Raw genomic sequence first — 72089 nt, forward strand, 5'->3', positions numbered from 1 at the left:
ACACAATGCAAAAACCACCTTTACAAAAAGACGTGTTATTAAATTGTGAGTTCAGGCACACTAAACTTCACCTTTCTGTCTTAAGCCTATGGGAAGATAGGCTGAAAACATATTACACAGCCTTCCCCATTCTGTCCTATGGGCAAGATGGCCTTGCAACAGTGATAAATTAAAAGGAGAGTATGTTACTGTCAGGGCATGGTACACACCTCAGTACATGTTCTACCTTTCACATACACTGCATATTCTCTTAGCGCCTACCTGCCTGACCAGGATCTTCGCTGTTGGTGTGGCCAATTTGGAACTTTGAGCGCCTTTTCATCTGCACAGCGCTACACCTCGCCGGACCCGCTCCGCGGGTCCCGCTTCGTGGCACTTGCTCCCTGTGAGTTTGAGGAGTGCTTTGGACACTGTTGCTGCGGGCGTTGGCTGAAGCAGGGCTGCGAGCAAGGCGGTGCACGGACTCCGATTCCCAGGAGTCCCTGCTGCTCACCCGAGTCACCTGGGACGCTCTCCCTGGTCGCCACGCCCCCCTACTGACTGTTAAATTCACCGGTCTGCAATCCCTCGGCGTATTCTCTTAGCGCCTACCTGCCTGACCAGGGTCTTCGCTGTTGGTGTGGCCAATTTGGAAATTTGAGCGCCTTTTCATCTGCACAGCACTACACCTCGCCGGACCCGCTCCGCGGCACTTGCTCCCCGTGAGTTTGAGGAGTGCTTTGGACACTGTTGCTGCGGGCGTTGGCTGAAGCAGGGCTGCGAGCAAGGCGGTGCACGGACTCCGATTCCCAGGAGTCCCTGCTGCTCACCCGAGTCACCTGGGACGCTCTCCCTGGTCGCCACGCCCACCTCCCTCTACTCCAGTATAAATGTAGTACTCCCCTCCGCTGCGCGGGAGCGTCCCGGGAGAAGCCCGGGACAAGGGCGGGCCCTCTGAGGCCCTCAGAGGCACGAGAAGGCTAGGCTAGGCCAGTCCCCTAACATCCCAACACAACATATCCATCCCGTCCAGTGGTTTTTATGGTAGTTATAAATTGTTTGCTCATAGCCCTCCTACCCCGCCCCTTTCCCGGTATCCAGACGGGGGTCAGCTAGCGGTAATACACGAGCCGCCGCTGAATCGCCCAGGTCCCTGGGAAGGGAGTAGTGACTTTGAGAGGGTTTTATACCGTTGTATTACCTAACGAAGCTTTTTTGGGGGGAATTAAGGTTGTTCCTGACTTTGGTTTCTACGGACGTTGGGAAGGGACCAGCTTTCTTTTTCTACTTCTATGCCCCTATTGGGCAAAGAATAAGGGGGGTTGCGATCCCATTAAGTGTTGTGTTGATATAGATCGTTTGTTTTTCTTTCCTCTGTTCTTATCTTTAAGCAAAGGGGTAGTATTGTATTTTATGTACATTGAACAGTATGTTTTCGTAATTATTGTCTTAACTGTTTTCATTGAGTGAGATGACGACAAAAAAAATTAAAGTATGGGAGAATTTTAGTAGGAAGATCATGCTCTAAAACCAAATCGAACCCCCTCCGGAATAAGACTAGCCAAGCAGCTCACTTGAAAGGCACCTGCCAGCTCTTTAACCTTTGGGAAAGGGGTAAGAATAAAGCTATAACGGTGGATACCATATCTGAGGATACCAAGGCTCTTGGAGCAAATCATTCAGATATGCTATCTAGCACACTGGGAAAGGTAAACGTAGATAATTGTTCTGTAGCAGCAAGAGCAGAACCTACACCCCCTGTACATAGCTTTTCGCCTCCTCTCTTCTCCACAATGAAAAACAATATTGATCTTGTACCAGAAGTAATTATAAAAACAAGGAAAGAGATAGCACAAGATATTTTACCGAATGTGAAAATCCCCCATGATGATAACCACCCCTCATTGATTGTCTCACCATCAAGAGACTCTTTCAATAATGGCCTGTCTCCTATGGTCCTAGATAAGGATTTATGTCAAAGATACATAAATACAGATCTAGACAAGGCTCAGATTTACCTAAAAACACCGGTAACATCAACACATGCAGGTCTCCATCTTTACAGTAGTACCCCCTCCAAGACCTCACACTCTAATTTTTCAATGAGTCCCAACTTAAATCTAACTGGGATAAATGCACTTCAATTCCATGGGATGGACAAACCTATTTCTGCTCCTCTCTCCGCATTAGAACACCTATTGTCGTCTATTTTGCAACTACTAGAAAAATTCGTGGGTGGCTCGGATTGTGTATTAGACACAGTGACCCAAATTCTGAAAGTTCTGTTGGGCAATCAACATGGGAAGGACATTGTCCAGGACGTAGTCCAAAAGGAGCAGTCCCCTACATGGGTAGTAATAAAGGATCTGTTACCTATAGCCAAAGATGACTTAAAAATGGTAAAAGAGGAAGCTAACTCAAGTCCTATCCATCCAATCCCTACCTTAAATTGCTCAATAGATATTGATTCAGAAATAAAGGTCTCGGGGGAGTCCCCACCAAAAACGGAGAATGATCTCTTCCCGATCTTCAAGAGGCAACAAGGAGAGGGAGACAGGGAGGCAGTTGTTTTAGAGGAGAATAGTAATAAAGGGAATCTAGTGAAATCTAAAAAGAATGGGAAGAACAAGAGGAAATTAATAAGACGGATAGAGAAAAATAGGCGGAGGAAAATCCTTTTTGGAAAACACCTTAACTCCTCTACGATTAAAGAAGTACGCCAAACATCCGAGGTGGCAGTTGAAAATGATAACATTTCTGAAAATATGAACATAACGGAAAATATCATTTCTCCGCCCCCGGCTGCACCTTTAACAGTTACTCCCTTTCCCTTCCCTCCCATAACAACTGACACAAATAGCCTTTTCCAACCAGTTAATGCTAATAGGGATACAATCGGATTTATAAGCTCGATTCCTCTGGGACAGGAGCATAACCCCCCCGGACATGTAATTCCAATTCTCAATCCCTTAGCAACATCTTTTGCTGGAGCAGTCTCACGAGGCATTTTGTTAAAATAAATTAAGGAAAATAGCATTGACACCATGTGGTTAGAATTCTCCCCCCTTTTTGACGCTGAATGCATTTTGAATAGATCTCTTTTACTTAAGTACTTTCAAGAATCGGCTAACTTGACATTAATACAATCTGCTGATCTAGACAGGGTATTAATATTAAAGTCCGAGATAGGGATGATAACTAGGGTGAAGTTCCAGTCTAAGCTAGTAGCAAATTTAATCCTGCAACGCTCTGAAGACCTTCAGAGCAGAGGGATAGACGTAATCCCTTTGCTAGGGTATACTGGACAAAATAGCGTCTCTAAACCCGTATTCCCTTCAAGGTCCCCCTTTTCTTTGTTGCAAGCAGCAACAGGTAGTACAAAACAGGCAGGTGATCTTGCGGATTTAAAAATATGTAAGTCTAAGGACCTCAGTTTAGTGTCCTATGTTAATCCGTCTTTGTTATCTCGCCAACCTGATTCCGGGGATGAAAGAGATCAATGGAACTGGCTACCTGGAATTCCAGCAGGAAAACCCCTAAACAATCAAACGTCTAATCCGCATCTTTAGCGACAAGTTATCTATAATATCTTGGAATGCAGCTGGCCTAAAAAATAGCCCGGAAAAAATGCAATTCCTCTTGTCTCTGGAGGCAAATATAATATGCCTCCAGGAAACATGGTGCCCAGATAAAATTCAGGTAGGGAAAGATTACTTTGTGTTGGAAGGCAGCGCCACCATTAACAAGAGAGGACACGCCAGTGGGGGTACAGCTTGTCTTTTATCGAATCATCTAAATTGGAATTATGCCCACTATATGGACCCCTCTATCCTTTTTCAAGCAGTAACTCTATTTAGGTCTAGCAACAATGATGTTGTTAAACCCTTAGTTTTGATTAATGCCTACATTCCACCGGAAGCTGGCTATAATGTAACTTTGAAAAAGGTTTTTTCTCACGTTCAGAGTATCAGGGAGAAAGATCCGATGATTGCCATAGTCATAGTTGGGGACTTAAATTGCAAAATTTCCAATCTAAGCATGAATTTATTTCGCGATAAATTCAAAGAAGAAACTCTCCATATACCTCAGGCATTACTCCCTGAAAATATTAAAACAAGTAAACGAGGAAAGTTACTTTTAAATGAGTTGGCAGATATGGATGGGATTATTGTAAATGGGAGACTTCCCTCGGATTCCCCTGCCAACTTCACGCATAAATCCTATCAGGGTGAATCGATTTTGGACTATATAATAGTGGGGACTCACTCATTTGAGCTACTGAAGGATCTCAGTATTATTCATACGCCATTTAGTGATCACAAAATACTGTCTATCTTTGCGAATGTAAAGCCCCCTAAATGTGATAAGTGGTCTCTAAATAGTGAATGGGCCAATTTTGGCGTTAAATCAGGAAGGTGTCATTGGAATGCAAGAGGTCAACGAAATTTGGAGGGAATGCTCGATGCAGCAATAAATGATCTTCCTTCCTGGCACGGTTTGGAAACTGAAAATTTTTCTTTGTTTATGAAGGCAATAATAGCGGTGGCTAAAAACTCCAATAAGAAAAAGTCTGCTAGAATATTCCCAAGCCCCCTGAGATTGCCTGATATAGAAATTAACAAATTAGTAAGGGCTCAATACTTAGCTAGATCTGTTGATATAGCACGAAAAATATCATGGTTAAAAAGGAAAAGGAGAAGGTTATCATTTACAATACGTAAAGAAAAAAAGGATGCCATTTGGATAAAAATAAGAGAAGCCTCTATTAATGGAGAAATGAGGCAGTTCTGGTCTCTTATAGGCGAGGGGTGTGGATTGAGAACAAGACCTTTACCCATCCCAATTGAGGAACAAATATGGATTGAATTTGTTTCTAATCTTTATGCAAGTAACAGCTCTGTGGCCCCACAAGCATGGCCAGAGGAGACTAGTCTGCCCCTGGTACCATTCTTAGAAAAAGACATAGATCTAGCCATCAGAGAAATGCGGCGCTCTGGGGCAATGGGCCCCGACGAATTGCCCATTTCTATACTAAAGCAAAGTGGTGCCAAATGGAGTAAATTACTTTGTCCTGTATTCAACATTTGCCTATTGGGAGGCAAGGTTCTACCTTCCTGGAAGGGCAGCATCCTAGTTCCATTGCTTAAAAAGGGTGATCGCTTGTCCCCTCAAAACTACCGCCAGATTGCATTGTTGGATGCAATCGGAAAGGTCTTTACAAGATGTTTGCTGAAGCGTATAAATGACTGGGTGGATCATGCAAACATACTCCCACTTGAGCAGACCGGCTTCAGGAAGAACCATGGTACTATGGATAATTTAACAGCCCTCCAGGTAATAACCGATAAATATATTAGAGCCAGAAAAGGGAGAGTCTATGTGGCATTTATAGATTTTTCCACAGCATTCGATAAGGTCGATCGTCGATTGCTGTGGAAAAAACTATCTGCTCTCGGAATGCCACCTAGGCTTCTACACTTGGTACAGGATTTGCATGATAATACATGGTGTAGAGTACTATTGGGGGGAGAAAGGGGTTTGTCCCGGCCTATCCCCTCTGCCAATGGTCTCAAACAGGGCTGCCTATTAGCTCCCCTTCTGTTCTCCCTTTATGTTAGTGACCTCCCCCGCACTATATCCCTCAGTGAAGGAATTGCTCCGCGCTTGGGAGACACTTACATTTCCTGTTTAATGTATGCAGATGACATACTAGTTCTAGACCTTACACCAAAAGGCCTTAATAACCGTCTGCATGCCCTACAATTATTCTCCGAAGCTCACTATCTGAAAATAAACATTTCTAAGAGCAAGGTAATGTGTTTGGAGGGGAAGAAAAAACTGAAATTAGGTCACATTAGTTGGGAGCTGGGAGGTCAAAAATTGGAAAGTGTAAAATCATATGTTTTTTTAGGAAAAATAGTTAGTAGCAACTTGAGTAATAAACCCCATATAGATAACAGTTCCCGCAGAGCAAAGTCGCAGGGAAACGGGCTGAGAGCCTTATATAAATCAACCGGTAAAAGACACTTTATGCATCTTCTAGAAGCATTCCGGGCAAAAATCCCTGCAACTTTGCTCTACGGCATAGAACTTATCGATTTAGGTGAATGGGGCTTTTTGGACACCATTGAGGGTTCCCTCTTGAGAAACCTAATTTCTGTCAATAACAGTTGCACTGCAGCATCCCTGCGATTAGAATTTGGATTAAGAAGTAGCTGGGCACAGGGTTTGGCAGGAATTATTCGCTGGATCGCCTGCTTGATTAAAGGAAATCCAGCCACATTAAGATCTCTCATTAAAAAAAGAGCTAATGGGCCCCCTAAAAGAATATTCGTTACTCATAAAGAACTTTAGGAAGGCTATTACACTCTTGGATCTGGAGGAAGCAACCCTCTTTGACCTTTCTGTGCATCAGCTAAAATCTACATTAAAACAGGCAACATGGAAGTTCAGCTTCGAAAGGGACTGCAACTCTATTACACTTAAGAAGGGGGTCACTCAAGTTGTTAATTCTTACCTGTTTAGACAATTACAACCGTATGTCTCCTGGAATATGCCCCATGGTTTGCGCCGTTTTTGGCTACTTTTAAGGCAGGATCTCCTTCCTTTGAATAAGTTGTTGGCCAAATGGTACGGTATACCTAACATATGCACCTTCTGCAAAAATTCAGTCTAAGACACCGTACATGTTTTGTTAGTTTGTCCTGCCCTAATGGCCTATCGTCGTTTGTGGGTGAGACCAGTTTGTATGCAATTGGGTATTTTATCGGCAAGATCTCTCATTGATGCAATTTTCTGTCCTCCCAATGAAATTTTTTGCAATAGAATTTTTAACTTTTTTAAATGCTTTTTAGAATTGTATTAAATAATTTGCACGAAAATTTGTAAAACCATGTTAAGAACAATCTGTTTTAATAAGTTGTTTTATTCTCATACTGCTCTTTTGTTACTTTATTATATGTGGATCTCTAAGGAGTTCCAAATCATATACTCAATAAAATTGAATTACACTGCACCCTGCCCAGGGGGGTACCCTAGACCTACCATAGGCGTGTCGGATGTGTATAAAAAGGGAAGGGTAAGGCCTGGCAAGTGGGTGCACTTGTCAGGACAACAAGGCAGTTCAACAAACCGCACGCAGGCACATCAGTGGCAGGCCTGAGTTCTCTCTTTAGGGCTACTTGTGTGGGTGGCACAATTAGTGCTGCAGGCCCACTAGTAGCATTTGCATTTCCAGCCCTGGCACACACAGTGCACTTTACTAAGGACTTTACTAGTAAGGCAAACATACCAATCATGGACAACCAATTACCATTACACTTTACATAGGGAGCACACGCACTTTGACACTGATCAGCAGTGGCAAAGTGCCCAAAGCATCTAAGTTGGCAACACCATGTCAGAAAAAAGGTCTAGGGGGAAGGCAAAACATTTAGGGAACTTTAGCTAAAAAAGGGCCACGTCCAACACTCACCAATTTTTAATCAGTGTAACCACAACATGAATCAAATTTTGTGGAAAAAACTGCATTCAGTGCATTGTCCTCAAATGATTTACTCTCCATAGCACTCTCAATACAATAGTGTTTTACAAAAGTTTGAACTGAGGTGCAAGTAGCCACTCTACTGATCTTTGACAGGGGAAGTCCCTGTGCATAAGCCCAAGAGACCGCCACTCCTCAAGTGGATCTACCTTATTGCCCTTCAGGAAGAGAAACATTAGACAAAGAATATGCCAAGACAATAGTAGATCTAATCCATCTATTAAAAGTAACATTAGAAATGTTGTGGCCTTGAATGAGACCACCAAAAGGTACAAAGAAATGTTCAGACTTCCTATACCCCTCAGACCTTTGGAGATACATTTTAAATGCTCTCTTAACATCTAGCAAATAAAAAAAAGTTCTTCTTCCTTGGAGGATGGAGAAGAAACAAACACAGGTAGCAATACTTATAGGGCCATATGTAGGAGGGGTAATACCGATCGGTAGCAGTGAAATTCGGTAAATTTCACTGTTACCGACCGGTATTTAGGGATTTGAGATGTAGGAGGCTGCAAATATGGAATCGGTAATTTACTGATTTGTTATTTTAAGGAATCTGTAAAATACTGATTCATTATTTGAAGGAATCAGTAAATTACCGATTACTTAAAGCCTATGTAGGTAGCACTCAAGTGAGTGCATTTTAGCCTTAAGGATTCGTTATTTACTACCAACTATAAGTTGGTGGTAAATACCGAATACCTTTGAAAAAGCCATTTTTTGCTTTTTACTCAGTGCCATGTGGCAAACATACATGTGCGCTACATGTGCACACATGCACGATTCAGGGGTACAACAAGGTATCAATGTGACACCCTGCTGCCCTTGAATATGTTCCCCCTATTACTGATTCAGTATTTACCGAATCGGTAATAGTGAATGGCTTCCCATTCATTACTATGGGCCTCCAGGCCCATAGGAATGAATGGCCCTGGAGCATGCAAAGAGGTCACTCATTAATCAAAAAAGGGGGGGAATGGACAACTTGTAACTGCGTTACCAAGGTTCTCTATCTCTCTTAATAAAAAGCCCTCATACACGCATTGTAGGAACGATGGCGGTATATCTTGGTTCTCCGCCTACACTAATGCGTTATTGCATCATCATTGGGTTTTATGTGTGTCGTATGCATGCCTGAAGCCTGAGGCAACCACTGGAAAACGCAGTAGTGTCCAGGGATAGATGATAGACCATACTCATACGTGAAGTGAGTAAAAAATAAACGCTCATCCCAAATAAAAAACTTTAATTCAGACGTGGATGAGGAAAGTTATTAAAAATTGTAGTGTGTATATGTGAGGATCGTGTTACAGGATCCACTATACATCTATTAATCATTTAGTCGACATGTTTCTGCCCCATTGTGCCCAGCCGGGTCTATGGGGCATTCATCAGGACGGAAAAAACAGTACTTACACTATTTGTGCAGTAACTACAGTGGGTCTTGTGTTCCACTTAATTCTGAGCGAGGTTATATTGTGCCTCTTCAGCCCTTCACACTTGCTTCAGCGGGGGAGCTGAATAATATTCTGGAGCCGCTCTTTGCATATGGCTTCCTTGTGCTGACTCTGCCCCCGGAACGGGCAGTTACAAGTTGCCCCCCTTTTTTGAATAATGAGTGCTTACAGAAGGAAACAGAATGGACAAATGAATTTCCTCCTCCCTACCTGGTGATTTTGACTACTGCATGCAAAGAGGTGCCAGTTGCAGGTGGGTACCCACGGTTTCAAGGCACAGGCCCAGGGTTTTAAGCAAGCACAGGGGGGCCACAAGGTGGCACCAATCATACACGACCAGCGGCGCGGGGCAGCTGGATCCATGGTGCCATGACAGCGTCAGACGCCCAACGCAAGCGGATGGAGGAACTCGGTTTCACAAAGGGGCTATAGGCTCAGACCAGGAGGGTGGATGAAGGTGACTAATGACTGAGGGGGTAAGTTTGGATTTCGGTGGATGCTTGGGCACTGTCGGAGGGGCTCCCCAAGTTGGGGGGGCTAAGGAAACAGGGGTGCCTTTAGACATTGGAAAATCTTCACCGGAGCCAGTCGCAGTCAGGGAGACCCTTTGCACTGATGTTGCAGGCATCTCATTATTCGAGGATTCCAGGAGAGGTCAGCCACCAATGGTTTTTAGGTCAGGATCACTGTGGAGACTTCACTGAACCGGTGGGCCACTCAGTCTCGGGCTGTGGGCATCGGGCAATTACCTGCAAACAGTGCCTCTCCAAATACCCCAAGTCAAGTTCCCATAGACTAACTTGGGCCCTTGACATCAACTTTGACCTCTCCACCCAGCCGCCCCGTGCTCGTGGTGCAATCTTGGTGTCTACTTGATTCTGATGGTCCAAACCCTTGAAGACTGGGTAGTAAGTCTTGTACTTAACTATTAATGTGCATAACTGTTTTCCTTCAATAGGATTGCATTGTATTTCTTGCTATTTGCAATAGGTGACTATTTTCTACATTGCTAAGTTACTGCTACTGTTTATTGACACCACAGAGTATTTCCAGTACTACTGTAAAGTATTTATATTGCTACTATTGCTACTGTACATAAAGTATTGCTATTTGTAAACTGGTATTGACCTGTAACTGAGTTCCTCTTGGTTCAAAAATAAAAGTAACAAAGTAAAACTTTTTTATACAAACATTCAACTTGGACTTAGTCATTGAGCATGTGCCTCATTTCTTGACTGTATGTGTACAACGAATGCTTAACACAGCCCTCTGATAAGCCTAACGTTTCAACCACAATACCACAAAAGAAATAAGGTATTATCTACTTTAACCTCTGTAAAACCTCTGGGGATCCATTGGACTCTGTGCACAAACCCCTCTTCACTGAAGCCCAGTCCTTTCAAACTACAGACCAACAGAGTCAGTGTCTGGAGAGATAGGCAGTCCACCTATCTGAGGTAGAATGGAGATAAAGGGATTCTCCAAGAAGGAAGAACAGTCAGGCTCTTTAGAGGGGAAACTAAGAGTGTTAGGGCCAAAACAAGACTACAACCCCAATTTCCACCTTCTCTCTCTAGGCCTTTGAGAGCAGACAAGAATGAGCTGAATAGGTGGGAACGCATGTATCAGCTGAGGAGGCCAAGGTGAAGACAGGTCATCTACCTCCCCCCAATGCCTCTGGATACCGATATCGAGATAAGAACCTCAGAAGCAGAGTGCCTTCTCTATTTTTTTTAAACAGATTTTATTGGCATTTATATTTCTTTTCAGCAGCCGTGTAGCTAGGGGGGGTGGGGGGGGCGAAGGGGTGGGGGGGGGGGGCGGTCCGCCCCAGGCGGCACCATTTTGGAGGCGGCAGTGAAGTGCAAGCACACTTGCTTGCAGACAAACACACAGCGCCAGCGGTATGTCCCAGCCAGGGCCGTCAATCCTGTAGAGCGCGAAAGCGCTACCAATGACGGCCCTGGGTATCTGTTTGGCCAGCACCCGCGCTGTAGCAGTGGCGCAGACTAGTGCGTGCGCAGTGCGCTCTCTTGAGTTGACTGTTGGTGCTTGCATGCACTGGGCCTGGTCTGCCATCTGTGACGCCTCGAGTCGACTCGAGAGTCGAGAGAGACACTGACGGCCAAATTAAGGTAAAGCGAAAATTAATTCCATTTGAATTTTTATCCAGCAACCCACTTGCCGAATTGATCATTACGTAACGTTTGTTCTTATGCCTGCGTGTCTAGCATATATTGCAGTATTATACCTCAAATTGTACTTTGTTTTCTCTTGTAACCTGCACACTTGTCACTTTTTAGTTTAGTTTAGTTTAGTTTAAAGGAGTTTGTAGAGCGCATGGTAACACCTCCCGGCGTGTCCCCGCGCTATAGAGAAAGAAAGCAGCAGCAGAAGAAAAAAAAAGAACGAACCAGTTCACACAGCAAAGAGGCAAGTTTTCAGCTTCTTCCTGAATACGATTTCATTACTCTCCAGCCTGATATCTAGAGGCAGGAGGTTCCATTACCTGGCAGCTAAGGTGCGGAATGATCTGCCACCCATTTTAGCTTTTTTTGGGGCAGGTAGTTTTAAGTAGACCCATTCCTTTGGATCTCAGAGATCTGTTAGGTTCATACACAGACACCAAATCAGACATATATGCCGGAGCTCTGTGATGAATTATTTTATGGCACCAGAGCATGGCTTTAAAAACAATCCTCTTACTGATCGGTAACCAGTGGTGGGCTGCTAGAGAGGGACGCGAGGGAGCTCGGCGGGGAAGCCTTAGCACCAGGCGAGCTGCCGAGTTTTGTAGAACCTGTAGCTTTTTTATGTTTTTCACTGAAGTCCCCATGAGTAGTACATTGCCGTAATCAATACGGGACGTTATTAGTGCCTGCATCATGGTACGCCTGGAGTTAATGGGTAACAGGTCGAGGGTGCGGTTGAGGGTTTTCATCACCCCAAAACATTTGCCAACAGTCTTCTTTACGTGGCTGTCAAAGGACAGTTTATTGTCCACCCATACACCTAAGTTCTTCGCCTCTTGTGCAGGCGAGGGCAGAGGTCCCAGACAGCTGGGCCACCACTCTGTCGTCCAATTGACCTCATTGCCTCCCATAATGAGGACCTCTGTTTTTGTCCCATTTAGTTTCAAACAGTGTTCATTCATCCACATAGCTAGTTTGGACATGCAGGCGTTGAAGTTATCAGCTTCCTTAGAAGGGGCATGGGTCCTCCTGTAATGCACCGTTTGCTACCTTATGTATTTTGTTTGCTCACGTACAGCTCTGTGGTCCACATAGGCTCCTGCTGGGTGGTGAAGAGGTACCATTTGCACTCAACTGGAGCCTTATTGAGTTAGTCAGCAAATTATTCACTTACTGTACAGTCGATGCACCTAGTAGTGCAATGAAAACCACCGCAATGTTGTAAAACGGTAATTGCCGAGGCTTCTCTTGTAACCGGCGCATTAGGGCTGAAGGTTGTGATATTGGCACTTACTAAATGCATTATATTCACCTTGTCTGAACTAAATCTCATCTAGCTGATGTAAAGTGCTTGGCATACCACTGGAATGCAATTACATATGTAGGCGCTAAATGTGCAGGAGGCCACGCCACCGCCTACTAGTATGGGAAAGTTAAAATAACTTAGAAGGCAGAGCAGGAAGTCAGTGCGTTACTTAAAAGAGCGCCGAAATAAGGCGCGAATGAAGCAAAGGGCAGCGAGGAGCTGGAGAGGGCTGCGCGCGGGCTGGATGCTGCTGGAGGGCCTACGGATGCATATGCGGCTTGAAATGACACGCTGCAGGCTGACAGGAAACTAGGCTTTTGGCCTCCGCTTATAGCGATATATTTTGGTAGCTAATGTATGGAATTATCCCTGACAATCCATCAGTCACAGGGCTGTTTAGAACTATGCCACCCCAAGCTGAAGACACAGAAAGTAAATCTTTATTTGTCTTTCTTGTGACTGAATGGCGAGGAGTAAAAATAGTCCCCTGTGACTGATATTTTGTCATCAGAAACTGAATCTTTCATGCATGCTCCATCACTAACTCACACCCCCTACTCCTTTATTGCAAAGGTTTTAAAGAAACATGACCTACGTCTCGATGTACTAGCGCGTTTTGCACTCACAGGGCTTTGGTGAACAAAACTAGAGCCAATCCAAGTGCATAACCCACCCAGTGTCATTATGTACTGAAAACGGGTCACAAATGGATTTGCACTTCGCAATGCCCGTTTTGCAACTGCTTGCGGTTTGCAAGAAAAAACGGTGTATAAACATGGCGCCCCACTTCTTTGTGACTCAGAAGGTTATATAGCAATGGTTGCTGCCCCCATTTGCAGTCACAAAGCATTGAAAGGATACCACCCCGCGTAATTGGTGGTATACATTTGCAAAGTGGAAGCTGTCCTTGAGAGACAGTTTCCACTTTGGGAAAGTGGCCTGAGGGCATTGAGGGAAGCATACATCAGTGCAGCCTGCTGCATGCTCCCCTGAAGTTCATTGACCTCATATATAATACTTTTGAGCCAGAGGCTTTCAGTTAGCTCTCTTCATCCTTTGGTCTGCTGTAGTGTCATTCAAATTTTGCTTCTGCCAACAGCCAATGCGTCCTTCTAGTTTAATGTTTTTTTTCCTTTTACTTTTGTTTCCCTTTGTGAGGTGGGTAGATCCCCACATTGCTGCACGGCTGCTCATGTGTATATTTGTATTTATATCTGCACATTGCCCTCTTGCCTCATTCTTTTTTCCGTGGTTTTTGGAACATTTTATTACAAAAGTATACACAGGCAGCTAAATTAAAATGAATTTTGGAAATAAGTAAGTAAGCAGCATACTTTGCAACCGGTAATGATATAGGGGTTCTACAGGAGCATAATATAAGCAAAAGCACGAGCTCAGCCTCATAAGACAATATAGGAAAGAAATTAAAGATAGCAAAATAAGTAAAAGAAGATAGATGGATATGGTGATTCAATCATGATTTGTTGTTGGACTTTGATATATGATGCATAGGGGTAGTAGGTGATTGTAAGCTCGTTGATGGAATCTAAAGTCCCTAGGTGGACAGGAGTGGGAACTTAGTAAGCAGCCATAAAGGGTGAGATGGCATTGCACTAGTATTTGCGTATTGTTTAGTAGATGTGGGAAAGTGCCTTATTTTAGATCGTTCCTAAATCTTAGGTATTCTAAAAAGTTGTAAATGAATCTAGGAAACATGTCTCATGGTATATTAGCTGCTTGGAGTGAGAAGGGTGTCATTTGCCCTCTTCTGGAAAAGGGAGGTGTCTAGATACTGACTCTAGGTTTTGGTCAGGGACTTTCATGTCTCATGTAAGCTCAGTAGGTGATTTTGTGGACTATGCCAAGCCCTTCGAAGAAAATCCTCTGAGAAACTGGGGGCTATTGGAGGTGTGACATACGTTACTAAGCTCTGTGGCAGTAAGATGTAGAAGAAGCCTTACTGCTGCCTTTTGTACATGCTGGGTTTTGCACTTGAGTAACAGAGCAAGGCCTACATACAGTCCACTGGATTATTCTATTTCTGTCACTATGCTGGGTAATATGTGGAGATCTAAATCCTGGAAATTTATGTAAGGTTTATATTCAGTAGGGTCTTGAGGAAGAAAAAGGATTCTTTCCATATTGTTTTGACGTGTTAACGTGTGAGATGAATAGCTGGGTGGAGATAAGGATGGCTGGGGAGAAGAGTGAGTGTGAGCGTAGCTAGGTGGGGTTGGTCCGCCCCAGGCGGCACTATTTTGGGGACGGGGCTGTCTAGACCTGGACCGTGTCATGTATGTGCATGTAACTTGCATGATCGAGGTAACTATTAGCGGCAATACTACGTGTCTCTCGGACCTCTTTCAGGTGCTCGCCGTTCTTTTTCCCAAGCACCCTCCCAGGGGGCGGCAATCTGAAGGATAGCCCCGGGCGCCACAAGCTCTAGCTACTCCCCTGCTTTTCAGATATCAGTATACATCCATTTAAACATCATTAGTACATAACTTGGTTGCTCCGCAGCGTACTAGAGTGCCTTCTCTAGAATCAGACAGGTCTAAAAATGGCTCCCGAACCACTGACATATTTGGGAGAATACAAGGGGAGTTAGAGAGAGAGTTTGAGACAAGGAGACGGCACTGCTTAGTCTGTTTGCTACTGTATTGTCGTCTCCCCTGATCTGAGTTGTTTGTCTGTCCCTTACTTCTATCTTCAAGGCGACTAGACCTAGGGAGGCAGATTTTGTTCCTCACTATTTGTTCACATATGCCACTGCTGTCGTGTTGTCCATCCTGATCTTCACATACGGATTAACAATGGCCCTCCTCAAATGTAACAACGCGTAAGAAATTGCTGCTAACTCCTTCCAGTTTGAATGTCTTGTCTTGTCCTTTGCTGTCCATCTACCCTGATCCTCTTTGCTCCCCAATGTTACACCCCAGCCTGAAGGACTGACATTCTCTGGCAAAGAATGAATCTCCTGCTCAATGACTCTTCTTTCAGCCACCATTGTAGTTGGCCCTTGATCAGATCCGTAAGCCGGATACTTTTCTCCCATGGACGGTTGCCAATACTTACAAGTATTGTGCCACCAGAAGTCTCATATGAAGCCTTGCCCAAGGGACTAGAAATACACAAGATGCCATGAAGCCCTGAACTTTCAGCCACAATCTTAACATTGCCTCCGTTTGAGATAATAGAAAAGAGAGGATTGCCCTCAATCTCACTGCTGTTTTCTCTGCTAGAAAGACTATGCCCATATCCGTCCTAAAATGGGCTCCAATGAAAGTACTGTCCTGGAAGGGATAAAACTTTCATTTCCCCAAGTTGATGAGACAACAATGTTGTTGAAGGCAATTCTTAATCACAATCCAGCCATTGGCGTCTGGCATGTATCAAGAGTGGTGAGGTGGGAGCACAAAAAATGTATTAAGTAAAATAGACTCACCTTCCTAACTTGCAGATGATGTCCTCCTCCCTCGAGTGTCTTCTGCATGCTCCAGATGCAGGAAACGGTACTACCCAATCCTGGCACAGCTCTCACAGAATGAGAGCAGCGCCAGGATTGGACAAAGCAGGCTCTCTCAGCGCTCCTATGAGCACTGGAGGCCTGTGCTTTCTCTAACTCAGCCGTCTAAGACAACTAGGTTAGAGAACTTTAAAATGGGCATGTCTGGCTGGTCGGCCAAGGCATGCGCATTTCAAAGCGCACAGCTCCCTGATACTTCCACTCTGCAGCACTGGCCCTGCCCTGTCCTGACGCTTAGTTCCGGACAGGTTGCTGAAAAATAAAATGGTAAATAAATAAACTTTATTTCCATTTTATTTTTTAGCTCTGGGGCTTGTGGGCCGACGCTCCTCCGCTCAAATGGAGGAGCCACCCCCTGATCCCAGCCTTTCAATACCTCCTCCTTTGAGTGCATTTAGGAGCCAGATGTCCAGGTTTGGTAATAAAGTCCAGCCCTAAAGATGAAGAAGTGTTTACCAAGAGCCATCATCTTTGCTACCAAGTGCATTCATCTTTGTTAACTTCCTTGGGGCAGACTTGATGTCAAAGGGAAATATCTGGAACTGATGGTGCACTTTTTAGCAAAACATCTGAGGTATTTTTGATGAATTCCAGCTATAGGAATATGGAAATAGGAATTAGTTAAATCCATACTGCTCATGAACGTTTTGTCATAGACTAAAGGAATAATCCGCTGAACCATATCCATCTTGAATGGGATCCTTCTCATCCATTTGTTCATGCATCTTAGGAGCTTCTGGCACCTAATCTGGTTCTCAATAAGTGCTCAACAGTCTACTCGATAGTCTGAACTCCTTGAGCCTGACCCTGAAATGGCACTTGCCTAGGTACTCTCACCGTTGTGGGAAGATGTCCAATCAGCTGAAAGGGCCCAGATGCCCTCCCAGGATAAAAGTCATAACGGAGTTTACAAAGCCATAGAACTTGAGCCATGCCCAGCTGACTTTAAGATGGCAGCCAATCTTCAAACCCTTATCTATCCTACCATCCTTGCCATCTCCTCCTGCCCGTCTCTGAACTCAAAACGTTTGGCCACTTCCTGATCTTTACTCATCCAGCGGAGCCCGAACCACATGGCCGATTCCCGGTGGAGCTGCACCGACAGCTACAGGGGAAATTGGCTCTGGCACACCGCTATGGCCGTCACCTACCCAGCCGTACTTCGGACATATGTTCTCGTTGTTCCTCCTCTGTTGTTTTCTTCCCATTGACCCTTTGATCCTTTGGCCCTGGACAAGTATCTCAGCTTTGAAGCCTATTTGCAGGGAACAAAATGTCCCACCGGCTGTGGAGACCTAGCTTTTTGACCTTTGCCAGGTGAAGCTTCCTTGCTAGCTATAGAGGAGATGGGCTGCGGCCTTCCCCTCGGCCGTCACCTATCCAGCCGGACATTGGGCAGATTTTCCTTCGTCTCTCCATCGTATCTCCTCCGTTACACTTTACTTTATCCCTCTCACCCCTGTACGCACCACTAATCAACAGATATAACTTGTAACTCTTATGTATTTTTTTTGTAACAATGTTTTTTTTGTTACCGATGTAACTTTCCTCATGTAAAGCATTCTGATACCTCCGGGTCTAACCAGCGCTATATAAAACTCAAGTAAATAAATATGTATTCTCTCGAATTCCTTGGATTAGGCTGTCAATTTCAGAGAGAAGGGACTGGGAAGTGTAAGCACCCTAAATGCCAACTCTCATAGCCAAATTAGCTCCAGCATGGGACTTTTGCAAGACTGAGTCACTCTTCTTTTCTGACTGGTCTTTGAGGATACTCTCTTCAGCCAGAGTCATTCTGGCAACCAGGCTGGCCACCAAGGAATCGAACACCACTGACTCAGGCGTTGACATATCTACTTCTTCCAAAGGATAAAATCTGGACATGAATCTAGGGTCTTTCTTTTTGTGGAGGCTCTTCCATTTCCTCCTTCACCACATCAGCAACATGTTGATGTATCTGAAAACCCAGCACTTTCGGTTGCTGCTACTGCCTTAGAACCGGCTCTGAAGAGGTGCTGGCAACTCCTCAACAGGAAATCTCATGTCAATTCTAATTCTAACCAAAATCTCAGGCAACAACTCTTTGTCAATATATTTGCCCATCAAGACTGATGAAATATTTCCAATCCTTCCTCCTCCTCTCCAGAGCATGAACTAGAGGAGTATTGGTCCTCAATTAAAGGTTTAGTACAGGGTAAAGCAACAAGTTGCTCATGAGCTATTGTTGGCTCTCCAGTCTCCAGATATCCTTAGGTATCTCGCCAACAGAGAGCCCAGCCACTAAATTAGAAGCTTGTATTTTAATTAATATTGTAAAGCAAGTATTCAAGAGGAAAATGCTTGTATTTACAGAACTCATAAGCTGATGTTTGTAGAAAAAGGGTTGAATTTCCAAAATATATTTTAGCCTGATATTTGTGTCATAAATCATTCAGCATTGATGATGACTTACTAATTTTATTACCTTAGTAGCAGGGGACATTACAGCTGTGGCTGTTATGTAATACCCACGTAGATGCAATACACATTGACGAAGTCTTGTTTTACGTTACTGCAAGCAACCTTGCCTGATGAACTGAGGTGATTACTCAGGGGTGACTTCTCCGTTGGAGCAGAGGAGCGTTGTTTCACTTAAATGCCACCCAAAGACCCCAAGATGAAAAATAAATTGGTAATTCATTGCCATGTTATTTTTCATCGTCCCGTCCAGGACCGAGTGTCAGGATAGGGCTGGGCCTGCTGAGTGACAAAAGGGAGGCGTGGTGGCAAGGGCAGCCTTTGCACTGTTTTTAAGTGCGTATGTCTCTTTGGTTAGCCGTCTTGCGACAGCCAGTCACACATGCACACTTTAAACCTCCTAACCCAGCTTTCTTAAGACAGCTGGGTTGAAAGTAAGTGAGACCTCTGAGAGTGCAATTGAAAAGCCAAGTGAGGCCGCACCATCCAATCAGGGCGCTGCTCATATGCTGTTTAAGAGCATGTGAGCATCGATAAGATTTGTCAAGGGAGTTTGCTCGTGCCCGCAGCCCTGCACTCGAGAAAGAAGTCCGGAGCACAGGACGTGTGAGGTAGGTGTTTATTTGTGCATTTTCTTTGCCCGCCCAAACCTCCCCCCCCCAACCCCCCAGCCCCGTAGATGCCAGCTGATCACAGCTGGTAATCTTGCTTGTGGTAGGCTCTAATGTAATCTTGTCTGATGTGGTCACTGTTACAATACTAATAATATTAGTAGCTAGTAATGACTTTTATTGAACATAAGTAGCTCTTGTTACAAAAAAGTTGAATCATCCACTGCAGACATAGGGCCAGATGTAGTTAAATTAGATTTACCGATTTTTAATTACCGAATTTTACCGATTCGGTAATTAAAAATCGGTAAATCTAAAGGGTGGATATGTAGGTATTTCCAGATGTGGAAATACCGAATCTGTAACAATCGGTATTTACCGATTCTGTAAATACAGAATCGGTATTTCCCATTGATTCCTATGGGCTTTGAAGCCATAGGAATCAATGGGAAATACCGATTCTGAATTTACAGAATCGGTAAATACCGAATTTTGCAAGGGTGCAGGGGGTGTCACTTTGACACCCTCTGGCACCCCACAAATAGGCATGTGCGCCATGTGGCACACAGACATGCCCTAAGGTCATGTCTGTCTGTCACATGGCTAGGTGTGCATGCACACATGTGCATGCACACCTGAATTCGGTATTTTACCACACAATAGGATTGTGTGGTAAAATACCGATTTTGTAGGGCCTTTGGGACTCAGAAGAGTCCCACCTACATCTGAGATTTACCGAATCTGTAAAAATACTGATTCGATTAAGTTGTCTATGTATCAGAGAGTGATGTAATGCAATCTCTCTTTAATTAAAAACTCAATCTTTATACTAGTGCAGACTAATTGATCTGATTGCCAAATAGAACTTGTTTTCTTTACTCAGATTAGTGGGGCTGTAATGCTGTAAGATAATGATCAACATTTGAAGTGACTGTATTGGATTGGAGCAAATAAGAACGAATAAAAATCGAAAAGAAGAAGCAAAGCCTGCTCTAAAGAGTTTTTCTTTTGAACATAAACTGTGCCTACATTTGGCTTTTTTTGAAAATATGTATTTGAATATGTGATACTCCTTGGTTTTTGTGTATTTGTATCATTGTTTAAGTGGCCTTTGCGGTGGACCGCTCCAAGTTGAGTGTCAAAGGAATTGTTTACTGTTGTATTTACCAAAGAATAATCTCGTGAAGTGCAGCTAAGTAGGTGACTCTCGCCGCATTGTACAGTACTGTTTCCCCTTTATACCCTCTGCTCCAGCCGCCACCAAACGAAACCAACAACTCCAGCAAAGCTGCAAAGGAACGCTCACAAATCCTTCTGCTAGAGACATGAGTTACAAACTGCAACAATTTAACTCGACAAAACGGGGCTTTAAATTGAAAAAAGGCGCGTCCGCATCTGAAACCAATAACGATACCACACGTGTGTGGAGTCCAGTTATTCGCACATGTGGGGATTCCAAATAAATGCCCATGTGCAGAATCCAAACCACAGAGAACTTCCAAAGTGAATGCACAGTGCCAATGCTCAAAAGAAGAGCTCACGTGAAGCGCAATAAACAAAAATCGAGCTCCGTGCATTAAGGAGCCCCTTCCCCTAAACTCCAGGAACCACACCCACCAACCACAAGTCAATCCAGGGGAAAATGAGTGTGCGGCGGGCTTACTCAAGTAACCCTGCGTACTCCACCCGCAGCGACATTCCAGTGGAAGGACCTTGTAAGGAAATGGCTCTTTTTGCATCATCACCCCCAAGTTTTTGGACTGATGCTGCTGGTTGTTCGACTCTGACGGTGCATTGAGGTCTGCTAACACAGACCTCAGTGTCAGGGCTCTTACCCTTGAAAGGTATATGTTTGATTGGCTCACTCTCAATTGTTATAAGTTAACTTACTCATAAGTCCCTAGTATATGGTACCAGGGGGACCAAGAGCCTATAAGTCAAAGTGTCTCTCATGAACAGCAGCACGTATGGTGCCACCACGAGGGTTACAAAACAAAGTGTGACTCCCAGCCTGCCATGGATGGCTGACAGCAGGTATTATCTGCTAACTCCACTTTGCCATTTAAGGTAATAGTAAAGCCCAAAGCTTCTTTTTTAATATTTAGAAGTCACCCCCAAGGTAGACCTAGTGAGCCCTAAAGGCAGGGTGCATGACATTAAAACGCTGCACATGTCGTTCTTAAGTTACATGTCCTGACAGTAGTGGCTCCCAAGCTTTGGAATGCCCTCCCTTTGTCGCTTCGTGGTACCTCGAACCTGTTGGCCTTTAGAAAAGGCCTGAAGACGTGGCTCTATGGACAGTGATCTGCTGTTTCTTTTATGTTCTTCCCTCTGCCTTCTGTTAGTCTGCTGTGGGTTTGAAAGCGCCGGGACACTCCTTTGAGTAGCCGAGCGCTATATAAGACACCCATAACATTAACAGTAAAAACCCTGCACTGCTGTTTTACCGTGGTGAGGTTAGTAGTTACATTGGAGTATATTGAACATATAAATGCAACCTATTTTCATCAATTGGTGTCGGATTTTTATTGAGCTTTTTCTTTCTTCTTTGATTCTTTTGGTGCTTCTCTTGCTCTTTTGACAAAGCCTGAGTGCCACAGCTACCCAGGGCTGAGCTGCTATTTTTCAAACTACTCCAGCCGCAGCCCGTGCAGGTGCGTGCAGTGGGGCCGGGTGGGGGGATTTCAACATACGACCACAAGTGAAATTAATGATGTATTTCATTTTCCCTCATGGTCGACTGTCGAATCCCCCCCTGCTCAGCCCCACTGCCCACCACACTTACCTGCACAGGCCGCGGCTGAACGACGCTGATGGGACACGGTACAGCAGGTAGTGCGTTTATTACACGTTGAGGTCTCCTAACTGCAGCATACAATAAACCCCTTTCCCAACAGACCTCCAAAGGGGAGGGGGGTAGGGACATAGTCCACCTTCACCCTCCTCCCCCCGGACCCCCCACCCCTCACCCCATAAAGGCAATGTACTCCCTAATCTTGCTGTGCCCAGCACAAGGGAACCACACATGTTATGCAGCAGACCCAACACCTGGCAGGGATCCCAGACTCCTGTTTCTGTCCTAGCCAGGCAGGAGAAGAAAGCAGGAAGTGATATGGGTACAGTGGCTCCAGGGGGCCCCTCAGCAAAAAGTCCTGGGTGGTGAGGAGCCATGAAAGTGGGGGCTCTTGTGCTTTGCAGGGGGCCCTCAGGTTTCGTTACGCCACACTATGGGTAAAGAGGGTGTTTATATTACCTAGGTTGGGTGGGGTTACCACTCCACTTTGTGTTTTTCTTCCTGGCTGGGGTGGAATTCACCTCAAAAGTAATGACTGACACGAGGACATAGGACGTAGGGATACAGGACGCTTTCATAGAATAACCAGGGAAGAGAAATGGGCAATTAGCACACTTCTAAGTACAGAGAAAAACATCTGCAATGCTGTACCCTACAAAAACCCTAAAGTGAAACCTGTGAGCCCCACAGATACACCCGTGACCGTGCCAGCTCAGCGCCTCCCCGGGGACCCCGGCATCCCTCGAATCTCCTGGAGAGGGCACGTTCCTCCACGCACACGGCATGTGTTCCCATTCACCGTGTGAATATCTGAGCTGGTGCCAGAGGGCCGTGAATGGGGGGTTCTTTCCAGCGCAGCTGCGTCCGATAGCAGGCGGGTGTAACTCGAGCGGCCTCGCGTGTCAGTGCAGCCCTCGGCCCCTCGGCTGCAGCCAGCAGCGGCATAGGACCTGTTTACGTTTCAGCACTTACCAATTACACTTCTGCAATCAAAGGCCATTTATTGTAATAAGAAGGTCTTAATGAGGGGCCGCGTGGGTGGCAGGCGATAATCACTCCAAGGGCTTTGAAAGAACTTAATCAGGCGGTCACACGAGGTGAGGAGTTTCCAAAAAAACTGAAATTAGGATGAACGTGAGCGCCCCTTTAAGCACTGCGTCGGCTTTGAATCCAAAATGGAAATTTGGGGAGTCATGCTTGAAACCCTGGAGAACAGATGTTGCGTTTTGGGTCGATTTACCATTTCATTCCATACCATAAGTCAACCACTTACCTTTTAATTCCATACCATAAGTCATCCACGTACATTTCATTCCATACCATAAGTCAGGCACTGTCCCATACAAAATCCCCCCAAAGAAAAACAAAACGTCATAGGAAATGTATCTATATCAGCCATCTCCAATGAGTGGGTTATGCGCTACTGGCAACTCTCCAAGCACCTGTAGGTACCTCGCCTATGTACAGCCCAGCCTACTAAAGCAGCATTTATTTAGTTGAATTAATACATGTATATCTACATTTTAAAGCATGCATTCATCATAAAAATGCTTGCATTTTCAGAACTCATAAGTTTATGTTTGGAGATAAAGGGCTGATTTTCCAGAATACATTTAAAGCTGATATTTAGGTGATAAGTCGTGCGGCGCCGGGACCGGCGTCGGCTTGTTACTAATATTATCACCTTTGTGGAAGGGACATTACAGCTGCGGCTGTTATGTAATACCCGAGTAGAGGCATTACTCACTGCAAAGACTGCTGGGAACCGTGCCTGCTGGCCTGAGGTGATCACTGCTGGTGATCTTGCATGCGGTGGCCTCTAACGGGATCTTGTCTGATGTGGTCACTGTTACAACACGCGTAATTCTAATAGCTTGAGATGATTTTCATTGAACATAAGTAGTTCTTGTTACAGAAAAGGATGGAGACCCCGGATCTATATGCTAGTTTTGTATGGGACACTACTGTAATGAGCTATTAGTCTAGTAACAGTGGTGTCCCGTATAGGTCCAGGAGGGCTGGATCCATGCCAGATGTTCAGGATAACCTCTAAGCATGTAAATGAGTTCCATTGAGTTTCATTGTATGCAAATCTCTCTTAAATGGATATCACTAAATTCTGGGATGGAACCGGCCCTCCTACGGCGATGAGGGATGGCCAAGGTCCCAATCCACCCTCACAGCAGCACTGTTTTAATGGAATCTTTTAAGGCAAAAAAATCGGAATAGCGTTGTTTACGGGATGCTCAATGGTCTGTTTTTATTGTTGTGAACCATTTTCGTTTGGGACAGGACACAAGTCCTAAAACAAGAAGTGGGGGACGCCTAAGTTAGGTGGTGTCATAGAAGTGACATCATGACAGGAAGTGACGTCACAAAAGGTAGTCCCCCCCTATTACAGGGAGTCCCGCTTCACTTGGCACCTGATATAACCTGGCGGCTAGCACCTTCGCATCGCAAAATGGTGGCAGACATCAAGTCAAGTGCAAAATGTAAATGGAACACTTGGTTGTTATTGCCGTACCCTGAAAGTAAAAGCGTTGTGTACTTCTTTAATACTTCATTGCACTTTTGCGGTACAAAAGGGGGTGGTGATGGACGGAGCATCTGAATCAATCAAACACTCACACCCAGTCAAAAGATCTGGGTTTAATCCATCACCGTTCTTTAGCCCACTCTGCCAACCCAGATCTTTTGACTGGGTGTGAGTGTTTGATTGATTCAGATGCTCCGTCCAACACCACCCCCTTTTGTACCGCCTTTGGCCGCCATACGTGTGGCAGGGTATGCTCAGACGTGAGTCCCTTGCTCACTTTGCCACTGGATTCAAGCAAGCCGGGCTGAAGACGGCTGGAATGCCAGAAACCGGTCCTCGGAAGCTTGTTTCCGGTCCAGGGAAGACATGGCTTGGCAGTTCGGGCTGGACTGTTCCCATGAGGCACAGGGTCAGACTGATTTGCATATAGCCATGTCTGAACTGGGGTGGCAGAGTGGGCTAAAGAACGGTGATGGATTAAACCCAGATCTTTTGACTGGGTGTGAGTGTTTGATTGATTCAGATGTTCCGTCCATCACCCCCCCCCCCCCCCCCCCCTTTGTACCTTCATTGCACTTTTGGGCGGGGGAACGGCGTCCACCCGGTAAAATAAGTGGGGGATGCTGTCCACCCGGGTGGTACCCTGACTCGAGCCCTGGTTTAGGAACTCCAATAGCTTTCTTCGTACAACACTGACCTACAAGGATTAAAGCGCAGACCGTTCCTATTATTCCCGTAGGGAGCGTCTACTCTCGCGGTGCGGAAAGGCAGAGAAACCACAACTCTCAAGTTGACCAGGTCCACACGTCAGTAGCTCTCGTTGTCCAGGCTTCTTCTTTGCATTTTGGGATTTGTACTACTGTTTACTCCATTTTCATATCAGGACTACAAGTCCCAGAGTGCCAAAAAAAAAATCTGGTGTGGATGAGCTGCTCAGTCATTGACCTGGAAAAACGTAAGAGCTCTGAGAAGCCCACTAAGAATGTTTAGTAAAAACTCTAACAGGGCCGGCTTTAGGGCGGTGCGACACGTGCAGCCGCACCTGGCGCTGACTTCGGTGCCATGTTCAGAAAATACTTTTGGTTTTATAAGCACCTGTTCTTTTCTTGCTTCCAGCAGTTTTCAGGCAACAATAAACATGTCAACTCAGTTAATTAATGTTTCTGTTGGTGAGAGATCCAAGTTTTATCTCCTGGCAGTTTGTGCTCATAAATCATTATAAAGTAGCGCAGAGAAGTAAATATGGCTGCTGCAAACAACGTGTACTAGGCAGGTCAGAGAACAGCAATACTCATTGTTTTGTGTAATTTTTCCTATAGATTTATACACACACGTAAGATTCCTTCACTCTGTATAACATGTGTGTGATGTAAAGTGCTGTGACACCCTAGAGTTGGTATGAGTAGCGCTATAAAACAAACTAAAATCACGTGAGGGGGGGGCTGTGGAGAGATGAGTGGCATTGTTGGTAGGTGGTGGGGTGGGAGGGCGAGAATCTGTGGAGAAGAAGGTCATGGATGAGAGGGGGGGTAAAAATATTGTCGCACCGGGCGCCTCTCACTCTAAAGCCAGCGCTGATTGCACAAACAGATAAATATACATGAAAAGCAGGGCCGAGAAGCGGTTTATTTCCTTTAATGTATATATTTCCCGCTATCCCACAAACGCAGATGGGTCTGCAGGTTCATTCCAGATATTATACTCCGGTCTGTGGTTTGGCACCAGTGAGAGACCCAGTTTCCCTTCCACCACCACCTGGCAGCTCCCGGCCCACCTCCCTCATTTCTCATTGGAGCAGACAGCGACAGGCTTGGCCCGCCAAGAAAGTAAAGCGCGTCTTTGTTAACTGCGTTTCTGGCCCTGCACCAGCACCAAATCCCCAGCTGCCACAGCGCGCAGGAAAAAACAGCCTGGAACAGATTATTTAATGACATCAAGCCGAAACGTATAGCGCAATGCAAACTGACACCCGGGCGACCGCAAGCTTCCGAGTGATGTGACCTCAGGCGCGCAGCAAGTGTGGCGTTTACACGCTAACACGTCAAAGCTGTCGCCGCAGCACAGAAGTACAATTACAGAGGCCTTTCTCTGACCCCCCCTAAAGCGGATACCCTGCTCGAACACGAGTTCAAGGCATCTGCTGAACACGAACCCCTCGGCGCCTGACGCCATAAACATTTACGATTTCTGAGTTTTAAAGGCGACCACACGTTACAAGACACATCTTAATACAGGGCTTTAAGTGGGCCGGGTCCTGCCGGTGCTCAGTTCTAAAAAGAAGGTGCTGACACGGGTCCCTATTGGGCCTACAATCTTGCCCTCACCCTCGGGATGAAAAAAAAATCTTAACTCTGCAGCAGTACCACACTTCCCTGCATTTGATGTAACTTCTAAGAGACTCGAATAGTACTTTCAGTCTCACAATTTCAGAATTGAAGCATTTTCAATATTCTATACAACGAAGCCATAGTTGTTGCTTATTGATCGTATGCAACTAACAACCATCGACAAAGCCAATAGTCCTAGCTTGTTGTAGGTGTAATGTTACTTGTTGTATTATATATCTATATGCAATGACAGAAACAGAAAATTACCAGTCACGTGGCATACTACCCCAAGCATAGATTTTCAGCTTATATGTTTTAAGCCACGCCCTAATTACATTGGCCACGCCCCTTTGAGCCACCCGCCACCAGTTCTTTCATCCCACTTAAAGCCTTGTATTAATATATACAAGAAGGCTCATGTATACATAATGCAATTAAGAAAAACAATGTAACTTGATTATGTTTACTTTTAACTCAAAAAGCGAGACTATTACACAACACATGAACTGTTTGTTAGGACAGTTAGGTGAACCGAACCATATCAGCATTTCTAAAGCGCCACGAAGCAGCATAAAAGGCATCTAGTTGCTCTGCCCATAGCAAGTTACTCGAATTTGAGCATTTTTAGTCCCTTCTTGAGCGGAATAGTCACCGCACCTGTTCCAAAGGAACCCTGGCCAGAGGTACTGTTTTTGGGGCAGTGGTCAGTAATGTTCAATGACTATATGCTGGGAGGTTTATAGGTTACCGTCTTGATTGCCAGAGGAAAGGGCAACTCCTCCCATTTGCCATGGAGCCACCCTGCACTCAACAGTACAAGTGTATAGTGCCAACGAAAATAAATATTTAATTAATCTGAATACATATTACTATAAATTAAAATTAATTTTAAAACATTTGTTCCTAAAATCCCACCTAAGGTAACATGTTTGTATTTATATGTGGCATATTAAAATGTACTAAAAGTGATATACAAGATTAATTTAAATTAATGTACTTTAAATTAAAAAGGTTCTTCAAATATTTTATCCTCAAATAATATTTTGTTATTTCTATATAATTTTGTTATCATTAAATTACATTTATATATATACAAATAAAAAGTCAAAATACATTTATTTTAACATAATTTGCTATGGGTATTCTATTTCAAGGCACTGTCTTTATTATTTTCTGTGGAAGGGTGTTACAGTACCAGTGGTTGGCCATGTGTGGTTCTAAACTTAATCCTGGGCCCTTTATATCTGCAGGTACATTATGTTCGTAAATTTGTCTCCACGCCTAGTTTCAGGGAGTTGAGACATGTAAGTCTATACTTTGTAGTAAATTTACACTTGGAATTGGTGAATAGCCAAAAGTAGTAAATGTACTGCAAAGTGTAAGAGTAAATTTACATGTGTACATTTACCCTCATGTAAATTTGCCTTCGTGAATAGGCCCCTGTGTCTGCAAGGAGCACCACTGTGCCTTGACTGGGCTGCAGTTTAAATGCACCGCAGCGACACGTGGCAAGCAAAAGTGTCTTGGGCATAGAGGAAAAGCATATTTGTACATATATATTCAAAAGTGACCCATGAACTGTGCCTTGTAAGCCCACATGTCAAAAGTGCTAATATATACAAATAAGACACACTCCAAAATTGGGATTAGTGTGCTCTCATACAGAAATAAAATTCAAAAGCTATTTCTCTGTGTAGGTCTTCCTAGACTTTCCCTGAAAAAGCCTAGATCGGATTTAAACCTTTATTTCCTAACTCTGCTTCAGAAAATGTTTAGTGGAAAAATAACTTTGTACAGTATATTTTAGGGAGCCTGAGCAAGAATTGGCTTACATCAGTTCTGCCACCCATCACACCTCCAGAGCTGGTATACACATCTTTGACTGGGAGAGTTACCAACCCTGGTTCAGAGGATAGTAGCCTGTTTCTTAGCCCAGGAATAGTAAATGGTTGTTACCTGCTGACCTCGTAGCACAGGTTTGTTGAAAACATTTTCATATATTCCTATGTATTTCAATGTTATAGTGTTTTCAATCGCTCAATCGTTTTCTTCTATAAGCCCCCCTTGTCTCACTCCCTCTTGTTTTCTATGTCCATATCTATGCAATTCTTCCCCACTTTGCCGTAACATTTCTCACCCTCTTCTACTCCGTTTCATCCCAAAATCTTGGCAGACCCTGTTCAGGATTAGGCCATAGGCGAAGCAGGGGACACTGGACCAAAAGTGTGGGGTATGAGACCTTTTACCACTGCTGTCCCGAGGTCTGCCCTATTATCACTCTGCAAACTGTGCCAAGTACACCCATTCCACTCTTAGTAGTAGCTGGGTGAGCAGTCGCAGGCTTCTGAGGGAGGTTAGTGTTAGACCAGTAAGATCAATGTCCAGCCCAGTGCTTCTCTTTGTAGAAAGGACAAGAACTTTATTACACAGAAAACATAGAACTCCACTACACAATCAATAATGCATGGATACCCACTTCACAGGTGTGAGTCTGTGCTCTAGGGGCTCTGTCAACCAGTCCTCCACCTGCCCCTCATGTGTTCCCTGTCTCTGGGCCCTCCCTCTCATGTTCAATGTTCAAGGTGTTCCCTGTCTCTGGGCCCTCCCTCTCATGTTCAATGTAGATCAGTGGGTGCAGCTCATGCTCCCCCATATGATCTAGTCTTAACACACAGGCTTTACGGTCTAAGCCCTTTCAGTCTCCCACCAAGTTCGTAGTAGCAGTACAGGACCGTGTTTAGTCCTCCCCCAGCAGCAGGGTCTCACCTGCAACATGAGCATCTGTAGGGGAAACAGCATTCACAACGCTGTTGGTACAACGCAGTGCCATTACAATGCGGTCAGTACAACGACTGCGTTGTTACCATGCATACCATTACAACACAAGTCATTACAACAACTTGCTATAGGGGGCTTTAGGTGTTGGATTTTCAATCCAACACCTTCCCTGCAGCTGCACAGACTGGAGTTGGTATAGTAAATTATGCTACTCCAAACTCCAGTGCCCCCCCTACAGCAAGTCGTTATAATGACTTTCGTTGTAATGGTATGCGTGGTAATAACGCGGTAGTTGTATTGACTGCGTTGTAAAGCCATGCATTGTAAACGCATGCGTTGTAACGTCATATATTCATCTGTAGTGTTAGAGGCACTCCTATGTTTTGAAACCACGTGATGACCTTTGACTACCATTGTTTTAATTGACTTTTGGTGTTTTACTTTACCCTAGCCTGAATGGACTGCATAATCTTTCCGTGCATGTGCAAATTTCCTTGAAGATGTCTATCATGTAATCTTGTAGTTTTAAAGTGGGAGAGCGTTCACAGAGTAGAACAGCTTTGCCAGGAACATAACATGTGGGATGTGCGTTTGAAAGCAGTAGAGAGATGTGTGGAATGTACTTCTTGGTCTCGAAGTGCAGTGTTATAAGGAGTGGTGGCCAAATGTGTATTATGTTACACATTGGGAAATATTATGAAGTTCTTACTATTGGCTTTGTTATGTCCTCATGCTATCTTGAATACTGATTCTGTCAGCTACCTTGAGCTTGTGCGCGCACAGGCAGGCCCCCAGATTAGTCAAGTTGTTTAAGCTATTCACGTTCAAAGTTGCTTCGTTGACCGTACTGAAGTTTGCAGTCGGTGATGTATCTTGTTTTTGATGATTGCCATTGTGATGGGTGAGTGTCTGTGTTCACATTTAAGTCTCCAGTGGCTATAATCATCTGAGGTGTTTTCTTTGAGCTTTGAATTTGTGATATATAAGTGTCTGTGTTCACATCCAAGTTAATCATCTGATGTATTTAGTGTATATATCTTTCTGATGTCTTGCAGGATGACGGTATTATTTGCTTGTGTTTCATTCCATATTATTGTCTGTTTGTGTTTCTGCTTGCATTTTATTTCATATGTATTCCATGTATTGCATATATATATATATATATATAGCCATATACATTTGAATGTTGTTCATTTGACATCTGGGAATGCCTTTCTGTTCGAGAGCATTACATAAATAAAATCCATGCCTTATCCTTTGATATGTTCATTTTTATAAAAGTGAAATCCCTTTCCAGGTGGTGTTTTGTTGTTTTTATTGCTTAGTCGTGTTTGAGCCTCCATGTGAAAGGGTCAATCAATCAATCAATCAATCATGTAATTTGTAAAGCACACTACTCACCCATGAGGGTCTCAAGGCGCTGGGGTGGAGAATGCTGCTACTGCCTGAAAAGCCAGGTCTTGAGGAGTCTTCTGAAGGTCAGCAGGTATTGGGTCTGCCGTAGGTGGATGGGGAGGGTGTTCCAGGTCTTGGCGGCGAGGTGCGAGAACGATCGGCCGCCGGAGGTCGATCTTCGGAAGCGGGGGACTGTGGCGAGGGAGAGGTCGGCGGAGCGCAGTTGGCGGGCGGGGGTGTAAAAGCTGAGTCGTCTGTTGAGGTACATTGGTCCAGTGTTGTGGAGTACCATGTGTGCGTGGGTGATGAGCTTGAAGGTTATCCTCTTGTTGACCGGGAGCCAGTGCAGACCTCTCAGGTGGGGTGTGATGTGGCTACAGCAAGGGATGTCGAGGATCAGGCGTGCAGAGGCGTTCTGAGTGCGTTGGAACCGTCTCAGGATTGTGGCCGACTTTCCTGCGTAGAGGGCGTTTCCGAAGTCCAACCTGCTGCTGACGAGGGCCTGGGTGACCGTTCTTCTCATTTCAGTGGGGATCCACTTGTAGATCCTGTGGAGCATGCAGTGGGTGTTGAAGCAGGAGGAGACGGCGTTGACCTGTTTAGTCATGGAGAGGGTGGAGTGGAGGATGACCCCTAGGTTGCGTGCGTGGTCGGTGGGTGTTGGGGTGGTTCCCAATGCGGTCGGCCACCAGGAGTTGTCCCAGGCCGAAGGGGTGGATCCGAGGATTAGGAGCTCCGTCTTGTCTGAGTTCAGCTTCAGTCGGCTGTCCCTCATCCATTCAGTGACGGCCTTCATTCCTTCATGAAGGTTGGTTTTGGCGGTGTGGGGGTCCTTGGTGAGGGAGAGAATCAGCTGGCTGTCATCGGCGTAGGAGATAATGTTGAGGTCGTGCCGACGGGCGACGTGGGTGAGCGGTGCCATGTAAATGTTAAACAGAGTTGGGCTGAGGGATGAGCCCTGGGGTACGCCACAGATGATCTCGGTGGCTTCGGAGCGGAAGGGGGGGGAAGGCAGACGCTCTGTGTTCTGCCGGAGAGGAAGGAGGTGGTCCAGTCCAGGGTCTTCTCTTGGATCCTGGCATTGTGGAGGCATGTTCATAGTGTGTGGTGGCAGACCATGTCGAAGGCGGCTGGCAGGTCCAGGCGGATGAGGGCCGCTATTTCTCTGTTGTCCAGCACGGACTTGATGTCATCGGTGGAGGCGATGAGGGCAGTCTCGGTGCTGTTGTTGCTGCGGAACCTGGACTGGGAAGGGTCCAGGATGTTGTTCTCCTCGAGGTAGCGGGTCAGTTGTTCATTGGCGGTCTTCTCGATGACCGTTGACGGGAAAATGAGCAGGGAAATGGGCCGGAAGTTCTTGAGGTCCTTGGGGTCTGCCTTGGGTTTCATGAGTAAGGCTTGATCTCAGCGTGCTTCCAGCTCTCCGGTAAGGTTGCTGTCTCGAAGGAGGTGTTGATGACTTTCCGGAGATGGGGTACGATGGCTGTGCTGGCTTTGTTGAAGATGTGGTGTGGGCATGGGTCTGACGTAGATCCGGAGTGGATGGTGTTCATGATCTTGATGGTGTCGTCGTCGTTGATGTTGGTCCAGGATAGCAGGTAGTTGGTGCGGATGGTGGTCGTGGGGGCAGAGGTCTCTGTGGTTGTTGGGGCGGTCGTGGCGTTGAACCTGTCGTGGATGTCTGCGATCTTGCAGTGGAAGAAGGTTGTCAGCGAGTCGTACAGGTCTTGTGAGGGTGGGACGTCATTGGTGTTGGAGCTGGGGTTGGAGAGTTACTTTAGGATGTTGAAGAGCTCTTTGCTGTTGTGCGCATTGTTGTCTAGGCGGTCATTGAAGGAGGCCCTTTTGGCAGATCTGATGAGGTGATGGTGTCTGCAGGTGGCGTTCTTGTGGGTTGCGTGGCTGTCCGATGTTCGTTCACAGAGCCAGATCTTCTTCAGCTTTCGGCAGGTTTGCTTGGGGGCCCGGAGATCTTCTTTTGAACCAGCTGGCATTCTTGTTGGTGTGACTGTTGGAGGGTTTCTTGATCGGGGTGAAGGTGTTGGTGCAGTCATTGATCCACTGTCGGAGGTTGGGGTGGCGGTGTCGGGTTAGTAGGGTCGGCGAGTGGGCTCTGGGCAAGGGTGGCTGTTAGCTGGTCTTCTGTGACTTTGCTCCAGCAGCGGCGAGGGATCTGTTGGGTGCGGTGGTGCGTGGTGGGTTTCTTGAAGGTGAAGTGGATGTAACGATGGTCAGTCCAGTGGAGTTCGGTGGTGTGGTTGAGGGAGATGTGGGGGCTTGTGGGGAAGATGGGGTCAAGCATGTGACTGGCGGAGTGGGTGGGTGTGTGTTTTGACGAGTTGTCTGAATCTGAGGTTGGCTAGGTTATCAATCAGGGTGGTGGATTTGGTGTTGTTGTTCTCGAGGTGAAAGTTCAGGTCCCCGAGGAGGATGTAGTCCGTGGAGGCGAGGGCGTGTGTGCTGACGAAGTTGGCGATGGAGTCGCTGAACTGTGGTCGGGGTCCGGGGGGGGTTTATAGATGAGGGTTCCTCTGAGGGTGGTGTTGGGGTTGGTGTGGATCTGGAAGTGCAGGTGTTTGGCGGTGCTGAGGGTGTCGTTGGTGTTGGTCGAGACTCTGAGAGTGTTCCTGAGGACGATGGAGATTCCTCCTCCTGCTCCATTGAGGCAGTCCCTGCGGGTGATCTTGTAGCCTTCCGGGCGGCTATGGCTATGTCGGGTGCCGAAGCGTGGTTCAGCCAGGTCTCCGTCAGGAAGGCGACTTCTGGGGAGGTTGAGTCGAGTAGGTCCCAGAGTTTAACAGCGTGTTTGTGGGTGGAGCGGGTGTTGAGAAGGATGCATCTGAGGTGGTTGGGTTCTTTCCTGGTCGGCAGCATGGTGGGGTGGATTCTTGTGAAGCTGCAGTTCCGGCAGGTGAAAGCTCAGAGGGTGCGCTTCGGGGCAGCCAGGAAGCAGGTGTGTGATTGTTCGATGTTGAGTGTGTGGAGGGTTCCGGCATCGTAGCGGTGTCAGGCGTCGTTGTGTAAGCGGGGTCCAGGGGTCCTGGCGCTGGGCGTGGTCCAGGCACGGACGGGCGCAGACGGGCTTGCCTTTGGCTCACCAGCGGCGCGGCTGCTGCGCGTCCTTCATATGACGAGATATGGGAGGGAGGAGCAGCTGGGAGGAGGGGGCGGGAGCGGGCGGCGAATGGGATTGCACAGGGCAGGAACGCAGCGGCGGGAAAAACGAGCCGGGGCCGCGGGAGAACTGGGCACAGGAAGGAAAAACAAGTTTTGGCAAGAAAACAAGTACAGGCACTGAGGAATAAAAAATCGTCTGGGCAAGAAAGCAAGTACAGGCACAGTGGAATAAAAACAAATCTGGGCAAGAAAACAAGTACAGGCACAGAGGAAAAAAAACAAGTCTGGACAAGAAAGCAAGTACTGGCACAGAAGAATAAAAACAAGTCTGGGCAAGAAAGCAAGTGAGGCACAGGGGAAAAATACAAGATTAGACAAAAACAATGCGGGCAGAGCTGTGCAGCAGCGTGGGGAGCGACCTGCTCGCGACCTGCCTGCTGCAAGGGTGGTATTCTCTATTATCTGGGAGTGTGAAGCAGTACAGCATCCAGGCGGCACACAGCTATCTATTCATGAGCTAAGCGACATCTGACCATACAGGTATCGCTCACGGTCGCTGCTGCAGAAAGGATTTCTGATGGGAGATGTATTCCAGGCAACAACTGCAGATCATGGTACTTTCCGGTGCTTCAGTGGTGATTCATGATGCAGCTTGCTACAACACTCCAGTGAGTACTTGGCACTTCTTCTGGGCTGCACCAGTCACAAGCCGCAGATTCTTCTTAACAGTTGTCAGCTATGAATCTGACACTTCTCAGGAATAGCACCATGCTCAAAGGGACCCACCTATAGGCATCACTGGGTTCCTGAAAGAAAGTAACACAGGACCCCTGAGATGCCAGGTCAGGGGAAGAAAGAATAAAGGGACTGCTGGAAAGGAGGTCTGAAACCTGAGATGCCAGGTCAGGGGAAGAAGGAAAAAAGGGACTGCTGGAAAGGAGGTCTGAAACGACAAATGTAAGAAAAATTAGGATATTATGTGGTGTATATCTCATATTCTATAATCATATATAATGTATGCACTTATTATACTACTGGTACCTTCAATAAGCATCTTGAAAATCCATATTCCCAGAGTTGGATTAGCTTTCTTATTATGCACTCCTTATTTGTTTTTCAGGAAATGTAGAGAGAAGTTAGACTGGATACAATTGTTCTTTTTCCACAATGTTCTCTCATAAAAAAAGAACACATAGCTTGCATTTCCTAGGTATGATTATGTCTTGCTTGTGGGGGTCTTTTCTAAATTGAGTGCACTTTCCGTAGCCTTAACAATTTTTGATACCTTAAATTTTTCACAAGACCATACTTACACCAGCGCTTGTTAATTAATTGTGCCTTTGAGTCTCCACACAACTGTACTTTCCTCAGCGTTTGATGCTTCATTAATACTGTTATGGTTCACCTGAATTGCGCTTTCCTCAGCACTTGTTAATTTGAAAGCAATGTAAATGATACTTTGATCTGAGTTCGTATATGCGAAAGAAAATGTGTTAGTCACGGAACTTACCCGTATAAATAATTAATACTTGCACTTTTCACGAGATTCTTCATAAACAAAGTGAGCCTTATCTATCTCTTATGAGTTAATTTTTGGTAAAAGTCCTTTAACTTTTGACACAGAATGCAGTTAACAGTGTTCACTGCCAAGCAAGACAAATGCACTTTCCTCACTTCTTGTTAAACAAAGTGAGCCTTATTTTTCTCTGAAGAGTTAGTTGTTGGAAAAAGTTTTTTAACATTTGAAACAAAATACAGTTAACAGCGTCCAATGCAAAGCAAGACAAATGCACTTTGCTCCATACTAATTCAGATGTTCTAAAATGTCCCAACTAATCCCCACATAGATTCTTATTGCTGTGAGCATAAAAAGTCTTCTTCCATGATTCCACGTCAACTGAATGCCAGAAAGAGAACTCCTCCTCTCCGTCCAGCAAGTGATTTTTGAATAGTAAGCATTGTAACTGGGTGTTTCTCAGTGGCGACTGGAGTGGAGTGGTGTGGCTCACTGGTTAGAGGCGGCAGACCCGGAAGCAGAGAACGGCCCGGGACCAGGGTTCAATTCCCGATGCGGCAGGGTCGTGGACCAGGGTCAGCAGACTCGATAATTCTCGCCTCGGTGCCTACTCTAACCAGGGATCACACTCGGCAACTCTGGGCATTAGCTTGCCTCATCTCTACAACAGCCCCCCACATTCGCCAGGGATGCCTGGTTTCCCCTTGGAGATACCCAGTAGGGACCATCTCACAGGGATAGCCAGGACGGGTTCCCCAGCGGTCTACAGTGCCAAGACGCCTCAGGGAAGCAGTGCACTTTACAAGACACATACATACATACGTTTGAAAGCGGTGAGTTGTAAAAGTTGCGGGCAGTGCACTGTGGCGAGCGAGCTTAGCGATCGCGCCTGAATGCATCAAGGGGGTTCGGAAGGGTTCTCCCCCGATAACATTTTGAAAAAAGAGCGGCCAAATGGTGCATTTTCGAAGACATTTCAGAAAACAAGAATGTTAATAAAATAATTGGGAAAGTGTAGCAATTACATCAATATAAAGATTTTGAATGATAATATAATGTAGGTTGCTGCTTATCAATATAACCACAGATCTTCAATACAGACTTAAAAAATAATTGGTTCCTGTTGCCCACTCACATTCATTGTCGAGTGGCTTATTGCACATTCTTACTAATACATCTGCTACTTTGATTGTGTGCTCCGTGTTCCCCTGCAAATGCCCTGTAAGTTCTGTTTCCGTAATTTATTTAATGATCTCAGAATAGTAGCCTGAGGACAATATGGGTAAAACGTGCAAAGCAGAGTTTGGCAAGCACAGGAAAACAGAACTAAATATGGAAACCCAGGAAGTAAACAGTCAAAGAGAGCTATGTGAACGCAGCACGAAAAAACCCACAAAAAGCAGAGAATAAGAATCAGAAGAACAAAACACCACCATATGGTACACTTTGGGATCATATTAGAGTATGTACAATGCGCCAATTATTGCTGTATGCCTTAAGGTATCAAGATGAAGGTATCAGAGCCCATTACATGAGCACTAGTTGCATTACAGCAGGACACTTCATTTGTTAGGCAGGGGGAGATAGAGTGATTTGCCCAGCCATGGTTAACTAACAAATATAAAATGACTCACTGCAGACATGCTTGGTCGGTCACTACAGGCAGCCACTAACCACAGTCACTCACTGCAGACAGACAAATACTCACCTCACCTCACACAACACCATCCTCAGAGGTCTTTCACCAGGAGCTGTCTCATTCTATTTGTGTCTGTTGATCACATGCAGCCTCTATCAAGGCAGCAAGTAATCACTGACATTCCTTCACCTCAGATACAGTCACTGACGACTGACGCTTGCAGGGGACGTAGTCACTGACAACAGTCATTCACCGGCGACACAGGCACTAAGAAGTCACGCATTCAAGCCACTCTCTACCTATATTGTTACCGCAGACACATTCGCTTCAGATACTGGACTTCATTGCAGACTAGGTCACTTTCTGCAGAAACGCGCACTGAAGCTGAGACTGGCTGTAGATACGGTCACTCCGCAGACAGAAACACTCACCAGGCACACTGTCAATCACCAGAGTGCAGCAAAGCTTGTCGGGTGGGAATCTCCCACCTGCACAAAAGAGGTCTCTGTCTATATTTTAATGTTTCACATGTAAACTTATTGCTCTTGAATACGAAGGAGGGGACAGAGAGAGACCAATGCGGGAAAGGGAGGGGTAGGGACAGAAAGCAGATAACGAGTCAGGAGAAATGAATAAGCATAGGCGAATTTTGTGAATTTGCGAATTTACGAATTTGGGAATTTGCGATCTGCAAAATCCGCGAATTTGCGGATTCGTAGATTTTGTGGATATTGTGGGTAAAGGCCGGGCGGGAAAACAGTGCACATTGCTAGTGTGAGGGGCAGGGCCAAACGGGCGAGGCTTATATGCGAGTTCACATGCCTCTTGTGTCTATAAAAGGACAGGCACGGATCAGAGAAGCTCGTGGTCACAGGAACTGCACAGGGATTGAGCTCGTGAAAGTCAATAATGCAAAGGCCTCCATCAAGCATCATAGATATTTTTCGACGATAGATATGGGGAGAACGCACACCTGCCCAGCCTCGACAAAACTCACATTTTTGGGGGGCTGATTAACTTTGCCATCACACCGAAGAGCACCGGGGTCCCTCGAGTGAGCTGTCCTTCATAGTGGGTAAAGGGCTGGAAAACGGTGCACATCGCTAGTGTGAGGGGCAGGGCCAAACGGGCGAGCCTTATATTCGAGTTCACATGCCTCTGGTGTGCATAAAAGGACAGGCACGGATCAGAGAAGCTCGTGGTCACAGGAACTGCACAGGGATTGAGCTCGTGAAAGTCAATAATGCAAAGGACTCCATCAAGCATCATAGCTATTTTTCGACAATAGATATGGGGAGAACGCACACCTGCTCAGCCTCGACAAAACTCACATTTTTGGGGGGGCTGATTAACTTTGCCATCACACCGAAGAGCACCGGGGTCCCTCGAGTGAGCTGTCCTTCATAGTGGGTAAAGGGCTGGAAAACGGTGCACATCACTAGTGTGAGGGGCAGGGCCAAACGGGCGAGCCTTATGTGCGAGTTCACATGCCTCTTCTGTGCATAAAAGGACAGGCACGGATCAGAGAAGCTCGTGGTCACAGGAACTGCACAGGGATTGAGCTCGTGAAAGTCAATAATGCACAGGGCTCCATCAAGCATCATAGCTAATTTTCGACGATAGATATGGGGAGAACGCACACCTGCCCAACATCGACAAAACTCACATTTTTGTCCTGTAACTATTTTAGGATGGCGCCGGTAAGCTGCCAGCGCCATCCTAAAATAGTTACTAAATTAGCTTCATCAGGAAGCACTAATAGATAAAATAAAGCAGGTGCTCGAGCACCTGCTTTATTTGATCTATTAGTGCTTCCTGTTGAAGCTAACTTAGTAACTATTTTAGGATGGCGCTGGCAGCTTGCCGGCGCCATCCTAAAATAGTTACAAGTTCAACAGGCTTGAACTTTTGCCCCCCAAATCCGCCGCTCGCGGATTTCACGGATTTTCAGTAAATTTGCGGGAGTTCGCGGATCGCGGATTTACCGAAAATCCGCGAAATCCGCGAGCGGAACAGATTTTGCGCACATGCTTAGAAATGAATGGCAAAACAGGGGAAGCATGGAAAACGGGTTGTAGGCAGGGAGAACTCCTACTTTTAAGAAGCATAGTCGATCGTAGGGTTATGAAAGTTGGAGACAGTAAGATAAACGAGGTAGAAAGTCAACATCTTTTAATAACGAGAGGTTAAGGTTCCCCTTTCCCAATACCCCCTCAGCAATGTTTAACCATGTTTAATCTGGCAAGAGCCGGCTACTGTTACATGAAGCTGCAGCCAACGCAGCGCAGTAACTGCTGTACACAAATTGTTTCAGTTGCACAAAATCACCAATGCGCCAGTCGACCACTCCGCATTTTCACATCTCTGGGGCCCTTCTTCCTTGTAGCACTTCAAAGAGCCTGTCCTCGAACGGTGTACGCACATAGGCGTCTTTACATTTTATCATTGCACTCATCCACAGAGACAAGCAGGCGTCAGCCGCGGCCGGCATGCTCACAGGAGGGAGGGAGGGGGATTGCGGGGGGAATAAAAATTAACAAATAATAAAACCTTATCAATCACACCGGGGGTCCCCCCTGGAGCCCTAGCAGCCGCTGCTGCAGGTTCAGCCGGTTCCTGTCACCCGTGGTAGCAGTGAACACGAGGTATGTCTGTCTCCACGAGGAGGCTCTGAACTCATGCTCGCTCCTGGCTGGCTGGTAAGTACCGCCTGCGTCTCAGCCAATGCAGATGCTGCTCCAGCAGCAGTGCCAGGATTGGCTTGAGCAGTAGTGCACATGTTCTGTTTAGGGTTTAAAAATGTTTGCGACCAGCCCGAACATGCGCACTAGACTGCTCATTAGAAGAGCAGCATGGAACAACCCTTGCTCTTCTAATGAGCAGCCTAGTGCGCATGATTGGGCTGATGGCAAAAATTTTAAACACTAAACGGAACATGCGCACTCTTGCTGTGCGCTCCGCCGACCACCTGATACATTCTTCAATGCACTTGCACTGAACTCCTGCTGCCGTTGCCACTGCCCCTTCTGAGCCCACTCCTCCGGTGAGAGAGTGAGACTGAGAGAGTGACGGCAGCAACGGCACGCACGCTTGTAACTCGACTTGTGCCTCAAATTAATTAGTGGGGCAATGCCCAAGCGCACTAATGGACGCAGCACCGCTAGTGTTTCTACCTCATAAACAGGAGACGCCCAGCAGATCATTGCAAAGGATCATGGTACTAGTTATCCTGTAAAATAAAGGTTTCTTTTCTGTTTTATCAGCCTTGTCTATGGAAATACACATGAAACAGGTGCTATCTTCCACACACATTGCCTCGAGTTGACAACTTTGATTCTTTACAAGGCGCCCCCAGGTAACCTCTCGCGTAACTTAAGTTTCCAGACTGGCCTTGACCCAGGAACACACTTTGCAGTGTTGCAAACACAAAGTCCACTCATGTACTGAATGGACCACCAGCAGGTGCTTATCTCAGCTTAAGCCGGGCCCACTACACAGGCACACTGCTCCAGGGTCCTGCGGCTACGATGGGTATAAATAATGAAGGTCACACTGCCCGATCAAGCAGTACCGCAAATTCTTCGAGGCACTTCATTAGCGAGTCTCTGTTGGTCAGAACATATGCCAGGGTCAATTACAGCAGTTCCTTCCATGATCTGCACTTCCTGCAGGGTTGATGCTTCCTTCCCTCGCTCCTAGGTAAAATGCCATTTAAGGGGCATGAACGTGGGGTTGGGAGGGAGCGGGCAAGCCATCACTGGGACCCATTTTTGTGTGTGAAAAAGGGCGCTTTATTGAAGACAGGTGCATAGCACAAAGTCCAAACTTGGCCAATGCTTTACAAACTAAAACCTCACTATACATATAATAGCTGATTCTCCATTCCCCCACCCCCACCCCTAGGATCCGCACATAAAATCTCCCACCCTGCCGATAACATAACATTACATAACATTTCATAACAATCCCATGCCACAATATTGCTGTTCTAAACTCCTGCCATCTAATAAAAACCTACCACCCTATCTGTCCTTCTGCAACTGTAACTACCTAACCTCTATTCTAAACTTATCGTACCTGCCTAACCTTTCCCTGGCCCTGCCCACAAAACTTCCAACATTTAACTAAAAACTTCTGCCAATCTGGCCAACTTTTTAACAACCCTGCTGCACTTGCTTCAAGCGACTGGCATATACAAATCACTAAAACCCTATGCACCCTTCCCCAACAAAAACGGCCAAACCCTAAAGCATCCTCTCTGAAACACGCCTACTGAAACTCCTAAGTCAAGGGTGGGTGGGAGGGAAAAAGCTAAATCCTACTACACTCCCAGTCACCAGGTCACCCAAACCTAAAATGGTGATTGGGAGAGGGAGAGCCAGCCCCTTATAGCCATGTGGGCTATCAATGCATTGGGCTACATTTGGGCTATTCCCCACGTAGCCCAAACAACTTTACAAAAATGGCCGCTGTCGGCCTGCCCTCCCCTCCCAAACTGTCCGAGGCAGACTTCCAGGGGATCGGCTGCCCCCCAAACCCCTCTTGCACACAACCGGTCGCTAGCCAAATACAAGCTTGTCTGCACCCATCCACATCCGGATGGCGCCCGAGGCTTAGATCCTTGGTCCTGCATGCCAAGGTTTGGCTCCACTTACAACATACTCTAAAGATCAGCTACTGAAGCTACGAGACAAAGGTAAGTCTCATTTGTGTCCGCCGTTGGACTTTTCTGAGATATATGATGTGGGGTCCAGTAGGTGTAATTCATGGGGCTTCAAGATATTTCACCAGCTTGCAAGGTGGCCAGAGAGTCATAGCTTTTTGTCTAAATCACCTATCACTTCTTGGGAGACAGAAATGGCGGAGCCTCTATTTCAAGACATTCCAATGAATGCATGGTCTAAAGTTGACTTAGGAGACTTTTGTTGACTGGGATTTTTTCAGGGAAACCTGGGACAATGAGGCCACTGGTTCTGACCTAGTGGATGCTATTCTGTCAAACTTTTCAATCCCTAGACTGGATAGAGTAGGCAGGCAGGGAGGATGTTTGGCGGTAGTCTATAAAATACCATATCAATGCTAGTAGAGATGAAACTTGGTACTGACTCATGTGATTCTCTCTATTTCACACACAAATCATCTCCCACCAGTTAATTCTTGGTCATTGGACTACTTATTTGTCAGAAATAGAGAACCTTATAGTGCCCCATATGGGAAAAGGGTTACATCACCATCCTGGGGATTTAAATGTATTTCCATCTTGAGGACAGCGCTAACAGAGATATCATAGCTTCTGAAAATACCCTAGCCTATCTTGGACTTTTAGAGCTAGTCACGGCCACCATCCATAGGGCTGGACATACTCTGGATCAGATCCCTTGTTAAAACCTTTAGGAGGGTTTGGAAGGGGGTGCTGATTCCCTAGCAATGTCGCTATGGAAAAAATCCTCCTGCTGTTTCAGAGAATGTGGATAAAAGGGCAGATGATTTCTCGACTTGGTTGAGCATAGTAATAGATATGGTGGTTCCTTTAAGGGAAATCAAAGTGAGGAGGAAGGTGCTGTCGGCCCCCTGGTTTACCAAGAGATTGAGGCTGCTTAGGCAGGCCTGTCACTCCCAGGAATGGGCCTGGAGGAAAAACTATGAGGTGCAGGAACGGTCTACCTATAAGACAATGATTAGGGACTACAAGGTGGCCTCCAAAGAAGACAAATCCAAATATTGCACCAACAAAATTGAGACAACAAATTCCCCCTAATGAACTCTTTAAAATAGTGCAGCAGAGAGCCACTCCCCTGACCTCCCCAGAAAATGCAGGTTCTCAAGAGCTATGCAACCAGTTAGCTGAGTTTTTCCAGTTCAAAATCATGAATATCACTAAGGAGCTTAATGCACTCATTTCAGCAGCTGCCTGCCTTCTACCCTCAAGTAGTAAGTTGCACCCAGCAACTTCTATTTCCTCTGAAATCAAGGAAGCAACATTAAACAGGCTTATGGTGTCTCTCACACGAGAATTCGTAGAATCACACATCCATAACATAAAGTCAGGCTTTCCTTTTGAACCATGTGCTCCCAAGATCTTGCATATGCTGGTCAGTGGGGTGGCGCGTTCCCTCACAGCCTTGATGGACTTAGTCATTGTAGGAGAGTAGGATCTGCTTAATATGGTTACCCCCACTTTTTACTGTGTTTCACTGATTTATCGACTTTAATCTGGCTAGGGCCCTGCTAACCAGGACCCCATCCTAGCTGCGTCCTCTCTAAATTGATTGCATGTACATTAGGTACACTCCAGATTGGTTACTGGGTTACCATTGTGAGTCCCTAGTAAATGGTACCTTAGGCACCAAGGGCATAGGTACCCCAGAGACCAACCAGGGGCTGAAGCATGTATTATGCCACCCCTGGGAAGCCTTCCAAAATGGCATCACAGGTCTGCTACTGCAGCCTGGGTAAGGTGGTACTTGTACCCCTTACTTAGTTATAGTATACCTATATCTTCCTATATATACAGACCCATATAAGCCTATAAGTAACTCCTATGGCAGGCCTTGACAATCCTGACGGCGGAGTGCTTGGTTTTGCGTGAGAGGGTGCCCAAGCATGAGCTGAGCCCCTTTGCAGCTTTCGGAAACCCTTCCTTATAGCTGTTCTATGATACATCCATACCATATACTCTTAAGTGCATTATAATCTCTGGTTAATGCCAACTTTGGAATGGCTGCATCCAAACATGTTGTGTTTGGTGTCAAACACTTTGGAATACTACCCCCTCACCAGTTCTGGCGGCGGGGTAGCATTCCACCCTTCTAGAGGAAGAAGACATGTACACACTTACCTAACCGGTAATAGTTAGAAAGAGCACCAACATCACAAAATGGCTGCTGCTGCCACAGACACAAGTCTGACCTCCTGCTGCTGGATGAAACTCCGGCAGGGGAGGCCTGGACAATAGGTTTTCTGTCCAGAGAGGTGTAACCACCTCCCCAGACAGGCTTAGGTGTAGTGGGTCAGGGTGGGTGCATTCAGAGAATGCTTTTCAGACAGTGCCTGGGGCACACAAGGTGTCCCTGTACATACCCCAGTTCAAACCAGTTGCTGGGGCACTCTGCCCCAGCTCTGGTGTGAAACTGGACAAGGGATAACAGGTGTGACCACCCCCTCCCCAGGTCCTCCCATAGGTGGGACCTTAGAGTTAGTCCAACCCCTAAACTTAGTGTAAGTATAGGAACAACAGCTTTAATCCATAGTTTGTTTGCTCACCAAGTCACCCCAGTTCAGCCATGGCCATATGCAAATCAGCCTTGACCCTGTGCCTCATGGGAACAGTCCAGCCCGAACTGCCAAGCCATGTCTTCCCTGGACCGGAATCAAGCATCCTAGGACCGGTTTCTGGCTATCAGCCGTCTTCAGGCAGGATTGCTTGACTCCAGTGGTGTAATCCCCTTTAAATGGACCACACTTAAACTCTCTCCACCGGCCCCCACCACCAAACTCAGGCGAGCTTGGACGCGCCTTGAGGTTGATAAGTGGTGCATCAAACTGGCTAGCTCACAACCAGAGATTCAGGAGGATCCTGCCATAGCAAACCAGGCATATACCAACTGGATCTCTCACACTCTTGACTCTACTCTCCCAATGAGCAAGACTGTACTGAAGCGGCCCCAAAAAACTGCCCCTTGGTACACCCAGTCTCTTAGAGAAAAAAAGCATCTCTGTAGAAGGGCGGAAAGACGCTGGCGTTTAGACAAATCGGCGGACAACAAAACCCGATACCGTGAAACCATTAACGAGTACAAAACTCAAATAAAAGCAGCTCAGTCGACGTATTTCACCGAAAAAAATCCTGAATGCTAGATCTAAACCCAAAGAGATCTTCCAGATCATTAAAAAGTTAACGAACCCATCCCCTGCGGTGCATGTCGAGAAATCTGTCACCCAATGTAATGACATTGCCGAATTCTTCTATCAGAAAATCAACAAAATTTACTCAACTTTTTCTCCCCCAAACATTGGCCCATCTACTCAACCTAATAACCTTCCTAGCCTGCCACATTCCACCACCCCTTACAGCTTAACTCACGTTCCCCCACTAGACCTCCCCACTTTAGAATCACTAGCCCTTAGTGTCAAATCAGGTTCTCCGGTCGACCCTGCCCCTCCTGACATCCTAATGGCAGCATCCCATACCATCCTGCCCGTCATCAGAGAGGTACTAAACTCTTCCATCTCCTCTGGCACAGTTCCAACCGTTTGGAAGCAGGCCATGGTTAGGTCATTGATCAAGAAACCCAACCTGAACCCGTCTGATCTGGCTAACTACCGCCCTATTTCTCTGCTCCCTTGGTTGAGCAAGGTCTTGGAGAAATATGTGAACCAACAGTTAGTGAACTATCTAGAGGACCACCACATACTGGATCCCACTCAGACGGGTTTCAGACCTAAGCACGGGACAGAGCCCGCCCTCCTCATGGTCATAGAGGAAACGAGAAAAATCTTGGATCAGGGAGGATCAGTGGCAGTGATCCTCCTCGATCTAAGCGCGGCTTTCGACACGGTCAGTCATGACACCTTACTGAGCCGCCTGTCCTGTGTGGGGATTAAGGATAAAGCGTGGGCATGGTTTGAATCCTTTCTGGGGAACAGATCCTTCAAGGTCTTTGATGGAGATTCAGTTTCCTCCAGCAGACCTCTAAATTGTGGAGTACCTCAAGGCTCCTCTCTGAGCCCTGCTCTATTCAACCTATATATGAGACCGCTGGCTAGTGTCGTCCGCCCATTTGGAGTCAAAATCATCTCATATGCGGACGGCACGCAGCTGGTGGTCTCACTGGCGCAGGAGGCATCTCGAACTGCGCCAGGCGGGCTCAGAGAATCCCTGAAGGAAGTGTGGAACTGGATGTCGTCATCATCCCTGAAATTGAACGGAGAAAAAACTGATCTGATGCTCCTAGGACCATCAGAGCCGGCATTCCCTCCTTCCCTATGGCCCCCATGCCTAGGACCCCCTCCAACCCCAAAAAACACCATCAAAAGCCTTGGTGTGTGGCTGGACAGTTAACTATCTTTCAATGTCCAAGCCACAAAACTGTCAGCCACCTGTTTTGGCATTTTGAGAGTGCTAAATAAAATCTTCCCCCTCCTTCGCATGGAAGCCAAACAGGCTGTCATTCAAGGGCTCATTCACTCCCGTCTTGATTTTAACAACGTACTTTATCTGGGTGCACCAGAATACACCCTTCGTAGGCTGCAAACTGTACAGAACTGCGCAGCTCGCCTTCTACTTAAAATCCCTCATAGACACTCAGTGAGGACCGGACTGACTAGCCTTCATTGGCTACCGGTCCGGCAGAGAGTTCTGTTCAAGGCGCTATGCGTAGCCCATCAAGCCTTCTGGGACATGGGACCTATCATCACCCGTGATCTGATCACCCATTACATCCCAACTCGTAGTCTTCGTTCCAGCCAGACTTTCTTAGCAGTAGTCCCAAGAATAAAAAGATCTAGAACCGGCGGAAGGACGTTCATGTACAACGCAGCCAAGGCCTGGAATACTCTACCATTTCATCTCAGAGCCACTCAGAACCTTACTATGTTTCGCAAGCAACTGAAGACCCACCTATTCACATCCGCTTGCTAAAACCGTTGTCTTTTTCCTCTTCCTTGTTCTCTGTAGGTCATGGTTATCCTAGCGCTTGGACGCCTTCGGGCAACAACTGCGCTCTATAAATCCCCAAGTTTACAAGTTTATAACACCAGACCCAAATACCTCAACGAAAGAGTCTCCTTCCACATCCCCAAGAGAAACCTTCACTCCGCCGACCTCGCCCTAGCAGAAACCATGCGCATTAACAGAACCAGAGCGGGTGGAAGAGCCTTCTCTTACGTTACGGCAAAGGCCTGGAAAGAGCTCCCGCTCAAAATCAGATGCTCCCCCACGCTGCACACCTTCAGGAAGAACCTCAAGACCTGGCTCTTCAGCTGACTCGAAGCTTCACCCGCCCCCCCAGCACCTTGAGACCCTCATGGGTGAGTAGTGCACTTTACAATTCCCTGATTCACCCTCTGCCTCATGCCTCAACGCCAGTTAGTCCATACACATCATACAACACCTCTCCCCCTGCTCTGAATCTCTCCAAACACTGCCATCTATAGCCAGGTGTAGCCAACGACCATGAGAAGGCTATAATCCACCTCAACTGCCCCGCCGCCAGCTTTATCAAACCCACCCTTCACGATCCCAGACACCCCGTTGCCGGGATACACACCATCTCTCTCCTCTTTGGATAAATGAGAAATGGTGCTGGCGGCTATAGAGCACTCCCAAGTCTCCATGGAGACCAGATTTGTATCCTTGACTGCGGAAATCGGCTTTCCATGTGACAACCGCCGTAAGCTTTCAGACAAAGTCTCTATCGGAGAAAAAACACTTGTTGCCCTACAACAGCTCACGGTGTACAATCAGCCTGCAAGACCAAGTAAGTACTACACCTTGAGGACAGGGCGGAGGACCTGGAGGGGCGCTCCCATAGGAGCAACATTTGCATCCTTGCACTTCCGGTGGGGATTGAAGGTACTGACCCCTTGCATATCTGAAGAATTTGTTCAAAACTTTCTCCACATCATCGGACCTCACCCCCTTCTACTCTTAGAAAGGGAAGATCATGTCCCAGCCAGGCGCCCATCGCAGGAACCACTCCCCACCCAATGCCGGTGAAACATTTACACTTTAGGGACTGCAATGCTATCCTCCGCATGGCCAGACGTGTTGGCCCACTCTGGGTAGAGTACAAAACTATCATCCTATTTCCTGATTATACCTGGGCAGTCCAATGCCAATGCTCATCCTTCCTGGAAGTCAAGAGGCATCTCCACATACTCGGGGTGCAATACTCGTTATGGTTTCCAGCCCGCCTCAAGATAATGTCTAACAGCTCCACTGTCATCTTCAACGACCCTAAGGAAGCCTGGGATTATGCCGACAAACATCACAGAAAGTCAACATTGGCCCGCACCAAACCCACATCAGGTCCCCCAAGCCATGAGGTCGGCGACAGGGAAAGCCACTTGTGAGGCCCCCACCTCGGACCTCCTAACCCAGACCAGATAATCGCAGACCACAGGCGAGTTCTATAAGCTGCAGCTAACCTGGGACCTAACACCGCCGCCACGGATGATGAGAAACACCTGCATATTTTCACATCCAAAGATGGCTCTCTCCAGTCTGATGACACTCAATCGTACTCGCAGACCCCCCGCTGGTAATGCCATATCCGGGCGACAACCTTATTTGAACAATGTGCCCCCTGACACCCCAAGGAAGACTGTTTCCTGAAATTGATTTGTATTTGTCAATAGATCAACACTATGCACACCACTACTGTTTCAGAGACCCTTATCACCTGTCCTTCTCGCTTGAGCTCCTCGCACCGCACACTTCCCCTTTCCCCCTGAATACTCTGTCCAGGCACCCTTGCCACGCAAGACCCCGGCGAGACAGGCTAACACAACCCTGTTTGCCAATCCGCATGCCCTCGCCACAATGCCATCCTCACTCTTCACATTCTGCCACCATTACCAAGTATCATCCTGACTCCTATGTTCATCCCCAGTTACACCATTATGACACTCTACAGAAGTTTAAGTTCAGCGTATACCAAAGACAAGATGAACAACTGTACCTGTATGCATGAATTGGCTTGGAAGAGCTTATTCATATCTCATAGGTAAAAGCCTGTCCCTACAATTCACCACTGATGGTATGCAGTCGCTACTACTCCCCACGAATGAAACCTGCCACAGGGATGATAGTCCCCTGGCAATAAGTGTGTAATTCCTGCACCCCTCCTGATTCAGGGCTAGGTCCAGAATCTATCATTGTCAATAGATTGGGTCAATGGCCGTACATGGGATTAGTGTGAGGCATGACTAAAAATCTAAAAACCAGGATTACAGGTATGCAGTTCGAGCAAGCAGGGCAGGGGACATGGCTATACATCATTCAGGGGACTATCCCATCCCAACATTCCTCTTATGTGTTTGTTCTCTCACTTGCTCTTTCCTTACTCTTCCCCCTCTGTTTTTTACCTGCATCTTTCCAACTCCCACTGGGGCACTGTGCAATATCACCATTGGTGTTTCTCATCATTTCTGCATCATGGATGACAGACCTGCCAAGTCTGATCAAATGGAGCTGAAGTGTTCTGCAGCACCTACGTTTCGATGAGGACTGGGTTCCTCGGCACATCAAAGTCTGCCAGGAGAAAGGAGCAGGAAGTGTCCTGGCCAGCCAGCTGAGGGCTAAAGGCATGTGGATTTTGAGCGAGTGACAGGAAAAGAGTCCTGTAGGTTGTTAAGAAACAGGACAAGGACTGACCTTATCCAGACACCCATTGGATGGCACTCTACAGTCCCCAACAGGACACATTACTGGTAAGCTTCTAAAAATCCTCAGTTTACATTAGTTTGGCATTCACCAGTGATGCACTGTTCCTGTTGGGGGCTTTCTCTCTCTGACCCAGAGATATCCTTTTATTAGGACTTATTATTCACTGCACTAAATACATCTTTAGGTCTGGCGTTAGCCAGGACTTTTTAATTTTACTAAAATTATATATATCCTATACTTTCATAAAGGGGCTTGCATCTACCTCTTCTCATCCATTGTCTGTTCTTGTGTCATTCACATTATGCTACTGCCACTACAGCTTACAGCATGGGGAAATGGATCACTCTACTTCTGCCACTGGCTAACTTCACTTTGACTGACTGCATTTAGCCCTTTCACAAGGAGCGCATCCTGAGTGTCAGAGTCAATTTCAATGTTTTTGTTTTTACTTTATAGCTAGTTTAATGTTGGCTTTGTTTTGTAGAGTCTGATGTGATAGCAGGACACTTTCTACCAGATGAGAGCACAGGGCAAATTCTAGCTTTATCAGTTAATGTCTCCTGCCACTGCTGTTGAAATTGGCTTTGTATTATCTTTTTCACTCCAAACCAGCCGTTCACAGAAACTCTGACTATAAGCTGAAGATGGTGCTCTATCTTGGCAACCCTGTCTGTCATTTTATTTTTCTTCCTCTTCTTAAAATCTTTTTCTTTTCCCTTCCTTCCTTCCTTCTTTCTTTCTTTATTCCTTTCTTTCTTGCTTTCTTACTTTCTTTTCTTTCTTTCTTTCTGTTCTATTTTTCCTTCTTTTCTTCCTTTCTTCTGCTCATCTTTCTTTTGCTCCTCTTTTTTCCTTTTTCTTTGCTTCTTTCCTTCCTTATTTGCTTCTTTCCTTGTTCTTTCTTTCTTTCATTCTTTTTTCTTCTTTCTTTCTTTCCTTCCTTATTTCTGTTTTTCTGAAATAGTACTCTTAACCAATGCACCTTTGTTCAGAGCCAGCGCTGTTTAGTAGTGCATGCGTATTTCATTGCTAGTACCATTTAATAGTGCTGTGTCCAACTCGTAGAAACTCTGCAGAGTCCAATCACTCTTTTGCTTTGTTTGAAAGTGTCGAGCAGCCGGATGTTTCGGATCCTGGTTGCTGATTGCTCTTACGTGCTCTAAGACACATTTCTTAACTGAAACAATCATGCGGCCTATCGCAAAGGGCAAGGACATTCTATACAATAAACTACAGATTCAGTTTTGCAGTTTGTGTAATGTTGAATCCTATATGGTTTGTCTTGGAAAGGGGCTTCATACACTATCCTCATGACACTGTATTTGCCAGACTAACAGGCTTTACACAGGAAGAAACCCTGGGGGTCTGTTCCCAGCCAGGTCCCATTGCAAGCTGCTTTGCAATGGCTGTGCACTAGCATATCCCTCAGATTCCTACTTCTTCCATATGTGATCTTTGGGGCTTTCCCTACATACTCTCTAACCGTGGGTTATTTGTTCAAAACATCCCAGTTGCTAGTTAGGATATTGTGGATTTTCTTGGATTCCTTGTTATATGTTGTGATGACCCTCACTGTCTTCAGGGTGGTTTCCGGAACCTGTTTCTGCCTCTTCTCTGTTCCATATAGGAGACTTTCCCTAGTTCGTGTTTTTGCTTTCATTATCGCTGTTCTTCAGACTGTCATGGGGCAACCCTGAACCTTTTAATCTGTTCCTGTTGTGCTTCTGAAAATCCAGCCTTTGTGTTGCAGTTCCTTTTCAGTCTTATTATTTTCCCATATGGTATATTCCAGATCATTTGAGTGGGATGGCTGCATGAAGAACTGTGTTCCCTGTCATCTCCTTTCTGAAACGTGAGGTAGATCATTTCCCCCTTCTACCCCTGAATGAATATCTAAGAAGTCAATCTCACTTTTACTGTGGGAGGTAATGAAGGTCAGGTTGAGCTCATTATTGTTGAGACCTGCCGTGAATTCCCTTCGGTCTTCCTCAGTTTCATCCCAAATGAGAAAGAGGTCTTCAATACAGTGCAACCATAAGATTATGTAATTAAATAATCTTTTCATCTCTGGGTCCACGGACATATGCTCATCCCAACAGTCCATCACCAAATTGGCGTAGCTGGGGAGGAAGCAATGTGCCCATGGCCATACCTTGTAGTTGTCTGTATAAACTTCAATCAAATAAGAACATTTTCTGATTCAAGTAAAAATTTATTATTTTTAATTATGTATCGTGGGAGACACGCACCGTAATTTAAACTAGAAAATTTCAAGCAGGTACAAGGTTGTTGCGTGCAATCTAGGGTTTCGCTGTCTGAACAGCACAGCGTTGAAGTAAATACCAAATGTAGCAATTCCCAATGGGAGTTGTCCCCCAGTGCACTGCTTTAAATGACCAACAGGTATAAAGAAGTTCAAACAAACCAAAGTTTGTGTTTAGATATATTCAATGATTGTATTATTTCAAGCTTTTCAGTCTTCAAAATATCATCACATTCTTATAAGTCAGATGTGTATTTTCTTGTACATCAGAAAGATACATCCATGATCTTTGCATATAAATTCCAACCGTCCCTATGCATTTCGGGCTGGTCTAGCCCTTCGTCAGGGGAATGGTCTGTAAATCAAAAGAGTAAACTAACTCAATTTCGAGAAGACATCTCCACATATTCAAGGCATAACAATGTAAGGATATACTGGTATCAATAAACGGCAAACATATTGGCAGTACATCAAAAGTGACTATAAACAAAAGCAATGCGTTACCCCAAATTGTATCGTGGTACAGAAGCATATTGCTGAACAGTGAAACAAAAACCATGAGAAACCGAGTTAGAACCCACGTATACAGCAGTGTAAATAAGTAGGGGTGACTATCCTGTAATAATAATGTCGAGCCAAAAGTGAAGAAGAATCAAGGAAACGGGTGAGGTGAAGTGAGCGGAAGGTAAACAAACCGTGGCATATAGAGGCAGAATGCTAAGGGTGCTCAGGAATAGAGGGTCAAATGAGAAACAACCAAGGTTCCAAACAGCCGAAATCATGCAATGCGTGATTCGGAAATCAGAAGGTAAACGTGCAACTAGCATATAAAGACTTACTAGTTAAATAATGCGGTCCGGGCGAATAGTATCCGGATCCATCTGTGTTGCCGGTAAGCGTGCGCTGGGATTTAAAAGCGACGCTTCCGGGCAAATAGTAAACAGTGAGGAAGGACTAAGAAATGTCCGTGAATCGAGATGGGGGCCATATTGGAGTGGTGGAAAGCCACCAAAAACACTAGAAAATAATTAGTACAGATACAGGAAAAACAAATAAGAAGAAATGTGTGTCAAAGACAACAGATAAATGTGAGGAAAGTTAAAGGGTACTGTAAGAAGTGATGCCTAACGTAGGCACAGTGGATAAATCAATGGGGTATTCCAAAATCAGAAGGCAGAAGTATTTCATAGTTAACTGAAAGAAGCAGACTGTTCATAGTAAAATCAAAATCAAATGTAAAGGGTCACAGATAACAGAGAAATTCCATACGATCATTCAGCCCCGTGGGCTGCATCGTGCTCAAGTATCGAATCCAAAAGTTCTCCCTCTGCAGTAGTTTGTTTTTAGGGTTCATGCCTTCCTGGTTCACAACATTTTCCAAAACCATGAACTGTAGCTGGGCTACATTATGTCTTCGATCAAGAAAATGCAAAGCAACAGACGATTTTGTATTGGCTGTTCTTATGTTGCTTTTGTGTTCCAGAATTCTGGTCCTTATTTTGCTTTCTGTGTGGCCTACATAACATAAGCCACACGGGCATTTCAGTAAGTAAATCACGTTAGACGTGTTGCATGTCGCATTCACTTTGAGTTTAATTTTATGGCCTTTCATCGGATGGTGTAAGACATTACCTCTGATTACATTGTTACAATTGCTACAGCTGTAGCAAGGCTGTAAACCCTTGAATTTGGATGGTAAACATGCCGGTTTGGATGAGGTTAAGAGTTCCTTGATATTAGGTCCACGGGTGTGTGCAAATATAGGTTTTTCTTCAAAGAGTCCTCTGAAGTCAGGTTCCTTGCTAAGCAGGGACCAATGTTTCATTATGATATTTCGGTATTTGTTGCTCAAGATAGAATATTTCGAGACAACAGTCATGCGTTTTTGGGGCGTTTTGTTTTTGGATATCAAAAGATCTTCTCTTCTCATTTGTTGACATTTGAGTTTGGCGTTGTTCACGATGGTATCAGGATATCCACGGTCAATGAACCTTTGACACGTGACATCCATCTGTTGGTCTCCATCCATGTCGTTGGATACTATGCGTTTGATCCTCATTAATTGTAATGCAAAGTACTATTGCGGTCCGTGGCCTTCCTGTACACAGTGGTGCGAAATTTGTTGTTCTCAAATATTATTTGAACATCAAGGTAGTTCACTGTTTTCTGGTCATAGTTCCAAGTAAATTGTATCCGGTCATTAAGGGTGTTCAATTTCTCCAATAAATGTAGCAAATCAATTTCTGTTCCTGACCATAACAGAAAAATGTCATCAATGTAACGCATGTACATTTTTCCTGTTTGTGCCCATTCTGGTAGGTTCAAGATGTTATTCTGTTCACCCTTGTGAGCAAATACAAAGCAGGTACCGTGGGATTGTTTTTTTGAGATATTCTTTATATTCTAATGTCCCATCACATACCACAATGTCAGTTTCTTATGGTATTTTTTTACCAGTTCCAGATGGTAACGTTTCTTAACTATCTCATAGCAGGTTCTGTCCCTGAGATTTCCGGATCTCTTCAACATATAGTACTATATCCTATAGGGCCACATATCCCACTTTATCGGAGGGCTTAATGACACAATCATTCCTTCACACAAGCTCCTTCAGGGTTTTATCCTGTGACCCGTTGAGGTTCCGTTTTTACTTAGATCTCTTACAAGATTGTCTCCTCAGATGCTTGAGTTTCTTCATGGTGACATTGTGAAAAACATTTATTGAATCAAATGCAGGACTAGGACACAACGTGATTTGGGTTTAAATTCAGTATTGTCAATGAGATTTGTTCTTAGGCCCATTTCATTAAGAGTTACCATCATTCTGTTCCGATACCTATGCCATTCTGGTTCTTGATTTGCATCTAAATTTTGATCCAGATCATCTGCATCGCATAGTCCCTTTGCATCCTGTACTGTCCATATTCCTTGTTTTTCTGCTGGGGTTATGAAGCTTCTAGTAGTCTTTTTATTCTTGGTCAGAGCATGTGCTTTGATAAGTTTTAGCTTTCGAGTAAAATGGAAGAGGTCAATTGTGGTCTCTGTGTAATTGTATGCTTCAATTGTACAGAAGGATAGCCGTAAGTTGAGTACTTGTATTTCTTCCTTCATCAGTTCTCTGTTGGTCAGATTGCTAACTGAATTCTCATCCATACTCACTGAGTTTTTTCTTCGTTGCACCCCTGGTGGATCTGTTTCCCATTCTTGGCCCTCTGGAGCATCTTCCTCTGCCTCCGATTGGCTCTCCTCCATCTCCTATTTTGGTGTATCTGAGTGCCGTCTGCCTTTCTTGTTGCAGCACCCTGTACTAGTTTAAACGTTCCCATATAACGAGAGTGTATGTGTGGCACTGCTAGTTGATTCCACTGGTGTGGTTTTTGACTTTACTTAAATGTCTGAGCTCATGATTGAACTGTCCTCCGACATTTCATCCCTCTTTATTTGTGTTTTTTGATTTGTCTTGGTCTTCTTGGAGCTTCATCATACTTCTTGGTGAAGGTGAGAACACGCCCATTCTCGTATTTGGTCTTCATATTTTTGTATTCTCATTTCCATCTTATCACTAAAGGATTTAACCTCTTGTGCTTTACCATGGCTCTCTATTTCCTTCTCTAAGTCTTCCCTTTGCTTTACTGTTCATATTCCTATCATGCATGCTTTATGAGGAGTCTGGTCATGACGTTGAAGCAATTATGCATTATTTTGTATCCATTCTTTTAGTAAGCCATTGCTTAGAATGACTAAATAGTAAAGTCAATAATTAAAATGACTACAATAAGTTTAACTACAGTAATATGTCAAATATATTCCTTTAAAGTTTATATTTATTTCAAAAAAAATCTCATTGTTTATATTCTTAATATTTCACCACATAGCCACCCATGATTAACCTTTCAAACGAATCACCTCGGTTTAATGTCTGCTCTTTCAGCGATGGGGAGCCTTTGCAAGGTTCAATGTGGATTGAATGTCGATCCCGTTTCTAAGGCATTCAGCCAATCCAATGGTCCAATGGTGGATTCACAGTTACATAGGCAATGCCAACCGGCGGTTTCCCACATTGAAGCCACCCTGTTCACTGTATGTATATACGCAAATACCATGAATAAAAATAAATAAAAGAAAGCCACAGCGGGGAATGTTCCTATAAAAAAAGTCTGCTATGGGCAAAGTACCAATTACTATCACACGGAGGGCCCAATTCACAGAACTAACTTAAGACAAAATCCTAAACTTACTACTTTTGGTATTCACAGAAGTTAGGGTTTTGTCTTAAGTTTGTCTTAAGACAGACTTAAGACAGACTTAAGACAAAATCCTAACTTAAGTCTGTCTTACGTCTGTCTTAAGACAAACTTAAGACAAAATCCTAACTTCTGTGAATACCAAAAGTAGTAAGTTTAGGATTTTGTCTTCAGTTAGTTCTGTGAATCGAGCCCTATATTCTTGTTTGGGAATGGACTGGAGGTCTGCCTGCACAACAATCTTTGAAACTGGAAAATAAATATCCAGGATGTCTGATATTGAGGTATTCTCCCCAAATCGACTTGCAGATTCCTTCCGACAAGACCCTTAACATTAGAAATGAAATTCAATTTGCTGAACAATTGCACCCTCATGCCTCTTCGAAAGAATACCACATGCCATCGAGTCCAAGCTTCTCACACTCACGTGTGCGCAGCTGGTGAAAATGATTGCAAACCTAAACCTTACCTTTTCCTGTACGACAGCATTGAACCAGGTGGGTCAATTATGACTAAGGCTACCTGTTTTCAATGTTTACTGATTTGTACAGGTAAATACAGACAGATAACCATTTATTTTCTTGTTTGTATTTATTTTTAAATGTGGATAAAAGCGGAAATTGTGTGCTTTTTGAGTGATTCTAAATACACTTTGCCATGACTGCCAGGCCAATAACTCTGTGAATTGATAGGTAAGGGATTAAAAAAGAAATACATTTTAGTAAAGAGGCTCAAACAGCAGTAGATATGCACAAGGAGCTGAAGACACGCCTCTTCTTACAGAACACTGCTGCAAGATGTAGTAAGCGTGCACTGTCTCTCTTAGAAAGTAGCTACCCCTCCAATCCTGCAGTGACAGCGTTTGCCTTTCAGCTAGGTTTGCAATATATAAATACCATGTACATACATACTCACACAATGAAGCTCTGCATAGACATTGGCAGTAAAGTCCTCGACCTGTGTCATTTGCCCCACAATTACTTCTGTAAAGCTCACAGAAATGCAAGCATCTCTTTCTCTATAACTGAGTATTGCTTCTCGGATTCCCTCATGGCGCTAGAAGCAAAAGCAACCGCGCATTCCACCTTTAGGCCTCTCATTGTGATCAGAACTTCCAGACCCTTCTCACTTTCATCAAGTGTAATGATCAGGATGGGGTTGTAAGACTGGAGCTTCAGTGAATCTGCCTGGATGGATACAAATGCATCCTTTTGTTCACAGCTCCCTCGCAAAGCGGGTCTCCTTTAGCAACCTAGTAATCGGCTCAGCAATTGAATCAAAATTAGGTAGGAGCTTAGCAAAAAATTGACACAGCTCAATGAAGAAAAATCCTGTTCTCTATTTATAGAAGAAGGAGTATCACCCATGTCTTTCAATAATCTGGGTCTTGGATTGACATTATCAGAACTGATGAAATTCCATTCCAATTGATCATGACCAAACTACGCTTCTCAATTCTAATATCAGTGGTGGCTCCTCTGCTAAGGCGGAGGAACGTCGCCCCACTGCTTTTAAGCAGTGTAACCAAAGGAAAACTAAAACAATAATAACTGAATGTTATTATCATTTTATTTTTTCCTGCTATGGACTGGGATGCTCTGCTCTCAGGGCAAGGCAGGGGAGGAGTGATTTGCTCACTGCAAGTGCGCATGAATGCTTGGCCGGCCAAACATTCATGCACACTTTGCATGTTCTCCACACAGTCTACATTTCAGCCTGCGTGGAGAGCATGCCCAGGCCTCCATTCCCTGGCTGATCGCCCTACCATGGTGCTCAGATCAATCACAACACTGCAATGCAGCATTGCGAATGGTCTAGGGGAGCCTGGGTGCTTCCTTGTTCCTGTTCCGGCAGAGTCATGATGCGGAGGAGAGACTGGAGAAACGCGGCGGTGAAAGGTAAGTTTTATTTGTTTTCTTTGGTTTAACATTTATTGCCCCCGCCTCACCACCCCTGGTCTGTGCTGGCCGCCACTGCCTGAAATGTAGTCCACTACCATGAAGAAGGTGAACCAATTCACAAATCTTTGCATTATTGTCCTTCTACCATCAATATATCATCCTGTGAAGTCAATAAACCCTCTACGCCTTTAAAAAGTTTATTCATTACCTGCTGAAAAACCAATGCAGAGGATTTCAGCCTGAATTGCTCCTCCTATACTGAAAGATGTCATTGGGGTGAAAAATACTATGTGATGGTGTGGTGCAGGTGCAAGGGCAACTTGATGGTACTCAAGACTGTGGCATCATCAAGATTGACCAAAAACTCATTCATTTTATGGAGTGGGTAGGTATCGACCCATAGTTCATGGCTGAAGGCTTCGACACAGACATGCAGTTCATTGTTTGATCTTTGCAATTACAATAGGATCAAGGAAATTAAGCAGTACAGCACACAAAGCAGTAAGAGGTATTGAAGTCGTTTATTGCAGTTTCCACAGAATGGAACAGTGACTCCTGGGAGGACCTTCAGCTAATTCCAACTGACACCAAACTAGACCTCATAGATATGCAGCAGTTTACTAACAACTTTCATAAACTAGCAGCGCTAGCACAGTAGCTAAACAAGTCTGCATGTTGCTATGGTTATTAACCCCTTAAGTGCGGGTGTCAGCCAATGACCAACACCTGCACTGTCTCCCCAGTGTATCTCATGGTATATGAGGTAGAGGTATACAAAAGGCCCCTCTTTATATTATTTTTAGATCGGAATGCTCGGTAAGAGCCTCCCAAGCAGCCTAAGTGTTTTTTTTTTACTGTAATGACGATCGGCACGCAGGTTGCACTGATGTCATTACAGTAAAAGTCAGCATAAAACGAGCAGATGGGCTAAATTTACTTTCACTAAATCAATGATATGGGGCATATTTAAGCCCCAGGAGCAGGGCCGGACTGGGAACCAAAACCGGCCCTGGCAAAGTGATCGGCCGGCCCCCCTACCTCCCCCCCCCCTCGCCGAGCTTTTTGCCGGGGCTGGTTTTCGGCCGATTTTGTTACAGGGCCGATTTTGTAGCTGTGCTGCAAAACGGTCCTGTAACAAAAACGGCCCTCAGGGGCCCAAAACTGGCCCCCAAGCCGTGCGGCGCACCGGGGGATTGCCCAGTGCCCGCTACGGCCAGTCCGGCCCTGCCCAGGAGCATTGATTCTTTCAGGGGAGGTATAGTTGGAGAGGGGAGAATCTCTTGACATCAGGGGGGAAACATAGGGGTGGGGGCTCCCCACCACAAGAGGGCACAGGCAGTCTTTTTGCCTCCCTCATTGGTGGATTAGGGAATCACCTCAATTAGCCCCCACTAGACACCATAGTCTACATTTATGAAGTATTTACATGCGGAGATGGCCCAATAGACTTTTTGAATAAAAGGTGAGAGGAGCACTCAATTACTTCGCTAAATAAATTTCAACTCGTGTGGATTTTCATCAGTCTATTCCAAGCGTGCTGCTGAGGTGGCACGTATGTCCTGACCGTGCCTACTATATGAACCTTATCTTAAGTGTATGCAACACTTAACCTCTGCGCACTGTTGCTTTATGCGGAACACCGCTACACTTTTATAAATGCTTAGATGCTTAATCAGTTTCAAAATGAATGTATTTGTCACATGTTTCAACAAAATATAAATCATCACATTTTACAATAATGATCAAAAATATTGTTCCATTTTAACACAAAATATAAACATAAGATGATCCAAATCAGGATTTTGGTGACTTGTCTTTTATGCCCAATGCATTTCGAGCTCGAATGAGCTCTTCGTCGGGGGCCTGTGAACTAAATATAATTGTCAATTAATACCTCATAAATCTATACAGAACATCAATTACAATACATTGTAAAAAAGTTATGGTAACATCGCTGCACCGAATACCCTTCACCTACACCACAGTGTGCGTGAAAGTAACAAGAGAAACCAAACTCACTTAAGTTGTGATGAAACAAGAGGGTCCTATGCTGTAAGGAGGCAAATGATAAGCAACCTTAAAAAAAACTAAAAAACATGCTCTGAAAACAACTCAAAGGAACATTTCAAGGGTGTCATGGCACCGCTAATGCTCAGGGTTCTCGAAGACTTTCTCTTACCGTAACAAAACTCTTATCTGTAGCTTTAAACAGAATGATCCTGGACACCCGTACTCGCTCTCCTTCTGAAAATATAACCAAACACAAGCGCTCACCAATGGGTTCCACGACCCTTCGCCACTAAACTCCAGCTAAATCAACATTTGTTAGTTAACCGGGTGCTCACCTTCCAATGAACAAAAATGTTCAGAAACAAGGGTCCCTTTCTCCTCCGTGTAACTCGCACTGTGTATACAGCCGACTCCGAAAACCAACCGCGCATGACCCTTTGCTAAGATGTGAAGATACTCAACACTAAAAACGGACTGAAGTGTAAAAAAGGCGGGCACCATCTTAGAAAAGGCTGAACTCAACATGGAAAAAGTGTATAGAAGGGAAAGTGATTGCATAGAAAAAAAGTTTGAAAAAAAGTTTGAAAAACAGAAACAAAGGTGGAGTGAAAATGTTACCATATAAATCACAATAACTGTGGTCATAAACTTTACTGAAGTGCAGACATCATTCTCATACAATATCAGGGATGAAGAAGTTCATAGAAAACATGATAAATCAATTTTCTCATTTAACCCCTTAGGTTCTTGTGTAACTAGATATTTTATCCAGAGGATTTCCCTTTGGAGGAGGGATCTAGTTAGATCTACCCCCTCGTATGATTTTACAACCTCTAGAATGGAAAACCTGACTTGGGCTATGCTATGGTTGTTTTCGTTCCAATGTTTGGCTAAGTTACTTTTTACATTTTTGTTCCTTATTGTGCTCTTATGTTCGGATATCCTAGTTTTGAGTTTCCTCTCTGTTTTTCCAGTGTATATTTTCCCGCAGGGACATTTTATGTAGTAGATTAAATTTTTTGAGTTGCAGTCCCCATTGTAATGTAGAGTTACTTCTTTGCCAGTTTGGGGGTGGTGTAACGTCTTTCCTTCTATCACGTTAGAACAGTGAACACAATTTTGGCATTTCTTCATGCCTCTGTGAATTACTTTAGTGTCTCTTGTGGGGGTCATCAATAACTCTTTCAAATTTTTGGATCTCTTGTAGGCAAAGATCGTTTTGTTGTCAAAAATCCAGTTGAAATCTCCTTCATTTTTTAAGAGAACCCAATGTTTGTTTATGATGGATTTAAGTTTCTGAGATACTGTGGAGAATTTTGATACAAACACATGTCTATCCTGTGATTTCTTCGGTTTCTGTGTCAAGAGATTATAGGCTGTAGGCTTTTATCCGGTTTTTTGCTTTGGTCAAAATGTCATCAGGGTATCCTCTTTCTTGATACCGTTGTTGTTGTAAGTTCAGATTCTTCACCAACTCATCCTCATGTGAACAAATTCTTTTGATCCGCATATATTGAGATAAGGGTAAGTTATTTTTAAGATTTTGTGGATGAAAGCTTTGAAATAATAATGAATTGTTCACATCAGTATTTTTCCTGTGTACTGTAGCCCCATATTAGTGTGTACAATCGACGTCAAGTCGTTGTACACTTCTATTCCCCACCAATCTGGTTTGGAAGCCGTGGAGTGGGCCCTGCTACAACAACCATCGGTTAAGGCAGAGAAAGTAATTATTTTGGAACTTTTACATTTTTGTTTGCACCATAGTTATTTTCAATGGTCCTCAAGGTTTTTTCTTCAGCAAAACGGAACATCCATGGGATTTGCCGGGGCTCCGGCATATGCCAATACCTTTATGGCGAAATTTGAGGCAGACTACATTTTCAATAACAAATTCTGGAATGATCATGCAACCTTATATCGGAGGTTCATTGATGACATTTTTGTATTATGGTCTGGAACAAAGCAAAGCCTAGAAGCCTAGAAGGTGAAATTGAAAAACTGAATCATTGCTCAGAGAATATTGAATTCACATATGCGATAAGTGACAAAGAATTACTATTCTTAGATGTTATGATCAACATTCAGGACGGACAGATCAAAACTACAGTACACAGGAAAAATACTGATGTGAACAATTCATTATTATTTCAAAGCTTTCATCCACAAAATCTTAAAAATAACTTACCCTTATCTCAATATATGCGGATCAAAAGAATTTGTTCACATGAGGATGAGTTGGTGAAGAATCTGAACTTACAACAACAACGGTATCAAGAAAGAGGATACCCTGATGACATTTTGACCAAAGCAAAAAAACGGATAAAAGCCTACAGCAGGGATAATCTCTTGACACAGAAACCGAAGAAATCACAGGATAGACATGTGTTTGTATCAAAATTCTCCACAGTATCTCAGAAACTTAAATCCATCATAAACAAACATTGGGTTCTCTTAAAAAATGAAGGAGATTTCAACGGGATTTTTGACAACAAAACGATCTTTGCCTACAAGAGATCCAAAAATTTGAAAGAGTTATTGATGACCCCCACAAGAGACACTGAAGTAATTCCCAGAGGCATGAAGAAATGCTAAAATTGTGTTCACTGTTCTAACGTGATAGAAGGAAAGACGTTACACCACCCCCAAACTGGCAAAGAAGTAACTCTACATTACAATGGGGACTGCAACTCTAAAAATTGAATCTACTACTAAAATGTCCCTGCGGGAAAATATACACTGGAAAAACAGAGAGGAAACTCAAAACTAGGATATCCGAACATAAGAGCACAATAAGGAACAAAAATGTAAAAAGTAACTTAGCCAAACATTGGAACGAAAACAACCATAGCAAAGCCCAAGTCAGGTTTTCCATTCTAGAGGTTGTAAAATCATACGAGGGGGTAGATCTAACTAGATCCCTCCTCCAAAGGGAAATCCACTGGATAAAATATCTAGTTACACAAGAACCTAAGGGGTTAAATGAGAAAATTGATTTATTATGTTTTCTATGAACTTCTTCATCCCTGATATTGTATGAGAATGATGTCCGCACTTCAGTAAAGAAGTTTATGACCACAGTTATTGTGATTTATATGGTAACATTTTCACTCCACCTTTGTTTCTGTTTTTCAAACTTTTTTTTCAAACTTTTTTTCTATGCAATCACTTTCCCTTCTATACACTTTTTCCGTGTTGAGTTGAGCCTTTTCTAAGATGGCGCCCGCCTTTTTTACACTTCAGTCCGTTTTTAGTGTTGAGTATCTTCACCTCTTAGCAAAGGGTCATGCGCGGTTGGTTTTCGGAGTCGGCTGTATACACAGTGCGAGTTACACGGAGGAGAAAGGGACCCGGTTTCTGAACATTTTTGTTCATTGGAAGGTGAGCACCCGGTTAACTAACAAATGTTGACTTAGCTGGAGTTTAGTGGCGAAGGGTCGTGGAACCCATTGGTGAGCGCTTGTGTTTGGTTATATTTTCAGAAGGAGAGCGAGTATGGGTGTCCAGGATCATTCTGTTTAAAGCTACAGATAAGAGTTTTGTCACGGTAAGAGAAAGTCTTCGAGAACCCTGAGCATTAGCGGTGCCATGACACCCTTGAAATGTTCCTTTGAGTTGTTTTCAGAGCATGTTTTTTTAGGTTTTTTGAGGTTGTTTATCATTTGCCTCCTTACAACATAGGACCCTCTTGTTTCATCACGACTTAAGAGAGTTCGGTTTCTCTTGTTACTTTCACACACACTGTGGTGTAGGTGAAGGGTATTCGGTGCAGCGATGTTACCATAACTTTTTTACAATGTATTGTAATTGATGTTCTGTATAGATTTATGAGGTATTAATTGACAATTATATTTAGTTCACAGGCCCCCGACGAAGAGCTCATTCGAGCTCGAAATGCATTGGGCATAAAAGACAAGTCACCAAAATCCTGATTTGGATCATCTTATGTTTATATTTTGTGTTAAAATGGAACAATATTTTTGATCATTATAGTAAAATGTGATGATTTATATTTTGTTGAAACATGTGACAAATACATTCATTTTGAAACTGATTAAGCATCTAAGCATTTATAAAAGTGTAGCGGTGTTCCGCATAAAGCAACAGTGCGCAGAGGTTAAGTGTTGCATACACTTAAGATAAGGTTCCAATAGACTTTTTACCTCCCTCCCCCACAGAGGGGTGGATAAGTGTATTTACCACCAATCTGCCCCCACCCCTATGTTTTTTTCACACTAAACACCAGTCATTTCTAAACAGAGCAAAAACAAACAAAATGAGGGTGCGGCCAACCCAGGCATCAAGCCATATCCGCTCCCCAGAAGGGCTACAGTGTCTTCCTGCCCTACCCCTCATGGGGGCCGGAAGGAGTTTCGTCCAAGTGGGGAAATTGCATCAAATATGTCCGCTGGGGAGAAGAAAGTCAACATGACACTAGGGATTTTACCTTTAGGGCAAAGAAAGTGGAGCAGGTGTTGCATTGGCCAAACTCCTACCCCAAAAAAGGAACAAGACTGTATTTATGCCACCGCCCCACCCCCGGTTAGACAATTTTCCCCAACTTGCCACCAGGGGGCAGAAAGCCCACTTTATTGCAGGAATATAGTTTCTTCATAAAATAATGGGGTGGTTCTGGCCCTTCCTAACATCTGCCCCACCCTGACCCCTAAAGCCTTAACAGTCTTTCTGCTCCCCTGTGCACTAAGAAATCCCATCCCAATGGCAAACTTGAGGACAATTGATTCCTTTGGGTGTTGTTTTTACATATGAGCCAGGAGAGTGTGACTAACTCCCAATATGATTCCACTTGCAATGGTGAATGGCTGCGTTTGATGGGTTTATGTAGGCTGACACTTGGGAAAATCTACCAGACCCAGACAGTTCTGAAAACTAGACACCCAGTAAAGTCCAGGGTGGTATGCTTTGTGTGGAACCCACAACCGTTTCTTACCCACAATGCACTGAAAATTACAATCTTTAACTAAAAGCACATACTTTCCTCACATGTATCTGAGGTAAACTTCTTTAATCTGTTTGGAGCCACAAATTTCCTATCACTCAGCATTCCCCAAAGTCTCCTGATACCAATGTTACCTCACTTGTGTGGGTGGGCCAGGAGATCTTCACACAAGACACCTTTAAACGATTTCTGGAGACATCAGCGATAGGGGTAGCTGCAGGAGTTTGGGGCCGTGCTCAGCCGACATTCATGGAAACCTACCAACCGCAGAAATATTCGAAAACTAGACACCCAGAGAATTTCAGCATAGCGTGCCTTGTGAGAATCCCATGAGGTTTTCTTACCACAATGCCCCATAAATCTCAAACTTTGCCTGAAATCACACATTTCCTTACATTTCTGTGATGGAAATTCCCACATTCTGCTGGAATCCATAACATTTGTTGTGCTATTTGTGTGGCTTAGCTTAATGCCTGCAACAGGAGAGAATCAAGCCAAGGTCAATGTGCGTCCCCTCGCAATGGCTCCCATTGACCTTAGATTCGTTCATTCCTATTGTGGCAATAGTCTCTCCAACACAGGTGGAGCAATGCTTTATAGGCACAAGTGGGTCTTGTGGCCCATCTACTCAAATGGGGTACTGTTCTTATCAGGGGTCAAATGAAAACTCAGGGTGGTAGGAAACATGGGGATTCCTACAGATTTCAGAACTTTCCTTCACAGAAATGTGAGGAAAATATGATTTTAGTCAAAGTTTGAGGTTTGCAAGGGATTCTAAGCAAAAAACAGTGGGATTCATGCAAGTCACCCCAACTTCAATTCCCCCAGGTGTCTAGTTTTCAAAAAAGTGTAAGTTTGCTATAATTTCCATGGGTGCCGGCTTGGCTAGGACCTAAAATCCACATCTACCCACTTTGCAGAAAAAAAGGTCAGTATTGAGTGGAACAATGTGATGTATAAATATTGTGTTCATGGTCCTCTACAGTCAATACCGCCAGGCTTACCCACGCAAGGAAGGTATAATTTTTATTGGGGGACTTAGGGTAATGCTAGGTGGAAGGAACTGTGTGGCTTCCACAGATTCTAGAACTGTTGCTAGACCATGTACCACCAGTGACAATCCCCACTCCGCGGTGTAAGAGCGGGGGTGCTGGCGATTCCTGCGATGACTGCAGGTAAGGGTGGGGGGTGCTGGCGATTCCCACGACGGCCACAGGTAAGGGGGGCCATGGCCCCAAAAACTCATGCCACCTTGGGTGGACCACACCCCCTTGCTACGCCACTGGATTCTGGGTAAAAAACATGGTGAGAGCCGCCCATGTCACCCCTCCTGGATTCCCCGATGGGTGTAGTTAAAAAAAAATTACAAGTATACTAGGTTTCCCTGCTTGCCGGCTGAGGCAGGGCCCAAAATCCACAGCTACCCACTTTGCAAAAAAGTGTCTGTTTTGAGTCGAATAATGTGATGCATTTATGTTGTATTTTAGTCAGTTTCCTGATGCGAGCGCTAGGCCTATCCATGCCGGTGAGGTACCATTTTTATCGAGAGACCTGGGGCAATGCTGGGTGGAAAGAAGTTTATGGCTCCATGCGGATTCCAGAACTTTCCATCACAGAAATGTGAGGAAAATGTGTTTTTCCACTCAAAGTTTGAGGTTAGCAAGGGAAGATGGGTAAAAAAATTCTGTCGAGAGCCATGCAAGTCACTCCACCCTGGATTCCCCCAGGGGTCTAGTTTCGAAAATGTTCCTTTTTCTATCTCTCCTTCTGCTAACTTCATGAATGTGGCCATATCATTTTCTCCAAGTCTGCATACCAAACACAGTCCTGTTTTGCCTAGAATACAGCAATCTCACACATCAACTCAATCCTAGGGAAGTTGTACCGTGGACTTATCTTTCTGAACACCTCAGCTCATAAAAAGATAACACAATGAACACATTTAAAATAATGTCCTAAAATACTAAGGATATCAACCACCTAGTAAAAAAAGAGCATTTCAGACTATACTTGCAGACTAAAAGGAGACATAATATTCTGCGAAGAAACAAAGATAGGGATCAAATAAACTATGTCTCTAAGTAGTAAATGGATTGATGAAATCAATTACTCACTTATGCTACAAAATGGTGTAGTGACCCTAAGTGCGAAAAAATGTAATGTTTTGGTGATAACATCTCCAACATATTATGAAGATATATCCAGAGTGATTAAACCATTAAGTGCTGCCGTCGGCCAGCGGTCGTCGCAAGCACTACCTTGCCAGTGCTGCGCACGACCGTTGGCCGACGGGCCTGTATTCGTTCTTCGAACGTTCAGCACTGGGCGGTGAACGTTCGACGCTCCTATGAGGTTAAACAAGTCAAAGAGTTGTATGCAGTTAATGTTTATGCACTTAATGCTAACAAACCTCTTAGTTTTTTTTCAGGTCCTTTCCCTTTCAATATAAATTGTTAATTACATTTTTAGGTTTTTAAAAACACTATTTCAAAAGTCTCATTTGAATAATGCTAATAAGATAGTTTAGCATTGTGCTTCATTTTAGTAATCCTGGTTTCCATGGCAAGCAGGAGTCACCCAAAACTTCCACTGTAAAGTGTATGTTTAAAGATCTGACTTCTGACTTATCCTTGTTTGGAGAGTAACCAGTGACAGTAGCATACTGGTCAATTATTTTAATCAATGCAGCCTAGCGCCAACGAAGGCACCCTGCACCCTTGCAAAATGGTACAAGGGTGTCTGAGTTGCCAGCAGGATTGTTTAGTGTAGCAAGGGACACCTTCATTCACAAAAAACAATCCTTAGATTCTGAACCTGCTTCTCTTTGGATGAATAAATATTGAAAGCAAGCCTTAGATGCAGAAACGGTATTGAACAACACTTCTTGGCATTTTCCAAGCGATGTATGACATATATTTGTCTTAGATCAAAACTTTATCAAGCTGGCCATGACCTTATACACTGATCCCTGGCTATTTTAAGAACAAGAGGAGCCCAAAAACATTTTATTGAGAAATAAATATGAGACATTCTAAAACTGCTTAGCTAAAGGTGTAGGATGGCTGAATAAATAAGTCAAAATTGAAGACTTCACAGTAATTTAGGATGACTGGAATAAGATAGGAATTTATTGGATTAATAAAATAGGCTCTAAAGATGACCCTCACCCCTTCACCAACCTCCAACACATATACAAATTAAACCAAGAAAAATTCTACAAATTTCAAAAGTTGAAAATAGGATTTGGCAAAAAAAGAACATTTATTTAAACCCCTCATTATCAACACTAACTACAACTCTCCATAGGCTGTTTATTTAAGGTTATTTGAGGTGTGGTACTACATTCCACCAAGGCAGCAAATGCATGTGCACGTCTGATCTGGTCAGACCACAAACCCACCCCATACTCAGAGATCTGTGCCTTCGGAGGAGCCACCCTCACTGCAGTTCCTCTGAAGACGCCGTAGGTTTGCTGAGTGTCCGCGATGGTTCATGCTGCCACCTTACTGACTTTTTTTCAAAAGCAAACTCCCAAAAGAAGTATGTATTTTAAAAAACAAAATACAAATGGTCCTTAGGGTTTGAGGGTCATTTTTGATTTTGTTCCAGACTGCCAAGCTTTTACGGGTGGTCCGGAACAGGAAAGAATGTACATCAGAACATCCTATCTAAATAGGGCAGATGGCCTAAGGTACTTAGACCAAAGACCCGAAGCCCTTCGGGTCATCTGTATATGGTTTCTACCAGTTGAGCTATCATGGGCAACACCGGCAGAAACATGGCGGTCTACCTGACTCTAAACAGAGCTGGTGTACCTGATAAAAGCTCTTAAACAGGATAAATTAGAAGAGCAGGTTTATTGGTACAACCATCAACAGCAAGAGCTCAGCAACTGACTCTCTACCTAGAATGTAATCATTCCATCTATGATGTAGAGTACACAGTGTTCTTTTAAAGTGACAGTAAACATAACACATCCCCTAACCATAATAAAAGAAAGAAAAAAATGAAACTTAAAGACAAAACAGCATTAAGAGAAAACTGTATAAAAAGATAAATTAATACATAACATAATCCCTAAATTTCCTAGGAGCCTGTCTTGATCTAGGAGCCTGTCTTGATCTACCAGCCACATTTTCTTGGCTATGACTAGAAGAAGTGCGAGTGCGACTGGAATTATCAATGGACCCAGAACCATAATTAAGCTTTTTTCACCCCAATGCAATAACATGGAGACGGAATGATCTACCAGCCACAGAAGACATATAGCATTTATATCACCAGGGGAGAGCACTCGAATAGGAAAATCCCCTTTTAGGAACATATTGACTCTAACTTTTGTACAAACAACATTTATACTACTAAAGGGTACATATTGGACCACCAACCATTTGTACAAAATGCATATCATTAACTGTGACATGTATTGAAATTGTAATGCGGAATAGGGATTTTGTACACACGTTCTTCAAGTTTCCCTTCCTGAAAAGTATTTTGAAGCAAAACCTTCGAGCTCATCTCTGAAAATAAAAAAAATACACTGTGTATTAACTTCGTCTCAATAGCCTTAGTAACTTTAAATACTTCATAGTTGTCAAAGCTAGAACATACACACTTTGAGCTAATTGATGCCATGCTTACTCTAGGCATAAAACAAAGAGAAAAAGTAGCATAAAGAGGGGATCAATTACAAGCTGTCATAATTTTTTTCTACAATTAAATCGTTAATGTTAATTGGAAACCTCATTTCATCAGACATTGTCTGCTGGTCAAAACAATTTATTTGAATTGCCAAACACGAAATATTTTTACAATTTTCTACAATGCTTCAAAGTCTCTGAACATTATACAAGCATAAATGTACATATATAATACAGATCCTTGTCCCAGGAAGTTCCATGTGCGCCGAGACACCCCAGGGTAGTTGTGCGCAATAAAAATCCCAAAAACATAGAAACATATCCAACATGACATGGTTTACACAATTTCATTTTGCTCCTTGTCTCTCAGTGTTAGCATAGACAATATTGGTGTTTATCTAATAGTTTCAGTACATAATCCACCTGGAGGTAGTGACAATGGCAAGGAGTCACTCTAAGAACCCTCTGCTTATTGTCTTTTCCTTGCAAAGAAATGTAGTTGAACCGTAGTCCATTTTGTATAAAAAGATTCCTCCACTTATATGGGTCGATTTGTTTTTGGCATATTAAATTGGGGCCTACTCAGGACAAACAAAAGACAAGAAAACACATACCAAGATGCATATATCAAATATTTACAAATATATACATCTATTTACAGAGACTAAACTTGCCACAGGACAACCCACATGTACCAATTATTCTCAAGATGTATTTTCTTCTTCAATAAAGGGACGTGCTGGAGGGGCATGCTGCATGCCGAAGGGGCATGTCGTCATAAATACCAGTATTTGTAAAGCGCACAGCTACCTCCGAAGTGGTGTCTCGGCGCTGGGGGCCCTCTGGAAGCTTAAGTGAGCTATTACCCACAGTCACATGGTGTTGGGCTGACCTGCCGCCGGTGCCGGGGATCAAATCGTGAGCCCCAGATTCCAACGTCAGTCACCCTGGCCGCTGCACCACCTCTTCATGTGTCCTTGTGGTAAGATTACCATTCATGCATGCATAACAATAGGACCAAGTCGCAACTTAGAGCCTTATTATGATGTTGGGTGGACATGGTGTTGGAACCGACCGACTATAGGTCGGCGGTTCCAACCACTTAATTTCAATGCGGCTGCACATGGTGCGGACACAAACTCCCATTTCTCTATTGGAGCTTGTGCTGCAGGTACTTTCCGGCCACAGCAAAAGCTCGAATAGAGAAATGGGAGTTTGTGTAAATCCCTGCACCATGTGGTAGGCAGCTCATGGTGCCTGCCATAAGGTGCAGGGATTACAGGGGGGCACCATATGTGCCCCCCCAGTGCCCCAACCGGAGGCTGCAGAGGCATGGGGGCGGTGCTAAGGGCCACCATAGTCGCTTTGCGACAGGCTTTTCATGTCGGAAAGCCTAACATGAAAGCCTGTGGCAAACCAAGATTGTAATCTCGACCACAGAAACGCCGTCCATAAGGGATTACGTGCCAGTTCCGACTGGCCGACGGGCTCCTTAGCCCATCCGAAGCCAGCCTTAATGACCGGCCAGTTTGACTTCCGACCGCCTACATTGTTATTAGGTGATCGAAAATCAAACCTTGGATGTCGGTCAGAGGCTTTCCAACCAATATCCAAATGAGGTTGTAAGTGTCCAGGCATAAAGTTATTAGAATTACATGTCTTGTATAGCGAGCTGAGGATCAACATAAACAATGCAGTAGCTGGGCCATGCTGGATTTCTTTACCACACTCGCAAAACATATTGGTTATCAGAAACTATGATGAAAGAACCGTTCTATGAAAAATGAACATTGAAAAGAACTTGAGTTGGTCATTGTGTCCAGTGAATGAATGAACCAAACCAATTGCCACAATGCCCATCCCGGCTTAACATATATAGACTTGAAAGTTCCATACACAAATATTCTTTCTTACAAAGATTACGATGTGAAGGAGAAGTAAGCTAAAAATGCTGAAAGAGTCATGAATTCTACAGTTAGATTTCACACAGATATTGCATTACCGCCTGCAAAAACCTGAACCGACTATCTCCTTGACCTCAAGTCCAGGTGAATGTTTGTGGAAATATTCCCAGTGTAGATGGCTACTCTTCAAACAACAGTGGGTGGCAGGTCCTCGTCGCCAATTTGAAGTAAGCCCACACAACCACAATTGTTGGGTCAGATCTTATTTATTAGCCATTAGTCACAAGAGCTCCCAGGAACTGACAAACAGGAATACTAGGAACAGTATTCAAAGCCCAACATTCTGTATCCATAGGAATGATAATGACATGGTAATGTTCTGATATAAAATAGACATAAAAGATGGAAACTAGATTACTACAATACTGTTTGAAATGTGTGCCCATCTGCCTACCACATATAAAAAGCCAAGATACAGTTTGTGAATACAACAGGCCCGAGGTATGCTGGGAGTATGAGAATGCAATGGAATTACATTCATAAAGGGTGACAACCATCTTCCAACATTGTGAAAGAAGTTACATAAACACACATCAACATATTGCA

The sequence above is a fragment of the Lissotriton vulgaris genome, chromosome 6, assembly GCF_964263255.1.
Source record: "Lissotriton vulgaris chromosome 6, aLisVul1.2, whole genome shotgun sequence".
Classification (NCBI taxonomy): Eukaryota; Metazoa; Chordata; class Amphibia; order Caudata; family Salamandridae; genus Lissotriton; species Lissotriton vulgaris.